The following is a 72,089-nucleotide window of genomic DNA, read 5'->3' as shown; positions in this document are numbered from 1 at the left end:
GATACACTTATGCCCCCACAGTGCCATATATACATATGCCCCCACAGTGCCAGATACACATGCCCCCACAGTACCAGATTTACATATGTCTACAATAGTGCCAGATACACATATGCCTCCAGCTGTTCCAGACACACATATGCCCCAAACAGTGCCAGATACACATATGCCCCCAGCACTGTAGTGCCAGATGTACATGTGCCCCCCCACAGTGCCAAATATACCTATGCACCCACAGTGCCAGATATACATATGCCCACACAGTGCCAGATACACATATGTCCTCACAGTGCCAGATACACATATGCCCCTAGCAGTGCCAGATATACATATGCCCACAATAGTGCCAGATACACTTATGCCCCCAGCAGTGCCAGATACACATATGCTCCCACAGTGCCAGATACAGATATGCCCCAAAAGTGCAGTGCCAGATACACATATGCCCCAGTAGTGTAGTGCCAGATACACATGTCCTCAATAGTGCCAGATACACATATGCCCATAGTAGTGCCAAATACACATATGCCCCCAGCAGTGCCAGATACACATATGCCCACAACAGTGCCAGATACTCTTATGCCCCCACAGTGCCAGATATACATATGCCCCCACAGTGCCAGATACACATATGCCCCACAGTGCCAGATACACATATGCACCCACAGTGTCAGATATACATATGCACCCAGCAGTGCCAGATACACATATGCCCCCAGCTGTGACGCATACACATATGTCCCTACAGTGCCAGATATACATATGCCCCCACAGTGCCAAATATACTTATGCCCCCAACAGTGCCAGATACACATACAGTATGTCATCATAGTGCCAGATACATTTATGCCCCCACAGTGCCAGATTTACATATGTCCCCACAGTGCCAGATACACATATGCCCCACAATGCCAGATACACATATGCCCCCAGCAGTGCCAGATACACATATGCCCCCACAGTGCCAGATATACATTTGCCCCCACAGTGCAGAATATACATATGTCCCCACAGTGCCAGATACACGTATGCCCCCAGCAGTGCCAAATACACGTATGTCTTCACAGTGCCAGATACATGTATGACCCCACAGTGCCAGATACACTTATGCCCCCAGAGTGCCATATATACATATTAGAGATGAGCGGGTTCGGTTCCTCTGAATCCGAACCCGCCCGAACTTCATGTTTTTTTACACGGGTCCGAGTGACTCGGATCTTCCCGCCTTGCTCGGTTAACCCGAGCGCGCCCGAACGTCATCATCACGCTGTCGGATTCTCGCGAGGCTCGGATTCTATCGCGAGACTCGGATTCTATATAAGGAGCCGCGCGTCGCGGCCATTTTCACACGTGCATTGAGATTGATAGGGAGAGGACGTGGCTGGCGTCCTCTCCGTTTAGAAATTAAAATAGATAGGAGAGTGAGAGTGAGACACTTCATTTACTTACTGGAGCTTAGGAGGAGTTATACTAGTGACTGATGACCAGTGACCTGACCACCAGTGCAGTTTTATAATTTATTATTATTTAATAATCCGTTCTGTTCTTGTTCTCTGCCTGAAAAAAACGATACACAGTGACTCAGTCACACTCACATACCATATCTGTGCTCAGCCCAGTGTGCTGCATCATCTATGTATAATATCTGACTGTGCTCACACAGCTTAATTGTGGGGGAGACTGGGGAGCAGTTATAGGTTATAGCAGGAGCCAGGAGTACATATTAAACAGTGCACACTTTTGCTGCCAGAGTGCCACTGCCAGTGTGACTGACCACTGACCACTGTGACCAGTGACCTGACCACACTGACCACCAGTATAGTATATTGTGATTGAATGTCTGCCTGAAAAAGTACACTCGTCGTGTGACTTGTGTGGTGTTTTTTTATTCTATAAAAATTAAAAAACTCATTCTGCTGACAGACAGTGTCCAGCAGGTCCGTCATTATATAATATATACCTGTCCGGCTGCAGTAGTGATATATATATATTTTTTATATCATTATTTATCATCCAGTCTATACTAGCAGCAGACACAGTACGGTAGTTCACGGCTGTAGCTACCTCTGTGTCGGCACTCGGCAGTCCATCCATAATTGTATACCACCTACCCGTGGTTTTTTTTTCTTTCTTCTTTATACATACTACATCTCATTATCATCCAGTCTATATTAGCAGCAGACACAGTACAGTACGGTAGTCCACGGCTGTAGCTACCTCTGTGTCGGCACTCGGCAGTCCATCCATAATTGTATACCACCTACCCGTGGTTTTTTTTTTCTTTCTTCTTTATACATACTACATCTCATTATCATCCAGTCTATATTAGCAGCAGACACAGTACAGTACGGTAGTCCACGGCTGTAGCTATCTCTGTGTCGGCACTCGGCAGTCCATCCATAATTGTATACCACCTACCCGTGGTTTTTTTTTCTTTCTTCTTTATACATACTACATCTCATTATCAACCAGTCTATATTAGCAGCAGACACAGTACAGTACGGTAGTCCACGGCTGTAGCTACCTCTGTGTCGGCACTCGGCAGTCCATCCATAATTGTATACCACCTACCCGTGGTTTTTTTTTTCTTTCTTCTTTATACATACTACATCTCATTATCAACCAGTCTATATTAGCAGCAGACACAGTACGGTAGTTCACGGCTGTAGCTACCTCTGTGTCGGCACTCGGCAGTCCATCCATAATTGTATACCACCTACCCGTGGTTTTTTTTTTTCTTTCTTCTTTATACATACTACATCTCATTATCATCCAGTCTATATTAGCAGCAGACACAGTACAGTACGGTAGTCCACGGCTGTAGCTATCTCTGTGTCGGCACTCGGCAGTCCATCCATAATTGTATACCACCTACCCGTGGTTTTTTTTTTTCTTTCTTCTTTATACATACTACATCTCATTATCAACCAGTCTATATTAGCAGCAGACACAGTACAGTACGGTAGTCCACGGCTGTAGCTACCTCTGTGTCGGCACTCGGCAGTCCATCCATAATTGTATACCACCTACCCGTGGTTTTTTTTTTTCTTTCTTCTTTATACATACTACATCTCATTATCAACCAGTCTATATTAGCAGCAGACACAGTACGGTAGTTCATGGCTGTAGCTACCTCTGTGTCGGCACTCGGCAGTCCATCCATAATTGTATACCACCTACCCGTGGTTTTTTTTTTCTTTCTTCTTTATACATACTACATCTCATTATCATCCAGTCTATATTAGCAGCAGACACAGTACAGTACGGTAGTCCACGGCTGTAGCTACCTCTGTGTCGGCACTCGGCAGTCCATCCATAATTGTATACCACCTACCCGTGGGTTTTTTTTTCTTTCTTCTTTATACATACTACATCTCATTATCATCCAGTCTATATTAGCAGCAGACACAGTACAGTACGGTAGTCCACGGCTGTAGCTACCTCTGTGTCGGCACTCGGCAGTCCATCCATAATTGTATACCACCTACCCGTGGTTTTTTTTTTCTTTCTTCTTTATACATACTACATCTCATTATCAACCAGTCTATATTAGCAGCAGACACAGTACAGTACGGTAGTCCACGGCTGTAGCTACCTCTGTGTCGGCACTCGGCAGTCCATCCATAATTGTATACCACCTACCCGTGGTTTTTTTTTTCTTTCTTCTTTATACATACTACATCTCATTATCATCCAGTCTATATTAGCAGCAGACACAGTACAGTACGGTAGTCCACGGCTGTAGCTACCTCTGTGTCGGCACTCGGCAGTCCATCCATAATTGTATACCACCTACCCGTGGTTTTTTTCTTCTTTCTTCTTTATACATACTACATCTCATTATCAACCAGTCTATATTAGCAGCAGACACAGTACAGTACGGTAGTCCACGGCTGTAGCTACCTCTGTGTCGGCACTCGGCAGTCCATCCATAATTGTATACCACCTACCCGTGGTTTTTTTTTTCTTTCTTCTTTATACATACTACATCTCATTATCATCCAGTCTATATTAGCAGCAGACACAGTACAGTACGGTAGTCCACGGCTGTAGCTACCTCTGTGTCGGCACTCGGCAGTCCATCCATAATTGTATACCACCTACCCGTGGTTTTTTTTTTTTCTTCTTTATACATACTACATCTCATTATCAACCAGTCTATATTAGCAGCAGACACAGTACAGTACGGTAGTCCACGGCTGTAGCTACCTCTGTGTCGGCACTCGGCAGTCCATCCATAATTGTATACCACCTACCCGTGTTTTTTCTTTTTCTTTCTTCTTTATACATACTACATCTCATTATCATCCAGTCTATATTAGCAGCAGACACAGTACAGTACGGTAGTCCACGGCTGTAGCTACCTCTGTGTCGGCACTCGGCAGTCCATCCATAATTGTATACCACCTACCCGTGGTTTTTTTTTTCTTTCTTCTTTATACATACTACATCTCATTATCAACCAGTCTATATTAGCAGCAGACACAGTACAGTACGGTAGTCCACGGCTGTAGCTACCTCTGTGTCGGCACTCGGCAGTCCATCCATAATTGTATACTAGTATCCATCCATCTCCATTGTTTACCTGAGGTGCCTTTTAGTTGTGCCTATTAAAATATGGAGAACAAAAATGTTGAGGTTCCAAAATTAGGGAAAGATCAAGATCCACTTCCACCTCGTGCTGAAGCTGCTGCCACTAGTCACGGCCGAGACGATGAAATGCCAGCAACGTCGTCTGCCAAGGCCGATGCCCAATGTCATAGTACAGAGCATGTCAAATCCAAAACACCAAATATCAGTAAAAAAAGGACTCCAAAACCTAAAATAAAATTGTCGGAGGAGAAGCGTAAACTTGCCAATATGCCATTTACCACACGGAGTGGCAAGGAACGGCTGAGGCCCTGGCCTATGTTCATGGCTAGTGGTTCAGCTTCACATGAGGATGGAAGCACTCAGCCTCTCGCTAGAAAACTGAAAAGACTCAAGCTGGCAAAAGCACCGCAAAGAACTGTGCGTTCTTCGAAATCCCAAATCCACAAGGAGAGTCCAATTGTGTCGGTTGCGATGCCTGACCTTCCCAACACTGGACGTGAAGAGCATGCGCCTTCCACCATTTGCACGCCCCCTGCAAGTGCTGGAAGGAGCACCCGCAGTCCAGTTCCTGATAGTCAGATTGAAGATGTCAGTGTTGAAGTACACCAGGATGAGGAGGATATGGGTGTTGCTGGCGCTGGGGAGGAAATTGACCAGGAGGATTCTGATGGTGAGGTGGTTTGTTTAAGTCAGGCACCCGGGGAGACACCTGTTGTCCGTGGGAGGAATATGGCCACTGACATGCCTGGTGAAAATACCAAAAAAATCAGCTCTTCGGTGTGGAAGTATTTCAACAGAAATGCGGACAACAGGTGTCAAGCCGTGTGTTGCCTTTGTCAAGCTGTAATAAGTAGGGGTAAGGACGTTAACCACCTCGGAACATCCTCCCTTATACGTCACCTGCAGCGCATTCATAATAAGTCAGTGACAAGTTCAAAAACTTTGGGCGACAGCGGAAGCAGTCCACTGACCAGTAAATCCCTTCCTCTTGTAACCAAGCTCACGCAAACCACCCCACCAACTCCCTCAGTGTCAATTTCCTCCTTCCCCAGGAATGCCAATAGTCCTGCAGGCCATGTCACTGGCAATTCTGACGAGTCCTCTCCTGCCTGGGATTCCTCCGATGCATCCTTGCGTGTAACGCCTACTGCTGCTGGCGCTGCTGTTGTTGCTGCTGGGAGTCGATGGTCATCCCAGAGGGGAAGTCGTAAGCCCACTTGTACTACTTCCAGTAAGCAATTGACTGTTCAACAGTCCTTTGCGAGGAAGATGAAATATCACAGCAGTCATCCTGCTGCAAAGCGGATAACTGAGGCCTTGACAACTATGTTGGTGTTAGACGTGCGTCCGGTATCCGCCGTTAGTTCACAGGGAACTAGACAATTTATTGAGGCAGTGTGCCCCCGTTACCAAATACCATCTAGGTTCCACTTCTCTAGGAAGGCGATACCGAGAATGTACACGGACGTCAGAAAAAGACTCACCAGTGTCCTAAAAAATGCAGTTGTACCCAATGTCCACTTAACCACGGACATGTGGACAAGTGGAGCAGGGCAGGGTCAGGACTATATGACTGTGACAGCCCACTGGGTAGATGTATGGACTCCCGCCGCAAGAACAGCAGCGGCGGCACCAGTAGCAGCATCTCGCAAACGCCAACTCTTTCCTAGGCAGGCTACGCTTTGTATCACCGGTTTCCAGAATACGCACACAGCTGAAAACCTCTTACGGCAACTGAGGAAGATCATCGCGGAATGGCTTACCCCAATTGGACTCTCCTGTGGATTTGTGGCATCGGACAACGCCAGCAATATTGTGTGTGCTTTAAATATGGGCAAATTCCAGCACGTCCCATGTTTTGCACATACCTTGAATTTGGTGGTGCAGAATTTTTTAAAAAACGACAGGGGCGTGCAAGAGATGCTGTCGGTGGCCCGAAGAATTGCGGGCCACTTTCGGCATTCAGGCACCGCGTACAGAAGACTGGAGCACCACCAAACATTCCTGAACCTGCCCTGCCATCATCTGAAGCAAGAGGTGGTAACGAGGTGGAATTCAACCCTCTATATGCTTCAGAGGATGGAGGAGCAGCAAAAGGCCATTCAAGCCTATACATCTGCCCACGATATAGGCAAAGGAGGGGGAATGCACCTGACTCAAGCGCAGTGGAGAATGATTTCAACGTTGTGCAAGATTCTGCAACCCTTTGAACTTGCCACACGTGAAGTCAGTTCAGACACTGCCAGCCTGAGTCAGGTCATTCCCCTCATCAGGCTTTTGCAGAAGAAGCTGGAGACATTGAAGGAGGAGCTAACACGGAGCGATTCCGCTAGGCATGTGGGACTTGTGGATGGAGCCCTTAATTCGCTTAACAAGGATTCACGGGTGGTCAATCTGTTGAAATCAGAGCACTACATTTTGGCCACCGTGCTCGATCCTAGATTTAAAGCCTACCTTGGATCTCTCTTTCCAGCAGACACAAGTCTGCTGGGGTTGAAAGACCTGCTGGTGAGAAAATTGTCAAGTCAAGCGGAATGCGACCTGTCAACATCTCCTCCTTCACATTCTCCCGCAACTGGGGGTGCGAGGAAAAGGCTCAGAATTCCGAGCCCACCCGCTGGCGGTGATGCAGGGCAGTCTGGAGCGACTGCTGATGCTGACATCTGGTCCGGACTGAAGGACCTGACAACGATTACGGACATGTCGTCTACTGTCACTGCATATGATTCTCTCAACATTGAAAGAATGGTGGAGGATTATATGAGTGACCGCATCCAAGTAGGCACGTCACACAGTCCGTACTTATACTGGCAGGAAAAAGAGGCAATTTGGAGGCCCTTGCACAAACTGGCTTTATTCTACCTAAGTTGCCCTCCCACAAGTGTGTACTCCGAAAGAGTGTTTAGTGCCGCCGCTCACCTTGTCAGCAATCGGCGTACGAGGTTACATCCAGAAAATGTGGAGAAGATGATGTTCATTAAAATGAATTATAATCAATTCCTCCGCGGAGACATTGACCAGCAGCAATTGCCTCCACAAAGTACACAGGGAGCTGAGATGGTGGATTCCAGTGGGGACGAATTGATAATCTGTGAGGAGGGGGATGTACACGGTGATATATCGGAGGATGATGATGAGGTGGACATCTTGCCTCTGTAGAGCCAGTTTGTGCAAGGAGAGATTAATTGCTTCTTTTTTGGTGGGGGTCCAAACCAACCCGTCATATCAGTCACAGTCGTGTGGCAGACCCTGTCACTGAAATGATGGGTTGGTTAAAGTGTGCATGTCCTGTTTATACAACATAAGGGTGGGTGGGAGGGCCCAAGGACAATTCCATCTTGCACCTCTTTTTTCTTTAATTTTTCTTTGCGTCATGTGCTGTTTGGGGAGGGTTTTTTGGAAGGGACATCCTGCGTGACACTGCAGTGCCACTCCTAGATGGGCCCGGTGTTTGTGTCGGCCACTAGGGTCGCTTATCTTACTCACACAGCTACCTCATTGCGCCTCTTTTTTTCTTTGCGTCATGTGCTGTTTGGGGAGGGTTTTTTGGAAGGGACATCCTGCGTGACACTGCAGTGACACTCCTAGATGGGCCCGGTGTTTGTGTCGGCCACTAGGGTCGCTTATCTTACTCACACAGTCAGCTACCTCATTGCGCCTCTTTTTTTCTTTGCGTCGTGTGCTGTTTGGGGAGGGTTTTTTGGAAGGGACATCCTGCGTGACACTGCAGTGCCACTCCTAGATGGGCCCGGTGTTTGTGTCGGCCACTAGGGTCGCTTATCTTACTCACACAGTCAGCTACCTCATTGCGCCTCTTTTTTTCTTTGCGTCATGTGCTGTTTGGGGAGGGTTTTTTGGAAGGGACATCCTGCGTGACACTGCAGTGCCACTCCTAGATGGGCCCGGTGTTTGTGTCGGCCACTAGGGTCGCCCAGCTTAGTCATCCAGCGACCTAGGTGCAAATTTTAGGACTAAAAATAATATTGTGAGGTGTGAGGTATTCAGAATAGACTGAAAATGAGTGTAAATTATGGTTTTTGAGGTTAATAATACTTTGGAATCAAAATGACCCCCAAATTCTATGATTTAAGCTGTTTTTTAGTGTTTTTTTGAAAAAAACACCCGAATCCAAAACACACCCGAATCCGACAAAAAAAATTCGGTGAGGTTTTGCCAAAACGCGTTCGAACCCAAAACACGGCCGCGGAACCGAACCCAAAACCAAAACACAAAACCCGAAAAATTTCCGGCGCTCATCTCTAAATTACATATGTCCCCACAGTGCCAGATACACATATGCCCCCACAGTGCCAGATATATATATATGCCCCAAGTGCCAGATACACATATGCTCCCGCTGCCGGGCTCCACTGTTGCTGCTGCTGCTGCTGCTGCTGCTGAGAGGGTCCGGTCTCCAGCAACAGGTAAGTCAAATTAGGCGCCAGTTCTAGAGCCAAGCAAAAGCTTGTGGTCTCGCAGCCAATCAGGAGCCACCACCCCTGGTCCGCGAGCTCTGATTCGCTGATGAATCGGCACCTGATTTGAAGGAGCAGATGGCTGACAGTTGCCCTTAGGGGTCCGGTGCCCAGCATGGCCGCTCTTAAGGAACGTGCCTCTAGCTGACCCTGCTCCATACATATCCCCCTTTCCTAGTTACCAGTGTGGATGTCTCAATGTATCCCTTCTCCCCAAGTCACCAGTCGGCATGTCTCCATGTACCAACCCCATAGTCACCAGTGTGGATGTCTCTATGTCCCCTCCAATCACCATTGTCTCCATAATCCCCTCAAGCCACTGTGTGAATGTCTCTATATCCTCCCAGGCCCCAGTGTGTCCCTCTCATCATTGTGTGTATGGCCTTTCTTTTCCTCTTTTCTTTGACTATGTCTCCCATTACTCCACTTATTATATCTGTCCCCCACCTAAATGTACCATTTATCCTAGCCACCTTTTCCCTGTGCCCACACTACCCCATCCTTCCCTATTCCATTCACAAACCACTTATCCTCTAGTCTTTATCTGCTCTTCCTCCCGTCACCATTTATCTTCTTCCACATTTCCCTTCTTCACTCCTTACCTTCCTATTTATACTGAGGGCGATGGCATCCTGCTGGCCACCAATCAAAAGTGACGTGGAGTAAAATGAGGATTGCAGTTAAGCACAATCTTTTGATTGAAATAATGTTTCCTTATAATGCTGCTAGCACTGGTGAATACCAGATGGCAGTAAAATTTGCAGTTTTCTCAGTGAAGACTTCCCCATATGAAATGCAATATTATTGATGTATTTATATGTGTGTTGACACCTGGTGCGCAAAACAGAGCCCCATGACATGGCCCTCACTCCGGGGGCATGCCCATCATTACCAGAGATGCTGTGCTGCCTTATAGACTCCCCCTGCACTGCCGACTTGTACTCAATGAAATGGGCATTTCTGTAGTAAGGAGGAGATTGGTAGAGAAACAGGTGCACCTGTGGAATTTATAATTGATCTCGTGGAATTGGCATTAAAAAATAACCATTTCATGTATAATAAGGTATATTATATGCAGCTAGCAGGGACAGTGATGGGTCTGAACATATTTGAATCTGAGACATATAGCTTGCCTATGTTCGGGAGGCATATCCTCTATAATAAGCAGGACTGTATATAGATTACATTTTCTTGATTTGTAAAAGTATTGAAGAGTCTTTAGGATGATTGAATATTTTAACAATTTGGACTCTACGGCAACTTTTGCATGCAAATAAGATTAGGTGTCTACAAACTTTTTGGACATTACGGTTACCCATTAATGCTCTGGCCTGGGTACACTTCTCTTTCCCAAATATAATGCTATATGCAACAAGCAATCACCCTCCGAGATTAAAAACAGTCTACCCATTTCTCAGTCCTTGAGGTTCTTTAGAAACAATTCAGACCCCAGTATGGCTGACCTACAAATAGAGAAGATGAAAGAAAGATATCAACAAAGTGGCTACTCAAATAGAACTATTTAGGGATGTCTAGCCAGAGCAAGGTAGAGATTGACTGATAATATCAAGAAGGTGGGAAAAGAAACAAATGATATATGTGAGTAAATACGACCACACATCAACTGAGGTGAGAAAGTTAATAGACACTGGCATATGGTTTCATCTGACCTGGTATGCAAAGGTGCACTACAGAACCCACCTCTGATGGCATATCACTGGAAACTGAACGTTATACAGCTGTTACTGCTCCCTACCAGTCAATCACAGAAAGTTAGCAATTCCTGGATTCATACATATAAATTAGGTTTTGTTAAATTTGTGGGCAGTATAACTTATAAGTTGTTACACATGGGCCCAGTAGTTCCACATCCACATAGTGGCATGGCTATCAAAATTCATTATACACTACACTTTCTTATGGACCACGTGAGCTACATGTCCGTGTGGACTTTCATATAGTACATGGGATCACAACCCGGGTATTCAAAGAGAAGATGGCAAACCACTGCAGCCCTACTAGTCTGGCACTCTCATCTGATACATCCAATAACCCTGTGGCTAAACATTTTGTACAATTTGGATATCAAATCTCATCACTGAAATGTCATATAATAGGTTGGGTACCAATCTAGCAGATATTCATGTATATGCTACTATCAAGTTGCATATCAATATGAAATTATATGACCCAGAGTGGGTGCTATTATTATGTAGCCTTAGGGACCACCGGAACAGAGACATCTGTGCACCTCACTTATGCTAGCTCCTGTTATGTGCCCACATCATGGACCCTGTGTTGTGGTTAGAGGGGGCGGACAGTAGAAATGTGTGTTGGGGCATTTGTGTGGTTATGCAGACTCTGCCCTTTTGTTTTAACAAAAACCATGCTGCATTGGTGACAGTGGGACAGCAGTGTTGCAGAGCTGGAATGTGGTGATCCTGGACACTCCCACGTGCCAGCTATTGAGCGGCATGTGACCTCCACCGGAGACATAGAGGATATAAAAAGGGACCCACAGACTGTTAGGTTAGCATTGAGGTAGCTTTCTGAAGGGTCAGAGTGGCGATGTATGAGTGTACCTGAGACCCAGCGGTCCCTGAATCTCGGGAGGCAGAGTGACAAGAGTCTGGTGGCTGTGTGAGTGCTGCAGATGGGTAGCATGGAGACTGGTGACCGGCATCTGTGTGAGTGTACCTGAGACCCAGCGATCCCTGAATCTCGTGAGGCAGAGTGACAGGAGTATGGGGGCTGTGTGAGTGCTGCATATGGGAAGCATGGAGACTGGTGACCGGCTTCTGATAAGTAGAGCACCATAATGGGCTGATACAGGAGCCTCAAGCCAGCCTACTCAGACAGGCTGGCTCGACAGGGGGAGAGACAGGTCCAGGAGGCGGTAGGGTAGATCCAGAGGCAGGACTGAGGGTGGTGGTAGAGCCAGCAGACATCCCCTGGATTCAGAGGTGGATTTAGACCTCATAGGGCCCTAAGCAAGTAACAGATTTAGGTCCCCTCATGTTGTAAAAAATCCACAACACGGACTTCTGGTGGGCGGGCCATCCAGCATGGCCGCTTCTTAGCTCAGCTCCTTCACCAAGACTGCTAATCTAGCTCCATCTGCCTATGCTAAAGGAAGATTGGTGCTGCTAAACCCATCTGCAAATCCATACCCTCCAATTGTACCTTTTTGGCAGGTACAGTACCTTTTTTTTATAATCTGTACCGATTTTTGGTTCTCCAAACTTCCATTGAAAGTATAGGAAAATGGGCATGGTCACGCCACTTTACCCGTGGCCACGCCCCCTTTTCGAATTTGTACCGATTTTTATGTGTAAATTGTTGGAGGGTATGCAAACCTGCCTAAGCGTGGGGAATCATCAGAGGCTAATATTTTTGGAGGAGCCTGAATATAACCCCCGGACAATAGCGGATCTTGCTATGGGAAAACAGGAATCTTGCCCGGGGCGCCACCTTCCAGAGGGTGCCACCGCCGTGGCAAGATCTGCTACTGGTGCCCGCCAGTGCTGTGTAGATGCCCGGTGTTGTGCGGTGCGCAAAGTCATCACACACCGCACTGCATTGCGTTAGTGGCACATAGACGCTAGAGGTCATAATTGACCTCTAGTGTCTATGCGGTGCTATGGGAGAGACGTCATGATGTCTCTTCCATAGATTCATGGAGCGGCACCGGCAGCTGGAGACGGAGGGCAGCAGCGGTCGGGAAGCAGGAGAGGGGATTGTGCCCCCTGTAGACCCAACTCTACAGGGGGCACAGTACTGGGGGCAATACTACTGGGGGCACAGCTACAGGGGCACACAATACTGAGGGCACAGCTACAGGGGGCATAACTGACCACACCCTTTCTCCATGAAGCCACGCCCCTATTTTTTGCCCTGGGCGCCACAAGGTCTAGATCCGTCCCTGCCCCCGGAGTCCAGCTATCATCATGGACGGCCTGAATGATCGCTGGATAAGGTCTGGCATGACCTCTCCGAAGTGGCTGGAAACAGCTTATAACCTGCTCTGGATTATCCCGTCTCCCAGAACGAATTTGCGGAGACGCCCTGTGGGGACAACGCACTGTGTAGAGTAGTGCCGCACCATCTATCCCTACACATACCTGCCTTGTGTGTGGCGTGGGGCCGCCGGCTGAGGGGAGTGATTCTGCCGCTATGCCTTCAGACCTGCACTTGTGCTACGGAGGAGACTGCTCCTGGTACGCTTGAGCCATGACTGAGTATGTGAGCGGCGGTGGATCCTTCTTTATTCCGGACCTATTTCCGCCGAATATGGAGCCGGACTGGCGGATCCACCATCAAGCCTGCCATGGTGTTAGTGATGGCGGTGGACAGCTCCTAGATTGGTCTCCTGGGACCATTGAACTCCTGTGGATCTTGCCAGGATTCTCTACAGCAGTGGTTCTCAAACTCGGTCCTCAGGACCCCACACAGTGCATGTTTTGCAGGTAACCCAGCAGGTGCACAGGTGTATTAATTACTCACTGACATTTTAAAAGGTCCACAGGTGGAGCTAATTATTTCACTTGTGATTCTGTGAGGAGACCTGCAAAACATGCACTGTGTGGGGTCCTGAGGACCGAGTTTGAGAACCTGTGCTCTACAGTATCTACCTTGCCGTGACTCAGAGTTGCCTACCTTCCCTCATTCTGCAGGAGACTCCCTGAAATAGCAACAATCTACCTGACTCCCCCATTATAAAGCTGTTACATTCTTGGGGAAAAGATAAATTAGAGATATATACTGTAATTTCAAATGGAATCATCAGCGCCATTTCCCGGTATTGGTTATAAGGCACAATGATCCTTATGGCTACATTCAGTTTAAATAAGGTTTTTCATGGCCACTTACACTATATGTGTATACAGTATACTTACTTTGGGGCTCATTTACATTTTGTTGTAAGTCATTTTCATGACATGCCTCTCAGATGCAGCAGTACACGTCCGCGCTTATAGGTGTTTATTTCACAATCTCCCTGAAATGCTTTTTCAAAAGTAGGCAAGTATGCTGTGACGCTGTCATCTTTGTCGCTGCCTGGAGGGACCCCCTCTCCTGAACGGCACAAGAAAAAGTGGCTGACACTGGTGACACATGGCCACACAAACTCCCGACTCTCAGGACAAGTCTGGTACACTTACAGCAGGCTGAGACGTGCTGCGGAAGACTGTGGGATACCTCGATCAGCCTACTATACCTCTGATTTTCTCCCATTAAGTACCACCTTCTATTGCTAACATCAATCTTTCCTAATCTCAGTAGACTATATAACGGTCCTCTCCACCTCTCTTTTTCCTTTGCTGCCTCCTTTCCTCTCTTACTATATAATCCTCTGTTACCACCTTAACCCTCTTTTAGACTCACTCCCTTGCAATAATCAATCTTCCTTTCACTCTATGCTCCTCTTGTTCTTTCTTCCAATACTATAGTTAGCTACCTGCTTCTTATATTACTGGGATACAGACTATACCTGTACATCATTTGACTGTTCATCTATCAGTGCTCTCTCACATGGAATGTGGACTGACATATAACACCCATTAAACCTACCTTCTTCTTTTTTCTCCTGCTTTTCAAGAACTCTTCGTGTCTTACATATCTTGTGTAATACATTTACTTATTCGGTTACTCAAAGTCAATTTGCACCATCTATTGGCATAACTATCACATACAGTCCTATTAGTTATTTCAAAATGTGAAGTGACGGTCCAATACTTATAATTTACTCTGTGATTGGTATAGGGTAAGGCTTCTAATTTAAGGGGGGAAGTAAAAAAAGTATCTCTTACACAGACCCTCTCGATAGATATTCATCCACAAATGTGATATACATGTCCGTTAAGTTTTATTTTCAGTGACATATTTTCAGGACTTGCAGCTTATTCTTCAATTGGTGCAGGTTGTAACTGTTATTTGTGTTACCTACGGCTTATAATCTATGAGAGCATTGATAGCCTTACTTTGTCTTCTGAAAAAAACGCTGTTAGTAGAAATGCACAGACATAATTTTATATAACAGTTCACACCCTACTACTATTGTCACTCATCACAACAGACAGTGGGGATTTATAATATACCTGGTGTTCTATATAAGGTATTGTCTCAGAACTACTCTCCCCAATAATACTATAACATTCCCGTTATAGCCTATTTGTATCATAGGCAGGTGTTTGATGACATATCAAACCACGGGCACATATTATAAACATTGATTTGCCTTATACTCTTTTAAGTGGGTGAATACCGCTATAAATTACGTTGGGGGGTTTCCCTACAGGGGACTTTCCATAACCAATTCAATTGTTATTACAATTTCTACTGCTAGACAGTGAGTCTTCTTGAAGATATATAACTTTTACCTCCCAAATACGGGTCCAGTAGCTATATTGCTATGAGATTACTTCATATATTGCTTTTTGACAATTTATTTGTGAGATTATTATTGTTATTACAAGGCTTTTATTCACAGAGGTCCATCGTGGTATGGACAGGTTTCTGGAGAGACCTCATAGTTCAGACCCAAATATCCCATCCTCTAATAATAAGACGGGAAATAAACGACAGAATAATTAGAAATCCATTACGTCGAATCCACTATCTACTCCCTCAACGTCTTCGGGTATGGAACATAATACCCCACAGATGTTGCCCAACCACATAGCGATTCCATCTCCCGCGGAAAACGCTAAGGAGGTCATAACTATGCTCATGCCTCTACTAGATAAGAAATTTGAGGATCTTCATGCGAGGTTAGACACCTCATTGGCCAAAATAGAATCCAGTAAAGCTAGGCTGGATACATTAGAACAGAGAACCAGCGATGCTGATGACTCTTTGATTGCACTGCAGCAGGAACTAGCGGTAAAATCTCAAACGCTCCAATGATAGAAAAGGTTGACGATTTAGAAAATAGGAATATACGAACAACTTGTGTTTTATTGGGATTCCTGAAACGGTGTCAGTGGCCCAGTTACAGAATTATGTCAACACGTTGATCCCAAAAGCATTGAGGTTACCCAATGTTGAAAAATCGCTGCAGGTGGAAAGGGTACATAGATTAGAAGTCCAATGTGGAGACAATTGGTCGAGACCCACTATTGCAAAGATCCTGGACTATAGAGATAAGGAGAAGCTGCTGCAAACATATAGAGTCACCTCTGATTTATGAGTGGAGGGCCAAAGAATATTGATATTCCAGGTTTTTTCTATCTTGGTCTCACAAAAGAGTAAAGTTTTTTCTGAAATATGCAGAATTTTGATAGATAGGAAAATCAAATTTGCTTTACTCTACCCAGCCAAATTGAGAGTAATTAAAATGGCCAGGCCAAGGTTTTTACTGATCCTCAACAAGCCAAATCTCACTTTCTTAAAAGTAATCCACCTTCTCCAGCGCAATCCAATGCTAGCTCTAGAGATTAATGGCAAACTCATCATTAACACTACTACTTATTGTTGTGGATGGGGATGTGGCCACAGGTTGTATGTTGTTCTATACAGACTAAATTGATACTCTACCCAATCTTATTGAGCCCAAATTGGTGCCCCTCTTATTTAAAAGACTGCAGCACACTATGCAAAGGGGTCGGGACATATGAAGATCATCCCTTGAACGGGTAGCCAACCTCTAACTTTCCACGTCTTTTTCTTTTCTTATATATGAATACATATAATTGCATTGTGGGTTTTTTTTTTTCTTCATTTCATTGGATCTACGACATTGTACTGGACCCTTTCTCAGTCTTTGTCTTATATTAAGTTTAAATCGTACTTGTGAATTTAAATTCTTGACAATGTTCACAGTGTTATTTTATGTTTTTTTGTTGAATGGCCGGAGCATCCCCTCTGATAAAGGCAGGTATCCTCATTTCTGAAGGGTCTTTTGAGTGACCCAGGTATATTTCCTTTAGATAAAAAAATAAATGCATTGCTTCACTTGACTCTTGATAATATGTTGACTTTCTGTACTTGCTCTGTTACACAATGCAAAATTGGGATATTGTGAGGAGGCCGGGGTGGGAATTATGATTACTCTGAACTGTTTTTGGAAGCTATTTTTTTCTTTCGGATGGGCGGTTCGTAAGGTTGGGTAGATCCAGATACCTGGATTGTTGCAACTACTCCCTTATACATTTAATTAATGGTGGATGCTAACAATACTAGTCATAATGTAAGAAGCGACTCCCATTTCTCAATTTTGTCCTGGAATGTTGGAGGATTAAATACCCCGATTAAAAGAAAGAAAGCCCTGACTCACTTATGCCGCAAACGCCCTGCAATAACTTTCTTACAGGAAACCCACTGGAGAAGGGGAGATGACTCCACTTTACGCGCCCCATGGGTGGCGGAATGTATACAATCATCTCACTCGTCCAAATCCAGAGGGGTGGCAATTTTGCTTTATAGAAATCTGAGATATGAGATATTACAGACAGTTTCGGACTCTATTCTTATTGAAGGACAAAAATTCACACTTGTGAATTTATATGTCCCTAATGTAACAACAAGTGACTTCCTCCGCAGCCTTACACAGGTGCTGGCTAGTAGAGTTAACTACTCTTTGGTGGTGGCGGGAGATTTTAATGCCATTGATGACCCAACTTTGGATAGATCATCTACTACTGCTCGTCTGTCCTCTCCATGCTGGCAATATATTCAAGAACTGAAAGATACCTTAAATCTTAGTGACCCATTGCATCTTCTACATAATACTGAAAGATCCTGTAGTCATCTCTCTAGAGTGCATGGCTCTAGAGAGATGACTATGTGCTACTTGCAAACCATATGCTCCATCAAACTAAAAGTGCTATACTGGGGAATATCTGTCTAGAGTGAATGGCTCTAGAGAGATGACTATGTGCTACTTGCAAACCATATGCTCCATCAAACTAAAAGTGCTATACTGGGGAATATCATAATCTCAGATCACGCGTCGGTAATTTTAGAATTGCACGCAAGCTGCCAGTCATCTCCGGACTGCCTTTGGCGTTTCCCAGACTATTTGTCTCACTCAGATGATTTTAAAAAAATTCTGATCTGCTTTTGTAGACAATAATATCGAGCACTGAGATAACTCAGTGTTGTTCTGGACACGTGATTGGTTATGTGGCAAAATTGCGTAAAGACAATGCACACAAATATTATGTACTTAATACAGCAGCATCCTATAGCTTTAATGCTTATAAAAACAACCCTAGTGAGGAATTGCTTGAAACATACTTAAGGGATAAGAAACTATTGGATTCTTTCTTCACGGCTCAAGCGCAACAACGCTTGGATTATACCAGGCTGAATTACTATAAATGGGGGGAAAATTATGGAAAATTATTAGCTACAATGTCCAGGCCCTGGAAAAAGCACTCATATATTACAGCCTTGAGGGATGGCCCACAGAATAAAATTTGCACGTCTACAGGAGACATTTTAGCACATTTTATTAAGTATTATACAGACCTTTATAGTTCTATTGCCCCACGAGAAGACTTACAAAGGGATTTTATGAACCAAGCAAATTTACCTATGCTTACTCCAGAGCAAATAGAGCTACTGGAAAGGATATTACAGAAGAGGAATTGAAGGGGGTTATCTCTACATTACATCCTCATATATCACCAGGGCCTGATGGGTTCACTGGTGCCTACTATAAATTATTGAAACAATTAATTCCCACATTGCTAGAATTGTTTAATACAATCTCTAAGGATGCCCCAATATACCCTGCATTTTCTCAGGCATACACTACCTTGATCCCTAAGCCCAACAGAGACCTGCTACTGGCAGATTCCTATAGGCCAATTACTCTACTTAACTCTGATTTTAAACTTTTTTCTAAAATAATGGCAAATAGGTTACAAACAATACTCCCAGACTTGCTGACTGATAACCAGTTCAGTTTTGTCCATGGATGCCAATCAGTCAAAACTATTAGAACAGTATAGCAGCGATTGTAGCCGCAGTTAATCAAAAAGGCTCTACACATATGTTACTGAGTCTTGACACTCATAATGCCTTTGACACGGTATCGTGGCATAACCTCTTTAATGTGTTGATACACAGAGGCTTTAATGAGAAATTTGTAGGACTGATTAAATACTTGTTGATTAATGACAAACGGGGGACTCCAATTACTATGCAGAGAGGTATGAGACAGGGGTGTCCCTTGTCGCCGCATCTCTTCAACTTGTCTTTTGAGCCCCTCTATTGTATACTTCAAGGATCCTCCACATACCAAGGCATACGAATTGGGAATAAAGATATAAATCTGTCGGCATTTGCTGGTGACATATTATTATATATTGGAAACCCAAAAGAATCTCTCGGGGGTGTACTGGAGCTGTTAAGTAATTTTGGTAAGGTGTCAGGCTTTGAAGTCAATCTGATCAAATCAGTGGACTTATATTTAAAAGCTGGGACGGTGAGACTGGGATGGGGGAAACAAATACCATTAACTTGGGCCAAATCCCAAATAACATATTTAGGCATTAATCTAACAAAATATCCGTCGGAACTATATAGAATGAATGTGTCTGAAGCGATACACTCCATAACTTTAGAATTAGATAGATGGAAACATCTGAAGTTGTCTAATCTGGGGAGTTCAAATCTAATTAAAATGTGTACTTTTCCACGCTTGTTATATAGCCTACAATCCCTGCCAGTGATAATTAGTAGGATCGATTTGGCCAAGATTGTAGCGTTATTTAGACAATTTATTTAGAATGGAAAGAGGCCACGCATTGCTATGCTGAAATTACAGCAGACAAAATTGAATGGGGGTATACATTTTCCAAATATCCAACTTTACAACCATGCTTCTTTGTTACGTTTTTTAAGGGATTGGATAAATGATAACGACACTTATGCAAATACACGCAATTGGAAGCCCAATTTTTGATGGAAAGTAATCTGATTACGTTCCTCCATGGGGTGGAGGCAGGACACGATCAGGAATTGAAAGATAATCCTCAATTGTGGACAGTTTATCGCTATTGGCACGTTCTACGATGCTCCAGAAATCTGGGGTCACACAAATCGTTGTACTTGACATTTCTTGGCAATAGTGAATTCCAGCATGGAGAGGCAGACTTTCCATTTACAATGTTTTATCGTGAAGGGCTGAAAGATATAACCAATTTGGTAGATTTTAATAGTGGGAAACCTATGACAATTGTACAGGCACAACAATCCTACTCATTTCTCACTAGCTACCCATTGGCATTTTTCCAAATGCAGCAATATAACAGCCTAGTGCTCAAATCATTATCTACATTAGACTTGAATAATACTCTAGATGGTATTCTGAGATCTCCTCCTGCCGCCAAAAAGGCTTCATCAATCCATTATAGACTTTTAAATATGAATATGGATCATTCTGCCTCAATGTCGGGTATACAACAATGGACCCTAGACATTCCTACTCTTACATGGGATAAATTACTGAAAAACCTAACAAATTCTTGTAAATTGAAACCTTCAGTGCAATATCATGAAATGTATTATAATATTGCTCATAGGGCTTATTACTCCCCACGTAGACAACACTTGGCGGGTATGTCCGACTCAGATGCTTGTTTGAAATGCAATAAACCAAGAGCGGATTTATTGCACAGTTTCTGGACTTGTTCTATGTTGCGACAATTCTGGCTTCAAATTAGACATTACACGATAGAACAGTTAATACATTTTGTTCCATTTACGGTTGAATGAGCTTTGTTCGGAATTATTACGGAAAGACAGAATCAGCAAAGGCTGCAAGAGTTTATTACTTGCTATTAGCTCGGCAGCTCGCAAAGCTATACTACAATCTTGGATCCTCCATAGCCCCCCCACGTTAGCACTATTTAAAAACAAATTACATCACTTATTCCAAATGCAGTGGATGGAATCTACATTGCATAAATATAAACTAGTTGGGCGGTTTTTCGACCCTTGGGAGAGCTATGTAGTAACCCTTCCCGCAGATTATCAAAAACGAATAAGGTGCTCAATTTAAAACACTGAATGGTATGAAACAAGAATATTGATGGGTGACCCCCCTATCATACTAGATACTTGAGCCTTGGGAATGAATAAAGAGGGAGTATGTCCCCGGGACCTGGCCTCCTCGTAAACTAAGTGGGAACAGAGCAACATGTTCCTTATCTGATAATTTGGGATCTATGCTACTGATAACACTATTTGGGAAATTACAATTTCAGCAATCAGAATTAGAGATGTGCACCGGACATTTTTTGTGTTTTGTGTTTTGGTTTTGGATTCGGTTCCGCGGCCGTGTTTTGGATTCAGACGCGTTTTGGCAAAACCTCCCGTAAAAATTTTTGTCGAATTTGGGTGTTTTGGATTCGGGTGTTTTTTTTCAAAACCCCCTCAAAAACAGCTTAAATTATAGAATTTGGGGGTAATTTTGATCCTATAGTATTATTAACCTCAATAACCATAATTTCCACTCATTTCCAGTCTATTCTGAACACCTCACACCTCACAATATTATTTTTAGTCCTAAAATTTGCACCGAGGTCGCTGGATGACTAAGCTAAGCGACCCAAGTGGCCGACACAAACACCTGGCCCATCTAGGAGTGGCACTGCAGTGTCAGAAAGGATAGCACTTAAAAAAATAGTCCCCAAACAGCACATGATGCAAATAAAAGAGAAAAAGAGGTGCACTGTGGTCGCTGGATGGCTAAGCTAAGCGACACAAACACCTCAATATCACAGGAATTATTCGTTCTAATCAAAGGTATTATTGGTCCAAATCACTGGAAGAAAATGACAAAATCCACAGGAATTATTCATTCTAATCAATGGTATTATTGGTCCAAATCACTGGAAAAAAATGACAAAATCACTGGAATTATTTGGCAAGATCGCTGTCATTAATAATTATAAATCACTGATATTAATTGGTAAAATCTCGCTATCGCCTGCCTAGTGAAGTGGAATCTAGATGGGATTTTGTACCGGGAACACAATAACTACATCAATTGTCTAAATCCCAATGCACTAATGGCGGAAAACGGGCGCACGTCTAACAGTGCACTGATTATACTGAGAACTGATTATACTGATCACTGATTATACTGAGCACTGATTTTACTGAGCACTGATTTTACAGAGCACTGATTATACTGAGCACTGATTATACTGAGCACTGATTTTACTGAGCACTGATTATACTGATCACTGATTTTACTGAGCACTGATTTTACTGAGCACTAATTATACTGAGCACTGGTTTTACTGAACACTGATTTTACTGAGCACTGATTTTACTGAGCACTGATTATACTGATCACTGATGATACTACGGAGAACTGACACTGAGCAGCGAGAACAGCACTGGACTATTGTACTGTAGTATACTGGTCACCACAATGCAGCACTGTACTACTATATACTGGTGGTCACCACAATGCAGCAGAGATATTGAGCACTGATCAGGATACTAGAAGTGACACAGAGCAGCAAGATACAGCAATGGCCTACTGTACTGTACTACTATATACTGGTGGTCACCACAATGCAGCACTGTACTACTATATACTGGTCACAACAATGCAGCACAGATTGAGCACTGATCATGATACTAGAACTGAGTCTGACATGGAGCTGCAAGATACAGCAATGGCCTACTGTACTGTACTACTATATACTGGTGGTCACCACAATGCAGCATTGTACTACTATATACTGGTCACAACAATGCAGCACAGATTGAGCACTGATCAGGATACCAGAACTGAGTCTGACATGGAGCTGCAAGATACAGCAATGGCCTACTGTACTGTGCTACTATATACTGGTGGTCACCACAATGCAGCACTGTGCTACTATATATACTGATCACCACAATGCAGCACAGATATTGAGCACTGATCAGGATACTAGAACTGAGTCTGACACGGAGCTGCAAGATACAGCAATGGCCTACTGTACTGTACTACTATATACTGGTGGTCACCACAATGCAGCACTGTACTACTATATATACTGGTCACCACAATGCAGCACAGATATTTAGCACTGATCAGGATACTAGAATTGAGTCTGACATGGAGCTGCAAGATACAGCAATGGACAACTGTACTGTACTACTATATACTGGTGGTCACCACAATGCAGCACTGTACTACTATATACTGGTCACAACAATGCAGCACAGATTAAGCACTGATCAGGATACTAGAACTGAGTCTGACACAGAGATGCAAGATACAGCAATGGCCTACTGTACTGTACTACTATATACTGGTGGTCACCACAATGCAGCAAACTGAGCACAGATATTGAGCTTTTCAGGTAGAGAACGTAGCCACGTCCTCTCCGCTCAATCTACAATATACGAGTGAAAATGGCGGTGACGCACGGTTTATATGGAATACGAATCTCATGAGAATCCGACAGCGGGATTATGACGTTCGGCCTCGTTTGGGTTAACCGAGCAAGGCGGGAAGAACCGAGGCTGCCTTGGACCCGTGAAAACCAAGTGAAGTTCGGGGGGGGTTCGGATCTCGACGAACCGAACCCGCTCATCTCTAATCGTAATAATCGTAATAATCAAATAATCTAATGTCTTGATCAGTACATTCTGTAATTAATGTAAGTTTTGTTACCAATCTTTTGCATTTATTGTATACTTTTTGTTTTCCTCATCTCTTACATGCAAACATGCTGTAATATGAAGTGATGCATTAATAAAATCACGTTAAAAAAAAATAAAAATCCATAGCACTATATTTTTATTCCTGATTTATTCCCCTTACATTGTTTTTCTCCTTTTATTCTATTACAGTATATTATTTTCCCCTTTTACTGAATGCACCATGTCCACTCACCTCTAAATTCCATTGTTACAACACTCACTGAATGTAGCAGGGCCCTATACCTCATTATTAGACCTTCACTCACTCACTCACTCACTCACTCACTCACTCACTCACTCACTCACTCACTGCATTGCATAGGAGTGACCCAGGCTTACTGGTTGTAGGAAGTCCCATTGCCTAAAATACTCATTATTATATACCCTCACTCACTGACCACATTTTATAACAGCATTTTATATTAACTATTATTACACCTCTCAGTCAGTGACTGCATTTATTACATTTTGGTGCCTCCCCCCTTATTGGTTATAGTGCCTGCTACAATCATAGAAGAGGTGGGAGGGGAGAGGTATTGATATACATATAATATAGGGGGTCATTCCAAGTTGATAGCTCGCTGCCGATTTTCACAGAGCAGCGATCAGTTAAGAAAACAGCAAAACTGCGCATGCGTATGCTTCATACGGGTACAAACAGCATCATTGCTGTGCTTTGCTTCTAGTGACGAATCCATTCGCACAACCGATCGCAAGGAGATTGACAGGAAGAGGGCGTTTATGGGTGTCAACTGACTATTTTCTGGGAGTGGTAGGGAAAACTCAGGCGTGTCCAGGCGTTTGCAGGACGGGTGTCTGACGTCAATTCCGAGACCGGACAGGCTGAAGTGATCGCAAGAGCTGAGTAAGTTCAGACCTACTCAGAAACTGCAAAAAAAAAATTTGTACCGCTCGGCTGCACATGCGATCACACACTTGCAAAGCGAAAATACACTCCCCCGTGGGCAGCGACTATGCGTTTGCACGGCTGCAAAAAGTAGCTAGCGAGCAATCAACTCAGAATGAGGGCCATAGTCACACTAAAGGCACTGCTATTCAATATTCAATTCAGTCACTGACTGAGGGGTGCAATGGGTATTATAAGGGATAGGGGATCTGTTAATAGGAGATGTGCTACAATAAGTAGCACTAATACAGTATATAATGCAGGCACCCATACCTTATACACGGTCGAGTCACATTATTATGATTATTATATGACCACCTCATACATTAGCCCTGAAGCACGTCATGTGTCGTGCGCTGCTTGGTGGGTACATAAGGTGTGCAATAGGCAGTCTCCACACATATCACTCATTACTGTCATGGGTAAAAAGGGCGATTTATCCAAGTTGCAAAAAGGGATGATATCTTGCCAAGGGTGCCAGTATTTCTGAAACAGTGCAGGGCCGGTGCTAGGGTGTTCGGCGCCCCCCTGCAAACTATAAATTTGCGCCCTCCCATATTCCTTTGGTGCGCGCCGGGAAAAGGGGTGTGGTCTCACAAGTAAGGGGCATGGCCACACAGTAGTACCCCCATTTAAAATTACGCCACAATGTAGCACAATCTTATTAATCTTATACGTAATGCCCCACCCGTAGTAGTAGCGTCCTTATACGTAATGCCCCACCCGTAGTAGTAGTGTCCTTATATGTAATGCACCCCAGTAGTAGTAGCATCCTTATACATAATGCCCCCCCAGTAGTAGTAGCATCCTTATACATAATGCCCCCCCAGTAATAGTAGCATCCTTATACATAATGCCCCCTGTAGTAGTAGTGTCCTTATACATAATGCACCCCCGTAGTAGTAGTGTCCTTATACATAATGCACCCACAGTAGTAGTAGCGTCCTTATACGTAGTGCACCCCCAGTAGTATTAGCGTCCTTATACGTAATGCCACCCCAGTAGTAGTAGCGTTCTTATACATAATGCGCCCCCGCAGTAGTAGCATCCTTATACGTAATGCCCTCTCCCCAGTAGTAGTAGCATTGTTATACGTAATGCCCTCCCGGTAATAGTAGCGTCCTTATACATAATGCCCCCAAGTAGTAGTATCGTCCTTATACGTAATGCCCCCCCCAGTAGTAGTAGCGTCCTTATACATAATGCCCCCAAGTAGTAGTATCGTCCTTATACGTAATGCCCCCCCAGTAGTAGTAGCGTTCTTATACGTAGTGCACCCCAGTAGTAGTATCGTCCTTATACGTAATGCCCCCAGCCCCAGTAGTAGTAGCGTCCTTACACGTAATGGCCCCCCCAGTAGTAGCGTTGTTACACGTAATGCCTCCCTGTAGTAATAGCGTCCTTATACGTAATGCCCCCCCAGTAGTGGCGTCCATAGAGAGCGCGCACAGACATACCACACACACACACAATTCACACATATATACACACACATACGCACCCACCATACACACACACACACACACACACACACACACACACACACACACACACACTTCTCTCTCACCCTCCACTTACCTAATCCAGTCTCTCTCTGTACAGCAGCCAGGTCCGTGTAGCTCCGCCCCCTTATGGCCCGTTTAGCCACGCCCCCTATCGTACCTTGAAGTTCCGCCCCCTTCTGTCCCGTACTCGGCGCTGTAACACAGATGAGATGAGGTGAGGGGAGGAGGCGTATCATGCTGCAGGTGCCCGCTGCCAGTGCCTGTCATACAGTGACAGACACAGCAGTGGCAGCAGCAGCAGGGGGGACAGGACGTCGCAGCAGGGAAGGGATGCAGAGCAGTGAAGGTGCCTATATGTCCCAGCGCCTCCCTGCACTGCATCCCTTCGCTGAGCGGGTAACGCCGGGCCTGGCTATGGTGAAAGTGTATTGTTACTGGACAAATGGCACTGTTGTGAATAACCAAAGTGGAAACTAAGGAGCACCATGTGCCATTGATTTGAGAGGTGAACTTTGGCTACAAAGGTGCGTGAGGACAGACCAACATGCAACAGTGGAGCAGCTCACCTTCAAAATGAACCTGGGGGCTACCAGACTTGTGTTTAAAATAACAGTTCAGCGAACATTTAGCAGCTGTCAGTGCTGCAAATGATGAGTATTCTGGCTATTAGCTCGTGGTCATAATAATATGACTCAACTTTGTAATAATTATTACACCCAATCAAATTAGTGTTGACTGCATATACAGTATATATGAGTTCCCCCTCCCCTTACTGATTGGATATATAGTATATATGAGTGTCTCTCCCCCCCTTGTAGATTGTAACAACCTAGCAAGCTCCTCATCCCCTATAATACCCATTATTTCACCTCTCAGTCAGTGTGACTGTATTGATTATATATATCAGTGCCCCACTGATTGTAGTAGGCATTTCCTATACACGTTAGTACATAAAATAGAGTATAATAGCATATTGATATGTCACCAGTCACTGTGTGCTTCCCCTGCCATGATTGTAGCAGGCAAATGTTACATGTTGTACTTAAAATAACACTGTCCACCCCCACCTGATTGAAATTTGACGTAGTTGGATGTTATAGAAAATAAATAAATACTGTAATAAAGTTCACTTGAAGACCTCGTTTTTATTTGTGCACGTCCTGGCTCCTCTCTCTGCATGTCTGACATCATATGCACATGTCATGATGGGTCACATGCACAATACTGTAGGACTGGAGACACAGGCGTGCACTGGAGCTGGCATACAACAGCTGTCCAACAGCCTGCCAGCAGCATTCAGCCAGCCCAGCTCTCTGACAATTTTGGCAGTGCTCATGGTCCACTGGAAATGCCCTTTATTCAGCCTTGTTAGCAGGCCCCCTGGAAGCAGCAGGGCCCCCTAGGACACACAGGGCACGAGCAGCCACTTTGGTTGCCTTGTGGTAAATCCGCTACTGCCTGGAGGTGATGTCATTGAGCTGGCCCGCAGGTGGAGAGTAATGCTTTTGGACATGCCCTAAATCTGCCCAGTAGCATTAGAGAGACAGGAGTTGCAGTATCTGCTGGCAAAGAACCCTGTGTGTGTGATGACATCATCTGGGCAGACCAGAAAGCAGCTGTCCCAGGACTTGAAGGATAGCAGGCATCAGAGAGGTTGTTGACTGTTGCACACAGCACTCACACATTGTATGTCAGCCCCAAGAACACATCAGTTCATACCAAATGAGATAGATATTTAGCTCTGGTGCTCCATGAGATTGTTTTACCTCAGTAAAGGGGAATTCTAAAGGAGCAGAATTACCTGAAGGAAATCCCTTTGACTGTCATAAATCCAGTATAGCAATGTTTCCCAACCTTGGTCCTCGAGGCACACTAACAGTCCAGGTTTTGAGGATATCCTTGCTTCAGCAAACATGGTTAATTCAATATAATTGACATACTAATGAAGTCACCTGTGTTCAGGTAAGGCTATCCTTAAACCTCAACCGTTGGTGTGTCTTGAGGACCGTGGTTGGGGAACACTGTAGTATAGAGACATAGAGAACAGCTACTTCTTTCAGCCAAATGTTTCTAGTCAGCCAAATGTATCTTTATTGGCTGCTCATGCTGTCTGAGGTTTCACTGATTCATGCACAGTGGGATTTTATACCATAACCATTATTCATCAGATGGTCATAATGTCAGCCTGCCTGTTTAGGATATATCTATACAGATCTTGTCGTTTATGATACACACATAAGCACTCTTCCCAGATAATATGGTTTGCTTTTATTTGATCATATGCAACAAGTATGGTATGCAATGATCTGAATGTATATATATATATATATATATATGTATGTATGTATGTATGTATGTGTGCACCTCCAAATCATGGGAACTGAATCTTTATTATATTTAGATGTCCCCTATTCACAGACAATATTTATTCAATATCTATTTTGCTGCAAACATTTATATCCATCATGTCGTGATTATATTATGCATCCTAGTGATGTACTTTCTAGGAATGTCTCATGAATTGGCAGGCTTATAATTGAGTAAAGATCAGTGTCTTATCAACATCTCATGGCATTTGTTTCCTATACAGAAATCATTTATTATGCTATGTCACAGAATGCTAAGGCATCTCACACTGTGCATTAATTGGTGAGCCTCTGTATCCTTCTGATTGATAGACTATGCACTGTGGCAGTGCTTCTTTAATAATAGTTAAATCAATCTATGCACAAAATAATTAATGCTTATCCCCAAATGATATTCCTGCACACAGGGTGAGCGTCCCCTCCTGTATCAGGCAATAATAGGTTGTTCGTACAGGATTCAATCTGTGCTGCCCGCTGGTGTCTTTTCTGCTATAGCTGCATGTGCTATAAGCAGCACCGTGAGAGCCTGTAGTGCACTTGATTACAGAGGCTCCTTCCTCTATATGTACAACAGTTGCTAATACATTACATGCATGACATATCATTAATATATTGTTTTGCAGGACGCATCATTTGCGGATGCGCATTTCACTTTTTATAAGCTTCCTCAGGGCTTATAGTCCTAAAGTGTGACCATTTTGTAGCTAAGATAATACTACTACAGTGGTGAATGTGATACTAGACCTGATCAAGCCCATGAAAACTGAATAGACCAGTTGCAATACATGTATGATAACATAATAATTACATAATAAAGACAGGACGCATCTAATAATTTTAAATATTTTTTCTTTATTCACAGAACACATTTTTATATTCACCTCACACTACACTTTTCACACTTAATTTATATTTCACTCCAGTTAGCCCCTGAGTGGGTTATTTTGTAAATACAGAATATATCATATCAGCCAGACAGGCTAAGAGTATGTGAATTGCTGAGAAATTTTAATGATAAAAGGTTAATAAAAGTTATTTTTTATCTGAATAATTGAAAAAAATGTGCACCCACTAAAATCCAATTCTTTTCCTCTTTTCTCCATGGTGACACAGAATACCCCAGCTGACAGTCCGGATCTCTAATACAGGTGACTGGAAAGGTATTACAGCAGGACACCCTGACAATACATCTCAGCTAGGAAAGAGTTGTTCTACAGACAACGAGATAGTGAAAACATTCTTTTTCATTTTATCTATCCTGGGCAATGAATCATAATAATTGCTCAATAACAATCACATAGTCCTCTTATTCACAACCCTCTTACTGGAAACGGGGCCAAATTCATCTAACATGTACCACCTGTAAGAGCTCAGATGAACTTTATTACTTGAACTAACTGGGAACATTTATGGTCATGGCAGAACATAAGTTTCTAAATGCATTGTGTTGGTATTTACATGCATATTTAAATGGTTACTTACTTGTTTAGAAAAGCCATTATTAACAATTGGTGTGGTTAATTTGATATAATTCTGCCAAAGAATTTCACTATTTTTTTTTACTGTTAATAACACTGAAAGAAAATGGTTCAAATGCATGAATGTTTGTGGAATGCTTAAAGGTGTTATCAATCAGAATCTCTGATCCAGGTAATCTTGCAATGTTCCTGCAAAATAAGACTTCAAGACACCAGGTTCCAAACAATAAAATTGTTTATTTTTCCTTGTGCAATTTATAGTGAAAATAACAACCAACAATTTAATGTGCTTATAAAAAAAAAGCAAGCTTGTTTCAATCAACTTTATGCTCATTTGTTGAAGATAATTTTTTTTAATAAACGAGTTCTCTGTTGAGACAATCATTTGGACAACTCTTTGGGGGTCATTCCGACCCGTTCGCACACAGCGGTTTATCACTGCGGTACGAACGGGTACGGAATGCGCATGCGTGGTGGCCGCAGTGCACGACGTTGCCCGGCGACAGGGGTCGCCGGGTTACGTCGCGGCTAACGATGGAAGCGGTCGCAGAGCCAACCGCAAAGTAGATTGACAGGAAGAAGGCGTTCCAGGGTGGATCCGGACCGTTGGCTGTCCTTTTCGGGGAGTGGTAAGGAAAACGCAGGCGTGTCCAGGAGAATGTAGGGCGGATGTCTGACGTCAAAGCCGGCTACAGCATCGCAGGGATCGTCGCACAGGGTAAGTAGGTATAGGGCTGGTCTTCTTTTGCTTGAATTTTTTTTTAGCTTAGCAGGACTGCACAAGCGATCACAGCCCTGCTAAGCTAAAATACACTCCCCCATAGGCGTGTACTACTGTAGTTGATCGCAGCAGCAAAAAGTTGCTGGCTGTGATCAACTCGTAATAACCCCCTTTGTGTGGACTCATCCTCCTCGCCTCTCTGAAGAAGACCTAAGAATCTTGTATCTAAAACAGAGATTACGAATGCCAGGTAAAAAGCATACAGTAGTTACGCTAGTTTACAAACTTACCTGCACACTCACCTTACGACGCAACCTCTCTTCTTACCTGGGTATCACACACCCTGATGTGGCCTGATGGCTTAATCATATCTTTGCTAATATATGCAATCTGACATATCTGTATTTTCTATTATGTAGCATTCAAATCTCATTGCTGATCCTTTGCAGTGTGTTGGGGCAATATTTTATCTTTTTTTTTCTTGTAATGATTTGTAAACAAATGTTTTCTTTATCGAAGCATGAATACATAATATATCAAAAACAAGTTTGACACGTATGACAGTACTAATATATAAAGTACAAAAAGTGTCAATGTCACATATAGACAAATAGTATAAAAGAAGTCATATCCACGTATTTGTTAACATATCATTTAACTAGACTCAGACATGCTTATCACAGCCACCTGGAGCAGGAATAGTATCAATAGCAATCGGAGGGTCTTGTTAGTATGAAGGTATTTCAGACTGTAGATGTGCGTAAAAACAGGTTCAGTGAAGAGTGTGTGGCTTGCTGGCCGAAGATGGTGGACACATTGTGAGGGAGCTCTGCTCTGAGTCCCAGTGTCTTCCCACTTATCTCCATTGCACTAGTGGAGGTGACCCCGGCTGTACCCGATCCTGCTCCCCCTCACCTCCAGGAGTTGGAAGATGTGTGTGCAGATCTCCTACCCCGCCGGGTGGCTCAGAACGAGCTGCAGCCTGATCCACGAGGCTTCTAGTGCCTTGGGCCTCATGGGTGATGCCCTTTCTGTGGTGCCAGTGGGGAGACCTGGGGGCTGCTCGATACCCTGCTTCTCCTAAGGACGCTGAAACTAACCTCTCTCTGCCTCCGGGAGCCATCTGGTGAGCTAGGGAGCATAGCCATGTCACTTGGAGGTCCTGGATGGGATGCTGCCTTCTCCGGGTGCTCTGGTGTGCCGAACCCTGTGTGTGATGCCCATGCCTCTGGAGCAGTGTGGGGAACTGGTAGCTGCTTTCAGTGGTCTGTGATCGGAGTGGCTGCTGTGACAGGTGGACTCCTTGCCATTTACACAGGTACAATGCTCCCTTCGTGGGGATTGCTTCACTGTGCCCTGTCCATGGAAACATAGACTGGGTGACTCCTGCTGCTACACGGCTATGAAGGGGTATAGGAGAGGCCTTCCTTTTTACTGCTACCATGCTTGCCTCTATCCCCGGTGCTCAGCAACTACTAAAGCATGCATATTAAGCAGCATTTTATATTTTTACATTTCTGAAGGTGTCCCCTGCACATCTCTGCCGCTTTCATTTGCTGACACTCCAGTAGGTTATTTCATAGCTCTCACAAGGTCACCTCCTGTAAGAAGTAAACTCTGCTGTGGAATGATGCCGTGATAAATATTTTTTGGGAACATACCTGGGGATGTCATTTATTCTTAGTATTTGGCTGAATGACACAAACTCAATGTCTATAGTATTCAGCTCCAGCATGTAATATAACCCTACTAAAACCCCAGTTACGGTTTTCTTTTTCTTTTCTTTTTTGTTGTTGTTCATAATGTCTAAACCTAGAAAGTCTGCACCTCTGCGGACCTTACCATGTTTATATCTAAAACTAAGTCTGGGCCTAACAAGTCTGCATCTGCTTGCCAATCTGCTGCTGCTTCAGAATCGGAGGAGGAAATGCAATCTTCTGATACATCCATGAAAGACTGTATAGCCTCCATTCTTGCTGAGATGAAATCTCTCAAAAAAAACTTCTGAAATACGAAAGACTATAACAGGCTTAAAAGAGGCGATCTCTGATTTAGGGACATGTACTAATGATGTCGAACAAAATGTTGATGAGGTAATTCAATTTCAGCAGGAAATGGAACGATCGGTCTGTGTTATGCAGGAGGATATACATTCACTACAAAACCAACAGGATGATATTGAAAATAGGGCCATACACAATACTTTGCGCATCAAGGGCCTAATTCAGATCTGATCGCAGCAGCAAATTTGTTAGCAGTTAGGCAAAACTATGTGCACTGCAGGGGAGGGAGATACAACATGTGCAGAGAGAGTTAGATTTGGGTGGGGTGTGTTCAATCTGAAATCTAAATTGCAGTGTAAAAATAAAGCAGCCAGTATTTATCCTGCACAGAAACAAAATAGCCCACCAAATCTAACTCTCTCTGCAAATGTTACATCTGCCCCACCTGCAGTGCACATGGTTTAGAGGGGGAACACCATAAAAGGGTAGAGGGAGAATAAACTGAGAGAGTGTGAGCTTCAATGTACAGCCACACTGCTTGGTTCAGAGGGGCATGCCAATGCACACAGGAGGTTAATTGGACGGCTCGTTGGTGTTTCTGTAATATACGTATTTTAACTCTCGGTTTCTTACCCGCCCATATAAAATTTGAGATCTCACGTTGCAAGTGCTTGAAGGTTGGTGTGGGGATATGAATAGAGAGTGTTTGCCAGAGGTACAATAAGCGGGGAAGAACGTTCATTTTGACCGCCGCAGTGTGACCAAACCACGAAATAAACTGGTTATCCCAGGCCGATAGGTCCGATTTGATGGAAGACAGCAATCTCGAGAAGTTAGCAGCATATAGCTGTCTATACAATTTAGTAAGGTACCCAGGTATTTAAGCTTGCTATAGCAAACAAAAGATTGAAGTAAACACTTAACCAGCGCTTTTCCAGAATTCCATATGCTAGTTCATTCGCATTGACCCTTTTTCATTTAGGGTATACAAGATATGCAAAGAGAAAAAATGGAAGGAATATAGTGTAACACTGTTTTAATTAACACAAAATAGACAAACAATACGGAAATTGATTCTAAAGTGAATCACAAAATACAGTGTATGGCATAAAAGTTCCTTTGTAAGGAGGTAGGCTTATTTAACAGCGGGTAATTACCGGATCAAATTGAACTGAGTTATAAACAGTTCAAAAGACGCTCAGAACATAGGATCACACGGTATCCCTCCTCACGGATCGTCAGGGCTTCCAGCAATGTTCCTGTAAATCCCGGATAGGATCGCCTCCTCCTCCACCAACGCGTTTCTTCCCCTAAGACATGTAGTCTTTATTGTTGAGGGGTTCAGCTGTGCGTGGGGCGAGGCTATTGGACATTGTGCATTTAAAAGGAAGGAAGGACCATATAGAAGGCATATTCACACCTTGATAAAGACCCCAGTATAGGGGAAGAAACGCGTTGGTGGAGGAGGGATACCGTGTGAGCCTATGTTCTGAGCGTCTTTTGAACTGTTTATAACTCAGTTCAATTTGATCCGGTAATTACCCGCTGTTAAATAAGCCTACCTCCTTACAAAGGAACTTTTATGCCATACACTGTATTTTGTGATTCACTTTAGAATCAATTTCCGTATTGTTTGTCTATTTTGTGTTAATTAAAACAGTGTTACACTATATTCCTTCCATTTTTTCTCTTTGCATATCTTGTATACCCTAAATGAAAAAGGGTCAATGCGAATGAACTAGCATATGGAATTCTGGAAAAGCGCTGGTTAAGTGTTTACTTCAATCTTTTGTTTGCTATTGTTGTTCTTGGTGGAGGTTAAAAGGGATACCTCTAGAAGTGTCACACTGACTAGCAGCTGTTTTGCGCACGGGACGGCTCTTCTAACCTTTTTTTGCCATTTGTACTAGAATATCCTTTACCTGAAAAATTGTTCTGTGCAGCATTATGTTTAAATTAAGAGAAGCGAGGAAATCAAAGTTTTATTATGTTTTCAGGGAGGAGGGAGATTCCATTATTTTAGTAGATGAAAATCTAGAAAGCCTCATGAAAAAACTTGAGGTGACTCTCCTTAAAGAAAACAGGATTTGGTGGGAGATGGTAACATTAGAGAAATACCTCTCCCACCAAATAATACCTAAGGGTTTACAGATTAATAAAGTAGCTTCCTTCACATCAGCAAATGAGGAATTTAAATCAGAATGGGACAGGATCATAAACACATGTTTCATGTCACTAATGAAATTAATCATTCACGATAGAAAACAGGAGTTAGAACGATTGGAGACTGAAATAACTAATTATAAAACCTTGGTACATCCCTTTATTGATTTATCTGAATATAAAGAGTTGGAGAAACGTGTCGAATTCTCATTAAAGAAAAATGAGAAATCCCTTATTGAACGCAAAGTGCGTAAATTCAATAGGGATAAGAAAAAGGAAACTCTAGATGATGAGCCGGAGGAAGAAGTAAAAGAGGATAGGTCATTACCATCTAATCAAAATGCCAAAAACAAGTGGATCCCCCCACACAAAAGATATTCTAAAAGAAATAATAATTTTGACCAATTTAGGAGTGTATCTAGAGACAGATACACAGATCCTGTCTTGATTCCATTGGCACAGAGAAATAATAGAAGTAGAGATGTTAGAACTAAAATTGCCAGTGATCAGGATAACGGATGGAGATCTAAACCCATGGGGAGATATCGACCTAGGGTCGATTCATACCCTACCACCCCAATTTATAGAACGGAAAACAGATTTCAACAACTGGAACATATGTCCGGACCATCTCCTTTTTTATCCAGGGGGAGAAAACTCCACCCTCCAAGATAAAGAGAAGAGGATGTAGGGGAGGAGGAATAAATAAAAAGAAAAAGAAGAAAATCAAAAGAAGAAGTATGTCAACTACCTCTAAAAGAAAGGACAGCAAGAAAAAGAAATTACTTGCACTCCCCACACCTACGTCAAAAGACACACATTTGGGGAAGATTAAAATCTTCAATCTGACTAACCATCTGCTGGCTAGGGAAGAGATTTCTCTCCTTGAAAAAGGTATGAAATTTGCACCATCTCTACCCTTAAATAAATTTAGTACGTTTATTGACCTACAAAAATTTATTAGAAGATTAAGTTTAAAAAAATTCTTTATTAATAAGGGAACAGAAACTACAGTAGAAACAGAAAGTACCCCGTTTAAACCTAAATCGGTTTTTAACCCCACATTCATGAGAGGTAACTTTTTGGAGACATTCCTCAAACTGGTGTCTGACGATATTAAAGAGATGGACAAGAAATTGCCGAAGTACAATTTAACATTCAAAGAACGACAGGCTTTAAAAAGATTACAGGATTGCGAGGATCTAGTTATTAAGCCATCCGATAAAGGCGGCGGTATAGTCATCTTGTCTAAAGATGACTATAACAAAGAGGTTCTCCGCCAATTAGATGATGGTGTAACGTATCATAAATTGAAAACAGACCCCACACAGAGAATTATTGAGAAGCTGGATAAACTTTTGGAGGAATACTTAACTAATGGGACTTTGACCGAAAGGGAAATTAAGTTCATACGTATAGAAGAGCCTACAATCCCTGGGCTCTATATCCTACCAAAAATCCATAAGGATCCGATAAACCCTCCCGGCAGGCCTATAGTTTCAGGGATAGGTTCTATAACGTCAAATTTGTCTGAATTTTTAGATTATTTTTTACAACCCTTGGTAGGAAAATTTCCCTTGCTTCTTAAAGACACTACGGCCTTTCTTAATGCACTTGACACTTTAAAATGGGAGGATGGTGATATTTTGGAGACAGCGGATGTTCGATCATTATATACCATTATCGAACACCAAATGGGACTTGCGGCTGTCACCAAAGGTCTGGCTGGAAGTGAACTTAAAGAGTCCTTACAGGAGTTTATTGTAAAGGGGGTCCAATTCATTTTAGAAAATAATTATTTTTCCTTTGACGGAACATTTTATCTGCAGGATGTTGGCACTGCTATGGGCACTAGGTTCGCTCCAAGTTATGCGAATATTTTTATGGGGCAATGGGAAGATTCCATGATTTGGAAGAACTGTCCCTTTGGAGCGAACCTAGTGTCCTGGAAGAGGTATATAGATGACGTCTTTTTTATCTGGAGAGGAGGTGAAGATGATCTTATTTTATTTTATAATTATCTTAATTCAAACACGTCCAATATTTTTTTCACGTTTGAGAGTAGCAGTGAAAGCATTCATTTTTTAGACATCACTGTTTTTATTGAAAATAACAAAATAGAAACAAAAACATATATAAAACCTACAGATTCGGGTGCATATATTAATGCGACTAGCTGCCATCACCCAAACTGGCTTAGCTCCATCCCAGATAGCCAGTTTATACGATTGAAACGAAATTGTACAAAAAGAGAATCTTATGAAACACAAGCGGAGGAGATGAAATGGAAATTCCTGGCATCAGGATATTCCACAAATCAGGTAGAGACTGTGAAAACTAAGGTTGCTAAAGTCGATCGCCAGGATCTTTTACAGGTTAAACAAAAAGGCCAAGCGATCAATAAAGCAGGCTTTGAATAGACATTTATAACATCATTTAGCAGCCAGCATAACATTTTAGAAAAATCTCTTAATAGACACTGGGGGATCTTACGTAAGGACCCCTTAATTGGTCATTTATTACCAGATAAACCTAAGTGTATATTCAGAAGAGCGCCGAACCTGAAAAGCAGTCTGGTAAGAAGTGCGCAGCCTACTAAAAAAAGCATGTGTACAGTCAAATCAAAAGTTTTTTTCCGCTGTGGCATGTGCATAGCCTGTAGAAATATACCTCATGCCAGTGGGAAAATACCAGAAGTGCCAATCAACAAAATTAATTTTAAAATACGAGATTTTATAACTTGTAACAGCACTAACGTTATCTATGCTATAGAGTGTTCATGTAATTTATGGTACATAGGACGTACCTCAAGGGCTTTGAAAACTAGAATCAGTGAGCACCTGAGGAATATTAAAAAAGGATTAACGACCCATGCACTGTCCGAACATTTCCGAGTCCATCATAGCAGTAATATAGCCGGGATTAAACGCTTCTGCGGTATCAGACACATAAAAAATCAATGGAGGAAATGTGATAGTAACAGTCAATTAGCAAAAGCTGAAATGCAAGCCATTTATGAGTTGGGCACACTTAAACCTGAGGGCCTGAATGCAGACTTTGAAATGAAATGGTTTCTGAATTGAGATGTACCCGGGCTGTATATATTTTTAATGTGGTTTGACTTTTAATGCTGTATTGATTAATTTCTACCTGCATTTTATTATATTCTTATATTTTAATACAGTTTTCAAAGTGCCTTGGCATTTTTTCTGTATTTCTATGCACTTTATTTAGCAATGATGAGATTACCATGGCAACATACCCAACAAACAGGAGGTCACAGGAAGTGACGAACCATGTTACCATGGATACCTTATACATATATTTTAAATACATTATACAAGTTCGTTTTTTAACTTTTTAACTTTCTATTATATTTATGTTCCTACTATGCACTTTATCATGTTATTATGTCTCTTTTTACTAGAAAGATTTGAAGATCTCCTTAATAACATCTGTGTTGCGCTAAACGCGTCACCGGAAGTGACGCAACGGACTGTTCGGGATGAGAAATCTAAGTCCCGTTCATAAGTTCACATTGTTATTGTGACTGAGCGTAGACCTGACTTTAACATCACCTGGATGCAAAACATATTTGGTCAAAGGTTTTGCGAATCGTACCTGACCACTATTACTCAGCCAGGCCGGAAGTGACATAACAGGAAGTCCCGCGCACAGCAGGGAACCATGGGACATGTAGTCTTTATTGTTGAGGGGTTCAGCTGTGCGTGGGGCGAGGCTATTGGACATTGTGCATTTAAAAGGAAGGAAGGACCATATAGAAGGCATATTCACACCTTGATAAAGACCCCAGTATAGGGGAAGAAACGCGTTGGTGGAGGAGGAGGCGATCCTATCCGGGATTTACAGGAACATTGCTGGAAGCCCTGACGATCCATGAGGAGGGATACCGTGTGATCCTATGTTCTGAGCGTCTTTTGAACTGTTTATAACTCAGTTCAATTTGATCCGGTAATTACCCGCTGTTAAATAAGCCTACCTCCTTACAAAGGAACTTTTATGCCATACACTGTATTTTGTGATTCACTTTAGAATCAATTTCCGTATTGTTTGTCTATTTTGTGTTAATTAAAACAGTGTTACACTATATTCCTTCCATTTTTTCTCTTTGCATATCTTGTATACCCTAAATGAAAAAGGGTCAATGCGAATGAACTAGCATATGGAATTCTGGAAAAGCGCTGGTTAAGTGTTTACTTCAATCTTTTGTTTGCTATTGTTGTTCTTGGTGGAGGTTAAAAGGGATACCTCTAGAAGTGTCACACTGACTAGCAGCTGTTTTGCGCACGGGACGGCTCTTCTAACCTTTTTTTGCCATTTAAGCTTGCTAGGTTGACATCAAAAAGGAAATTAAGCTTGTAACAATTGTAGATCCGAATGCGGTATATTTAAATCTAGAAATTCAATTTTGTCAGTATTAATGTTGTACTGTAGGCCGAGTATTGGCCAAACAGTAGGTGCAAACTTCAGCAAACAGGGTTGGGAGGGAAATAGTAGGATTGGTCAGAGTCAGAATCACATCGTCCGTATATAATACTATCTTATGATCCAGATGTCCCACCGCTATACCCGTGATATTTTTATTTAATCTATTCTTTGCAGCCCATGGTTCGAACAATAGAGGAGAAAGGTGCCAGCCCTGATAGGTTCTGTTATTAATTCAAAAGGATTTGGATGAAAGGCCATTTACCAATACTGATGCTGTTGGATTATGATAAAGGGAATTAACCCCTTGGAGAAAGGCACCCTCAAATCCCATAGTAGATAGGGTTTGTTGTAAAAATGTCCTAGCCACTCTGTCAAAGACTTTTTCAGCGTCGAGCGCCACCACCAAGGCCGACACCGAGTGGCTTGTTGCTAAGCGGATGAGGTTTATCAGCCGTCTCGTATTGTCGGATGCTTGCCTAGTGAGGATGAAGCCCACCTGATCTGGATGGATCAAGGACAGCAGCAGAGGGGCGAGTAGCATGACAAGAATTTTAGCAAAAAGATTTAGATCAGCATTCAGGAGAGAAATTTGTCTGTAGTTACCAATCTCCATGGGGTCCCTCTGGGGTTTTGGGATGACTATTATGTTGGCCCTGGTGGTGGCGTCATCGAGCAAACCACCATCTAATAGCAAATTGAAAGTAGAAGTTCAGTAAACTTTTTGTAATAAAGGGCAGTAAAGCCATCAGGGCCCAATGCTGCACAGCGGTGCAGTAGTTTAATAGCAGCTCTAATTTCCTTGGCAGTAATCGCAGAATTGAGAGTGCGAAGTTGGGCCGTGGATAATTTAGGTAGAGAGCAGGAATCTAAGTTTCCTTACTGTGAAAAAAACCTTTTTGCCGCTTTGTGCGGAATCTCTCCTCTAACCTAAGCGAGTGTCCACGTGTCCTCTGTGCTGATCTTACCAAGAACAGGTCCCACTCAAGTTCTGTGTATTGTACCCTTATATATTTGTAAATGTTGATCATGTCCCCTCTTAGTCTCCTCTTTCCCAGTGTAAACATGCCTAGCCTTGCAAGCCTTTCCTCGTATTCCAGCATCTCCATGCCCTTAATTAGTTTGGTCGCCCGCTTCTGAACCTTTTCTTGCTCCAGGATATCCTTTTTGTAGTACGGTGCCCAAAATTGTACACAGTATTCAAGATGTGGCCTCACTAGTGATTTATATAATGGGAGTATAACACTCTCGTCCCTTGCATCAATAACCCTTTTATGCATGCTAATATCTTATTAGCCTTCTTTGCTGCAATCCTACTTTGGGTACTGCTGCTTAGTTTTCTATCTATGTGAACACCTAAGTCTTTTTCTAGTACAGAATCCCCTAATATTACCCCATTTAGTATGTAGGTGTTATTTTTGTTCCCGCTACCACAGTGCATTACCTTACACTTGTCTGTATTGAAGCTCATTCTCCATTTTGCTGCCCATGCTTCTAGTTTAACTAAGTCCTTCTGAAGAGACTCAGCACCCAACTCCGTATTTTTAACCTTACACAATTTGGTATCGTCTGCAAAAATTGACACTATGCTTTCTAGACCTACTGTTAGGTCGTTAATGAAAATGTTGAACAATAGTGGTCCATGTACAGACACTTGTGGCACACCACTTAGCACTTCAGTCCAATCTGAAAATTATCCATATTTCTTGTAGCTTATAGATAAGTCACATGTGTGGTACTGTGTCGAAAGCTTTTGCAAAGTCTAAAAATATTACATCCACCTCCTTACCTTGATCAAAGTTCGCACTGTTTAATAAAAGCTAAGTAAGTTGGTTTGACATGATCTGTCCTTTACAAATCCATGTTGGTTCCTATTAATGACCTTATTGGCTTCAAGGAACTTCTGAATACTATCCCTTAGAATACCTTCCAATACTTTCCCAACTATAGATGTAAGACTGTCGAGTCTATAATTACCCGGTTCAGCTTTACTTCCCTTTTTGAAAATCGGCACTACTCCCGCTATGCGCCAGTCTTTGGGAACCATACCTGATATAACTGAATCTTTGAAGATCAAAAATAGCGGTCTTGCTAGTTCAGAGTGAAGCTCCATGAGTACCCTTGGGTGAATTCCATCGGGTCAAGAGAAAAAAGATTCCCAGTAGTGGGCACACTCGGACTGTTATACTTTCTTAAAGTCAAATATCTATCATGATAGATGACCACAAATTCTAAAATTTAACTTTTATTTAAATATTTAAAACATGAGCGAAATATAGTGCATGTGAATTAAATTGTGAAAAAGGTGAGAAAAATTCTAACGTGAATTAAAAAGCTTAGCCACTGTGATTGTTGTATTCATTTACTGTCTCCAGTGTCTTAAACAATGTTGCAATATGTGTGGCAATGCTAGTTGTAAAATGATACCTTTGTATCTAGGAGCAAAACAACTCCTAGATATGATCTCATACATTTATTCACTGTCTCCAGTGTCTTAAACAATGTTGCAATATTTGTAGCGATGCTAGTTGTCAAATGCCTTATAATGATACCTTTGTATCTAGGAGTGCTCTCCGCGTGGCCTCACACTGGAAACAGCCCTCACAGCACGCCGAGCCATGCGGGTGGCCTCACACAGGAGAGCCGCGGTCAGCGGCTTTCCGCTAATACTATATGTATTAATACTATATGTATTATATATGTGTGTGCAATTGGTGTTGACACATGAATTATAAATACGGCTTATTGTCATATAGAATAAAGCACCTTTAATAATAACTATATGTACCATGTGTGTGTGCCAGTGGTGCTGATATATGAATGAAAAACAAGGTTATTGCTATATAGAGCAACTTTAATATCAATTATATGAACACATTGTGTGTAGAGAGCAGCAGCACAAGGATACCTATTCTGAAAGCAGTAAATTTATTTACGCATCTGTAATAAACATTAGGAGGCATCTAGATAAATGATATGCTTCACCACCTATGTATTATTAATCAGTGATGCGCACACTGAAAATATGGAGTAAAATATAAATAGTGGTGGTGGAATGAGATTATATCTAGGAGTATTTTCACTCCTAGATACAAAGGTATCATTATAAGGCATTTGACAACTAGCATCGCTACAAATGTTGCAACATTGTTTAAGACACTGGAGACAGTGAATGAATACAACAATCACAGTGGCTAAGCTTTTTAATTCACGTTAGAATTTTTTTCACCTTTTTCACAATTTAATTCACATGCACTATATTTCGCTCATGTTTTACAGATTTAAATAAAAGTTACATTTTAGAATTTGTGGTCATCTATCATGATAGATATTTGACTTTAAGAAAGTATAACAGTCCGAGTGTGCCCACTACAGGGTATCTTTTTTCTCTTGACTCTTTATATTTACGTTTTCCCTTGGAGCACCTCCCAATATGCAAGAGGTATATACCTGTATTATGGAATAAAAGGGAAAGGACATAAACTATACATGAAAAATATTAAACCAAAATAGATGTCTGTGCGACCCTTCACCTATCTTAGTGAATTCCATCGGGACAAGGCGACTTATTAATCTTTAACTTTTTTTAATTGGTCACAGACCACCTCCTCACTTAAATAAGCACTTAGCAGTGGGACATTATCTTCGTTGAGATTGTGTGTTAGTCCCTGCATTTGGTCCTCTCTTGTAAATACCGTTGAAAAAAAAAAGAATTTAATTTGTCTGCTGTCATTATTATTTTTGATTAAGACTCACAACTTGTCTTTTAAAGGGCCTATACTCACCTTCTTTAATCTCTTGCTGTTGATGTATTTAAAAAATTTTGTAGGATTTGCTTTGATTTCCTTTGCTACTAGTTTTTCAGTTTCTACTCTAGCCGCTCCTATTTCTTTTTTGCATATTTTGTTTCAATCCTTATAGTGCTGAAATGGCTCCGCATTCCCGTCAAATTTATATTTTGCTTGCTTTTTTTTGCCCATTAGTTCCTTTATTTTTTGTTGAGCCACATTGGATTGGGATTTTTATTCCTTTTTTTGCTACTTGTGGGAATAAATTTGTGAGTATTTTTAACTAGCAGTGATTTTAATACATTCCATTTATCCGTAGTATTTTTTCTTGAAACAAAATTTCACATTCAATGTCCCTTAAGGCTTACCTCATCTCATCATGTCAAAGTTGGCTTTGCTAAAGTTTAGTCCTAGTTGAGCCAGTATAGGACTGCTTATGAAAACTGATATTGAATGTGACCATATTGTGGTTGCTGTTTCCCATGGGTTCCCGTACTATCATATTTTATATCAGTTCCCCATTGTTAGTTAATACCAAGTCTAAGACTGCATTGTACCTAGTTGGTTCCTCGATTAATTGAACTAAGTAGTTATCATTTAGTGTATTTAAAAACATATTACCCCTATACCAGATAGTATTTAGGGGGTAATTCTGAGTTGATCGCAGCAGCAAGTTTGTTAGCAATTGGGCAAAACCATGTGCACTGCAGGGGGGGAAGATATAAAATTTGCAGAGAGAGTAAGATTTGTGTAGGTTATTTTGTTTCTGTGCAGGGTAAATACTGGCTGCTTTATTTTTACACTGCAATTTAGATTTCAGTTTGAATACACCCCACCCAAATCTAATTCTCTCTGCACATGTTATATCTGCCACTCCTGCAGTGCACATGGTTTTGCCCAACTGCTAACAAAATTGCTGCTGCGATCAACTCAGAATTAAGCCCTTAGTTCCTATGAAATTGGCAAAGATTTTCCCTGGGTCCTCTCCATTATGCTGGATTGTGGTCAAATTGGAGACCATAAGCACATTTGGTGGTCTTGCCCCAAAATCCATCCTTTTTGGGAACAAATTGAAGCCCTTATTGGAGCTATTTTTTCTTCTCAGGTGGTTATGGGTCCTTGGATGGCATTATTAGGGCTTCCATTATCCGATTTAAGTAATATTGCTAATAAGCTTCTTCTTCAAATTTTACATGCTGCCAGATGTGTGATAGCTAAATGTTGGAAAAAAACTATTTCTCCACCTCTGAATATGGTATTACAGTATCTAAAATTTGGTATATTTCTACGATGGAGAAAATAACTTCCTCTTTACATGATAGGTCAGATAAATATGTCAAAATTTGGGAACCATGGTTCTCTTATTCTAAAACTTCTATCTCACGTATTTGATATATCTTTTCGGACTTGTATGCTCTTATATGATTGTATTGTTATTTTGTTTGTATATATACATTATGCATTTTTCACATCTTCAATTTTTGAGTTCATTCATAGAATTTTCTATATTGTTCCCCCCCTTCTCTTTTCTTTTTTTTCTTCCTCTTTTTCTTCTCTCTTCTATCTTTCTTTCTATATAATTTTTTTGTCAGTATATCTTTCCGGCTCTGTTGATTATACTACTAAAAAAAAAAAATTAATGTCCAATTTGCGTAGCTGATGTACTATTTTCTCTGTATCCTGATTCCTAAGTCATACCTGGAGCTTTATTTTGAACTATTCTGTAACATCAATATCTTTTGTTTGACATTTCTCCAATAAAAATAATAAAATTAAAAAAAAAACATATTATCCCTAGCAGTATCACATGAATCGTTTTTCCAATTTATTTCTGGATAGTTAAAATCTCCCATCACTACTATGTATCCTACTCCTGCTGGTCTTTCAATTTGCTTCAGTAACAATTCCTCTTTAGACACATTAATACCAGGCGGCCTGTAGCATAACCCCAGTACTAACTTTTTTATTCCTTTACCCACACATGCAATTATAACGTGTCAACAGTATTTACAGTCCCCTCTTGAATATCTTCCCATACAGTATATCGGGTTTTAAAAACGGCTTTACTTAAAGACATACCCCTCCACCCTGTTTATTTAATCTCTCTCACCTGAATAGTGTATAACCCTCTAGATTGACTTTCCAATCATGAGATTCATCCCACCAAGTTTCAGTAATGCCTATAATATCATACTGTTTGCTTGCTGCAAGGATTTCTAGTACCCCCTTCCAGCGTTTACATACATACAATTAAGATAAGTATTTCCCCTTGTGCTAGGGACATCATTCTCTTTATGCAGCAATGATGACCCATAATCGTCGTTAGTGTTTTGGTAATACCTTTATTAATACCAATGTTAATACCCTTGTCGGCTTCTCTTTCCCTCCCCCTACTCCTCCATTTCGTTCACTGCCGCCATCCCCACTATTCTCACTGCATGACCCGTAGTTTCTAGCTAAACCCTCTCCCCAAGCACCTAGTTTGAAAACTCCTCCAGCCTTCTAACCATCCTTCCCCCCAGAACTTCTGCCCCTTCCTCATTCAGGTGCAATCCATCGTGACAAAAAAGATGGTGCCTGAGAAGTCCGTCCAATGTCCCAGGAATACAAATCCCTCTTTTCTACAACAATCTCCAAGCCACACATTTACCTCCCTAATCTCCCTCTGTCTCCCTGGGCTAGCGCGTGGCACAGGTAATATTTCGGAGAATATTACCTTAGATGTACTTGCCTTTAGCTTCTGGCCTAAGTCCCTATAATCTTTCTTAAGGACATCTCAACTATCACTGTTATTATTTTATTATTAGCCTTTATTTATATGGCCCCACAAGGGTTCCACAGCGCCCAATTACAGAGTACATATGCACATAATCAAAATACGAAAACAGTGACTTACAGTTGAAGAGAATACAGAGCAAGTACAGGGTAACTAAGCATAACTACCCCAGTGAACGACATAGAGATAAGTTCCAAGGTGGCCAAAAAACTGCGGGCTTTGGGCAGTTGAGGATTAATAAAGTAAGAAAAGGATAAGCACATGAGGGAAGAGGGCCCTACTCGTGAGAGCTTAAATTCTGAGGGGAGGAGTAGACAGACAGGGGTGACACAGATGGGGTACATGGAGAGCGTGGAGGGTTAGAATGAGATTTGGCTGGGTTTGTTGGTGCCAATGTGGACCAAGACCGCTGGGCCTGTCCCAGCCCCTCCCAACAATCTCTCTACCCGTCCCGCGATGTGCCGTCCCCGAGCACTCGGGAGACAACAGACTGTACGGCAATCACGGTCCCGGTAGCAGATTGCCCAATCCCCCACCACCACAATCTGACTAGGTACCTCGCTTTCTTTTATCCCCTGCGTGCCGGAGGGTCCACTCCTCCGGTTGCTGGAGGGAACAGTCTCCTCCGGCTCCGACATTTCCTCACTACCATCCTCCGAATCAACGTCCAATTGGGCGAATTTATTAGGGTTTGGTAATTCAGAGATGTCGTGCCTCCCCCTCTTTTTCTTCCTTCTAACTGTGACCCAGCTGGCTACCTGTTCATCCTCGTCTACCAGTGCCCCCCCCCCCCCCCCGCAACTCCTCCACCGTTCTATCTAAGCTCTACTCGAGATTGTGAATATCCCTCAGTCGCGTAACAGTTTGTTCTAGATCAGTTACCTGGGCTTCCAGAGCAACCATTCGCATGCACCTCTCGCAGATGTATTCACACTGGGCCAGTTGCTCCAGGTGCGCATACATCTTGCACAACATGCACTGAGTGAGACTCTCAATCACAGCCCCACCCATTTCCTTGACAACCCTAGCTCCCTATTACCTTCCAAGAAAAATAATACAATTTAAACAATTAAAACAATTTAACTATGCAATAAGATATTATACTATGGCCCAGCTGTGAAGAGAAACAGTAATCACAGCAGAACAGAAACAGTTAATTAATCAAAAGACAAGGACAAGGGGAGAGAGAAAAAGAGAAAACAAGATAAAACAATCACAAACCATATAGTAGGAAGCTAATACTTATCTGCTGGGGCCCTTCTCCTTTTGCCAACGTCCTTCCTACTTCTGTCTCTTTACTGCTGCAGCACCACCTGCTTCCAGGACAGCTCCCTCCTGCCTCAGCGTGTCTGTGGAGCCAGCTCCCTTCCGCTCCTTTCTCTCGGCTCACTGCACCAGGTCCTGGCTCCCGGCTCTCTGCTTGCAGCTCTTCGCTCCGGCACACAGCACTCCCGCTCCGGCACTAACGCTTGCAGCCCCTCCACTTCCTGCAACGTGTGCACGCTCGTCGCACTAACATCACTTCTGCTTCCGGTTAGTGGATCACTCCTCCTCACCAGCATCTCCCAATGCTGTAAGTGGTCAAATCTCTACCAATGATGTGGCCAATGGAATAAAGAGATTAGGAGTGAAACAAAGCTACAGTACATACAGGAAGCCAAAGAAACAGATCAGAGTGAGTAAATATGAGGCATATAAGAACAACTGTGGGTGTTATATGAACAAATGTAAATGTAGCCCAAGGGTAGATAGTGATAAAAGAGGAATAGAGAAAGAGGAGGGCATCAACCAAGCAAGACCCAACAGCAGGAGAAAAAGGAATACTCACTGAGCAAACTGGGAGGCGAGAGATTGAAGGCAAAAACAACGTGGAATATACAGTATGCTATGAGAACAGAGGTGTTTCAGTAACAGAGCCAAACATGAAAGTATGGAACATCAAAACTTTACAAATATAAAACGGAGTAGAGATCAAGTCATGATTTTCATAGCAACAGTTAGGTCGTGGTCCAATCCTGGGATGGAGCCTCGGGTTTATGAAAATGAGCAGTTGGCATACTTCTGGAACTTTGTCTAGGAGACCAAACAATTTTAGTAGTTAATAGCTTTGGGTCAGGGTCTTAACAGCGTGGGTTGTACTGTTTCTAGTAACCAATAGCTGGAAAGGGAAGCCCCACTTATATTTTATAGAGTGAGTTCTCAAAGTTTAGTGACATTTAGAAGATCCAGCCGTTTCTTAAGTGTCGATAGGGCTATATCTTGGAACATTTGGAGTTGGGAACCTGTGTAGGAGATAGTGGTAAGTCCTCTAACAGTGGCCACGATCTGCTCTTTCGCTTTAAAATAATAGAGACGTAGGATGATGTCCCGTGGAGGCTGGGAAGGAGGTGGTTTGGGACGGAGGGCTCTTTGAGCTCGATCGAGGTACAGAAGATCTGTGGAAATATCATGAACTAGGTGGAGAAACAGGCCCTCTAGGTAGGCAGGTAAAAAGTCGCCAGTCTCTGTTTATGGAATGTTACATGTGCGGATATTGTTCCGCTAATTGCAATTTTTAATGTCCTCAAGATGGTCCTTATAGGACTCCAGGTCGGCTCGAAGATCTGTAAATTCCTGGTCCATGACGCTCTGATATTGGCAGATTTCATCCACCTTTTGCATCAAGGGTGTCCTGGAACCAAGATCAGCAAGTTCAGACTTGAAATCCGCCAGGGTCGACTTAATCTCTGATTGAATTGTTTTGGTAACTATAGAAATCACATTATTAGCTGATAGCGGGGCATCAGCAGAAGGCACGCCAGCCATGTCTGAGGTACTTGTTTCCGCAGGCAGATGTTTCGGGAGAGAACCATCTTTTTCCCACGCTCTGATAATACTGGGTTTGGAAGGGGTAGGGACCTCCCGGCGCTTATGTGGCATACCGTGCACAGGACCATGCACCAGAGCAGAAAAGACCCAATGTAGAAGGACAAAGCAAATAGTAGGAGGCTTCCTTCAATAATAAAATAGAGTAGTCACAGTCACATGTACACAAACGCAGTGATATAGATAGACATCAGCGATAAAGACATGCGTCTAAAGCCAGTGATTGGACTCAGGTCATCTCATGAGTTAGGGAGTGATCATCACTGTACAAGGCAGGGGGAGCATATTTAGTAAGTAAGCATCAGCTGATGTATAGAGGTGAAGGAGGCTGGTGCTCAGCATATGACATAAACGGTAGAAGATGTGCTTGTGACCCTATCTGGCAGTGTCCAGCATCTGTTGGTGAGTCAGCCAAACCCCAGGAACCTTCACCTGAACAGGTGAGCCACCCCTGTATCTCAGCAACAAGGATGTTCCACTCTGGTGTACACCGGGACAGGGTGAAGAGTTTAAAGAAAGACTGTAGCTGTATTAAGTGAGAGAGACTCCATATCAGCAGGGCAGCTGAAATTGTCTTCTAGTGGTGTAAACTCATCCCCACTAGTCTGAGGGTTATGAGCCAATAAAATAAGCCACTAACCAACTGCCAACAGTAATCGCGTATTGTATCAGGAGACGAGCCCTGGGTGGGCTGACAGAGAGGCACTCTGTGCACAGCCAACTTCGGGTGAGAGGAAGAGAGATACAGTAGGTATAGGCTACTCACCAGCACTATACAGCAATCTGTTGTCAGTCTGCCACGTCATGGGACCTCAGGAGAGGATGATTCCTTCCAAAGAGGTAATAGGAGTGAACTTCTCCAAGCCCAGCCAGAAAGATGTGATTCCACGGTGCCGCCTCTCCTTCCCAAGCCGGAAGCACTATGTGAGGTTGCGACCGTACCCAGGCGTGTAAGCCGCAACCCGAAGAGACACTACAAGAGTGTCCCCCGGCTCTGCGGTCCTCATGAACTGGCAAACAAGGCACTCAGGAGACCCACCACGGTATGGGAGCAGTAAGCCTCCGTTATCCCAGTGTTTAAAGGGCTGCCAGCCGGGAGCACAGCGGTAATGCGTCCCCTCAGTTTGAAGGCCAGGTCACGCCCCTGAGCACATCGTTCTTTGAGGTAGAAGCCTTCATCTATATCTCCGCCGAGGTATGTGATATTACGGTGCCATTATTATAAGACTAAGGAGAAGGTCCTGGCGGCTGCCCGAGGAACAGACGCATGTCAGTTTGAATCACATAACCTGTTAGTATTCCAAGATTTGTCTCCTATCACTCTTAAAAGGCAATTTGACTTTAGAGAATTATCCCAGATTCTTCGAGACAATTAAATTCGCTATAGATGGGCTTACCCCTTTGCTCTGATTGTACAAATGATTGGAAAGCACCTACAGGCGAGATATAAAGATGAGGTCAATCATCTTCTTCAGAAACTAAATCTCTCCCTCCCTGCGAAGATTCCATCTTCATCCTCACAAACTGAGCCTACGTCTCAACGTTCCTCAGGGCCTTCTTTACCGCAAAGAACACCTCAACGCTTATGGTCAACAGTTCCTGTCCGCATCTCACCTGAGTGTGCTCCTCCGTGATCTAATCTGTTTAGTTGGCTTGACTTTATCTTGTATTTCAATGGTCAAAGGGTTTTTATTCTTTTTTCTTGTGAACTTATGTTTATCTTAGCTGGATCTTAGTATCTAGATTCTGGTTGTGTTTATTATGTTAAATATGTTATGTAAATTTTGCCTTAATATGTATGGGTTCTATATCCCCTCCGGGGTTCCCTATTATATTATACCACCTAGAAGCAGTATACACCACGCCCCCCACCGGGACTTTATGGCCAGTTTTGAGCATATGGGGAGTTCTTCCCCTTTAGTTGCCCCCTATAGATGCTCAAATTTGTGGACCCACACTACTGGGCTAGTGGGTCTTTGTTTTCTTTTTTCCTTTGGCTTATGTTCTTGTCTTCCTATTTCTCTGCTACTCACAATCTTTTCTGTTTCCTCTGTAAAAGTCACTTTATTTTAAAACAATAGAAAAGTTTGTTGTGGATGCAAGCTGCGTTTCTTTGCATGACACACCCCTGGTGCGATTATACGCACGCTAATACCATAATAAAAGAGAGTACAGTATCATATACTGTTAATTGTGGTCCAATGCACAATCAGATTTCATTTAGCAAGTACAAGTATTAAACACAATTACAGATAAAAACACAAATGCAGATATAACACACAATGAGAGAGTTACAATTACAGCCAAATGCAAGTTTCCCTGGTTCCAGCCAGCCAGTCATCATATAGAAGACTTCTGAGGAGTGTGTGTGTGTGGTTGTGTGAATGAGTGTATGTGTGTGTATGCGTGTGTGTGTGTGAGAAAGAGAGAGAGCTGCCTGGCTCTGGGTCACTATTTTATAGTACAGTTTGTCCAAAGGCATACAAAACATCTAGCAAAGCCTTCTCTCATTGGTCCCGGGGACAGATTCTCAAGAACTAGATGGCTCATAGGTTAGTGTGAGGGCTTTTGTCCTATGTTGCAGGCACATGTACTTGCCCCAAGGGTCTTGCTGTGAAGCCAGTTCCAACTGACCAGTATCCACACCTTGCGCTGCACATTATTCCATACATATCTAATATTACTCATATCTTGGGGTCGCAGGGTGTGACTGTTTATCCGTAATAACCAGATTACTGCTAATAAAATACTGATTAAAATGAGAATAAACATGATGTGATAATCTGGTCTTAACCCTGGAATAAGTATATAGCTAGTTTACTGTGTATTTAAAACTTGTTTTGGACTTGTAATGACTATGTGTGAACTGTGTGTGGTATATAGATATATGATTGTGTGTGTCTTTATGGCATTTCTCAGTGATTGCACATTTTACTGTATATACACTCACTGGATGGCAACATGCACGCTGTGCGATTCTATGCACAGTGTGCGGTAAGATGCATGGTGCGCCTCCATACGTCAATTGCGTAATTATGCCACCACTGAGAAATGCCACTCTGTGTTGTTTGTATGTTATTTTTCCGACTTTTGACAGTCCACCCTTTGATAGTAAACAAAACTATCACCTAAACATATCTACCTTTGATAGCATTTTTATAACACATTTAATTGTACATTGTTAATCACCATACTATATTTGCACAAGTTTAAACTATATAAGAAAGAAAATAGTATGACAGGCAAGTTTGAGAAGTATATATATATATATATATATATATATATTTATTTTATTACTGGGTAGATGTTACTGCATTTCAGGGTGTATACCAGGTCTTCTTCTTCCTCAACACTGCTCTTCAAATTCTTAAATTTTTTATGTCCATTTCCTGGTTCTCAGTTACTTTGTTGAGTTAGGTTATGACCTGATCATAGGTATCTCTACATCTATGTCCTATGACACCTCTATCAGACTCACCTCCAGGGCATTTCACTTTTCTTGTCAGATCAAAAATAGGACCAGCAAAAAAACAACAAAAGAGTACACAGAAGAGGCAAGTGACATTCATACTGTATTGATTGTTTTGCATCTTTGGTCTGGTTGCTTTGACCTCTTGCAGCTTTAGGTTGAATGGAACAAAGTCTCAAATTATTGGAGCATTTCTCCCTTTTCTGTTCTCGATTCTTCATCTTTTTTTTGGAAACCCTCTTGCAATGGGTGGAATTTCATCCAGGTGTCTCGTTCAGCAACTCCCAGTGATGTATTACTGGTCATCAACACCTAGTATGTCTTTCCCAACAATGCTAAGCGACCAGAACTCAAGACATTCCTCACGCGTTATACTCTGTTTCGGGAACAGTGTTATGATGGTGTTCCTTCTGGCCAGTGCCAGAAGCTTTAAACTCATCAGTTATTGTCTCAGTCTCTTTCCCATACCTCTGGTGTACTTGACAGTCATTTTGTTATCACAGTTCAAGGTAATCTGCCCCAAAAAATCAAATATCTTCAATGGTGACAAGTCAAGTGGTGGCCTTGGGGTGGTTCTGATATTCTAAGACTAATGGCAATGCTTTTGGCCAGGTTTACCCTGTGTCAGCCATCACCCTACTCAACTTATATTTAATAACCAGGTTTTGTATACAGAAATGACGTTGGTTAAAAAAAAATTGTACCATTGTAAATCACTTATTTTTAGCCTTCAAACTAAATTTCTCAGATGAAATGTATATTGTCACAAACATATTATGTTTTCTTAGCAAGTCAAACATTTTCTTAACTTATACAAGATACATATTATCGGTTAACCCTTACAGTATTATTAAATAAAAAAAATAAACTTAGTGGTTATTATACAGATACCTTCTTAATCTAAACCATCATTATTAGCCAGGCATAACATGCTTAACTTGAATAGTATTTACTACAACACAAATCAGACATCAATCATTTAATTAGTAAGGATGCTGCGGACGGGAAGGGTAAAACATCCCTTATTGTTCTCAACTGATCCGGGACCTATTGGAAAGATGTGGTATTTATCTCACCTAAAGGATGTTTGGGGAATTAATTAGCAAAGCTGTTATGAGGGGGTTATCAATTTGTGTGATGTCTGATGTAACATACTGTACATTATGTATAGGATTATGTATGGCTAAGCATGTTCATATATTTCCCTTTTACAAACCCAATTAAAAACCAATTGGCCTAAACAAACACAAATATCAAATTGTTACATTATAATACTGAAATTACGTTGGAATGAGCCCTCAGTAGAAGGAATATGGAAAAGCTCAGATTTTTCCTTTCACATGTTCTTCCTGAATCAGGTAAGGCATAAAGTAGCCTTCTTCACAGCCTGAGAACAGAAGTGAGCAAACACCAGTATGCTTTTACCAATTTGCACATACCTTCCTTACCTAGAGGAGTCAGACTGTGTGCTGCCTTTGCCAGGCTTGGACAGTATGTGCCGGTATCTACTGGGCTGTTGTGTTCATCTTACCAGAGTTCTATTGACTCTTGTCCACTTCCTCTCAGCGAGTGGTCATTCCCTGTGCTAAATACAAATCCTTCTTATCAGTTAGTACATTACACTGGGAGTCTCAGAATCAATAAATGAGAAAATAAGAATTTACTTACCGATAATTCTATTTCTCGGAGTCCGTAGTGGATGCTGGGGTTCCTGAAAGGACCATGGGGAATAGCGGCTCCGCAGGAGACAGGGCACAAAAAGTAAAGCTTTCCGATCAGGTGGTGTGCACTGGCTCCTCCCCCTATGACCCTCCTCCAAGCCTCAGTTAGGTACTGTGCCCGGACGAGCGTACACAATAAGGGAGGAATTTTGAATCCCGGGTAAGACTCATACCAGCCACACCAATCACACCGTACAACTTGTGATCAAACCCAGTTAACAGTATGATAACAGAGGAGCCTCTGAAAGATGGCTTCCTAAACAATAACCCGAATTAGTTAACAATAACTATGTACAATTATTGCAGATAATCCGCACTTGGGATGGGCGCCCAGCATCCACTACGGACTCCGAGAAATAGAATTATCGGTAAGTAAATTCTTATTTTCTCTATCGTCCTAGTGGATGCTGGGGTTCCTGAAAGGACCATGGGGATTATACCAAAGCTCCCAAACGGGCGGGAGAGTGCGGATGACTCTGCAGCACCGAATGAGAGAACTCCAGGTCCTCCTTAGCCAGAGTATCAAATTTGTAAAATTTTACAAACGTGTTCTCCCCTGACCACGTAGCTGCTCGGCAAAGTTGTAATGCCGAGACCCCTCGGGCAGCCGCCCAAGATGAGCCCACCTTCCTTGTGGAGTGGGCCTTTACAGATTTAGGCTGTGGCAGGCCTGCCACAGAATGTGCAAGTTGGATTGTGCTACAGATCCAACGAGCAATCGTCTGCTTAGACGCAGGAGCACCCATCTTGTTGGGTGCATACAATATAAACAACGAGTCAGATTTTCTGACTCCAGCTGTCCTTGCAATATATATTTTTAATGCTCTGACAACGTCCAGTAACTTGGAGTCCTCCAAGTCACTTGTAGCCGCAGGCACTACAATAGGCTGGTTCAGATGAAATGCTGACACCACCTTAGGGAGAAAATGCGGACGAGTCCGCAGTTCTGCCCTGTCCGAATGGAAAATCAGATATGGGCTTTTGTAAGATAAAGCTGCCAGTTCTGACACTCTCCTGGCCGAAGCCAGGGCTAGTAACATGGTCACTTTCCATGTGAGATATTTTAAATCCACCTTTTTTAGTGGTTCAAACCAATGAGATTTTAGAAATTCCAAAACCACATTGAGATCCCACGGTGCCACTGGAGGCACCACAGGAGGCTGTATATGCAGCACTCCCTTAACAAAAGTCTGGACTTCAGGAACTGAAGCCAATTCTTTTTGAAAGAAAATCGACAGGGCCGAAATTTGAACCTTAATAGATCCCAATTTGAGACCCATAGACAATCCTGATTGCAGGAAATGTAGGAATCGACCCAGTTGAAATTCCTCCGTTGGAGCACTCCGATCCTCGCACCACGCAACATATCTTCGCCAAATGCGGTGATAGTGTTGCACGGTTACTTCCTTCCTTGCTTTAATCAAAGTAGGAATGACTTCTTCCGGCATGCCTTTTTCCTTTAGGATCCGGCGTTCAACCGCCATGCCGTCAAACGCAGCCGCGGTAAGTCTTGAAACAGACAGGGACCCTGCTGAAGCAAGTCCCTCCTTAGAGGTAGAGGCCACGGATCTTCCGTGATCATCTCTTGAAGTTCCGGGTACCAAGTCCTTCTTGGCCAATCCGGAACCACTAGTATCGTTCTTACGCCTCTTTGCCGTATAATTCTCAATACTTTTGGTATGAGAGGCAGAGGAGGAAACACATACACCGACTGGTACACCCAAGGCGTTACCAGCGCGTCCACAGCTATTGCCTGCGGATCTCTTGACCTGGCGCAATACCTGTCCAGTTTTTTGTTGAGGCGAGACGCCATCATGTCCACCATTGGTCTTTCCCAACGGGTTACCAGCATGTGGAAGACTTCCGGATGAAGTCCCCACTCTCCCGGGTGAAGGTCGTGTCTGCTGAGGAAGTCTGCTTCCCAGTTGTCCACTCCCGGGATGAACACTGCTGACAGTGCTATCACATGATTCTCTGCCCAGCGAAGAATCCTTGCAGCTTCTGCCATTGCACTCCTGCTTCTTGTGCCGCCCTGTCTGTTTACATGGGCGACTGCCGTGATGTTGTCCGACTGGATCAACACCGGTTTTCCTTGAAGCAGAGGTTCTGCCTGGCTTAGAGCATTGTAGATTGCTCTTAGTTCCAGAATGTTTATGTGAAGAGACGTTTCCAGGCTCGTCCACACTCCCTGGAAGTTTCTTCCTTGTGTGACTGCTCCCCAGCCTCTCAGGCTGGCGTCCGTGGTCACCAGGATCCAATCCTGTATGCCGAATCTGCGGCCCTCCAATAGATGAGCACTCTGCAACCACCACAGAAGAGATACCCTTGTCCTTGGAGACAGGGTTATCCGCTGGTGCATCTGAAGATGCGACCCTGACCATTTGTCCAACAGATCCCTCTGGAAAATTCGTGCATGGAATCTGCCGAATGGAATTGCTTCGTAAGAAGCCACCATTTTTCCCAGGACTCTTGTGCATTGATGTACAGACACCTTTCCTGGTTTTAGGAGGTTCCTGACAAGCTCGGATAACTCCTTGGCTTTTTCCTCCGGGAGAAAAACCTTTTTCTGAACCGTGTCCAGAATCATCCCTAGGAACAGCAGACGAGTTGTCGGCATTAACTGGGATTTTGGAATATTCAGAATCCAGCCGTGCTGTTTTAGCACTTCTTGAGACAGTGCTAATCCCCTCTCTAGCTGTTCTCTGGACCTTGCCCTTATTAGGAGATCGTCCAAGTATGGGATAATTAATACGCCTTTTCTTCGAAGAAGAATCATCATCTCGGCCATTACCTTTGTAAAGACCCGAGGTGCCGTGGACAATCCGAACGGCAGCGTCTGAAACTGATAGTGACAGTTTTGTACAACGAACCTGAGGTACCCCTGGTGTGAGGGGTAAATTGGAACGTGGAGGTACGCATCCTTGATGTCCAAGGACACCATAAAGTCCCCTTCTTCCAGGTTCGCTATCACTGCTCTGAGTGACTCCATTTTGAACTTGAACTTCTTTATGTACAGGTTCAAGGACTTCAGATTTAGAATAGGTCTTACCGAGCCGTCCGGCTTCGGTACCACAAATAGAGTGGAATAATACCCCTTTCCCTGTTGTAGAAGAGGTACCTTGACTATCACCTGCTGAGAGTACAGCTTGTGAATGGCTTCCAAAACCGTCTCCCTTTCGGAGGGGGACGTTGGTAAAGCAGACTTCAGGAAACGGCGAGGCGGATCTGTCTCTAGTTCCAACCTGTACCCCTGAGATATTATCTGCAGGATCCAGGGATCTACCTGCGAGTGAGCCCACTGCGCGCTGAAATTCTTGAGACGACCGCCCACCGCCCCCGAGTCCGCTTGAGAAGCCCCAGCGTCATGCTGAGGCTTTTGTAGAAGCGGGGGAGGGCTTCTGTTCCTGGGAAGGAGCTGCCTGTTGGTGTCTCTTCCCCCTTCCTCTGCCTCGTGGCAGATATGAATATCCCTTTGCTCTCTTGTTTTTAAAGGAACGAAAGGGCTGCGGTTGAAAAGTCGGTGTCTTTTTCTGTTGGGGAGTAGCTTGAGGTAAAAAGGTGGATTTCCCGGCTGTAGCCGTGGCCACCAAATCTGATAGACCGACTCCAAATAACTCCTCCCCTTTATACGGCAAAACTTCCATATGCCGTTTTGAGTCCGCATCGCCTGACCACTGTCGCGTCCATAAACTTCTTCTGGCCGAAATGGACATAGCACTTACCCGTGATGCCAGTGTGCAGATATCCCTCTGTGCATCACGCATATAAAGAAATGCATCCTTTATTTGCTCTAAAGACAGTAAAACATTGTCCCTATCCAGGGTATCAATATTTTCAATCAGGGACTCTGACCAAGCTACTCCAGCACTGCACATCCAGGCTGTCGCTATAGCTGGTCGTAGTATAACACCTGTATGTGTGTATATACTTTTTTGGATATTTTCCATCCTCCTATCTGCTGGATCTTTAAGTGCGGCCGTCTCAGGAGAGGGTAACGCCACTTGTTTAGATAAGCGTGTGAGCGCCTTGTCCACCCTAGGAGGTGTTTCCCAGCGCGCCCTAACCTCTGACGGGAAAGGGTATAAAGCTAATAACTTCTTTGAAATTAGCATCTTTTTATCGGGGGCAACCCACGCTTCATCACATACATCATTTAGTTCTTCTGATTCAGGAAAAACTATAGGTAGTTTTTTCACACCCCACATAATACCCTGTTTAGTGGTACCTGTAGTATCAGCTAAATGTAACGCCTCCTTCATTGCCAAAATCATATAACGTGTGGCCCTACTGGAAAATACGGTTGATTCGTCACCGTCGCCACTGGAATCAGTGCCTGTGTCTGGGTCTGTGTCGACCGACTGAGGCAAAGGGCGTTTTACAGCCCCTGACGGTGTTTGAGGCGCCTGGACAGGCACTAACTTATTGTCCGGCCGTCTCATGTCGTCAAACGACTGCTTTAGCGTGTTGACACTATCCCGTAATTCCATAAATAAAGGCATCCATTCTGGTGTCGACCCCCTAGGAGGTGACATCCCCATATTTGGCAATTGCTCCGCCTCCACACCAATATCGTCCTCATACATGTCGACACACACGTACCGACACACAGCAGACACACAGGGAATGCTCTTAACGAAGACAGGACCCCACTAGCCCTTTGGGGAGACAGAGGGAGAGTTTGCCAGCACACACCAAAAGCGCTATATATGACAGGGATAGCCTTATAATAAGTGCTCCCTGTATAGCTGCTTTTATAATATAATTTTTGCCACTATTTTGCCCCCCCTCTCTTGTTTTACCCTGTTTCTGTAGTGCAGTGCAGGGGAGAGACCTGGGAGCCGTCCTGACCAGCGGAGCTGTGTAAGGAAAATGGCGCTGTGTGCTGAGGAGATAGGCCCCGCCCCTTTTTCGGCGGGCTCGTCTCCCGCTCTTTAGTGGATTCTGGCAGGGGTTAAATATCTCCATATAGCCCCCGGAGGCTATATGTGAGGTATTTTTTAGCCAAATAGGTTTTCATTTGCCTCCCAGGGCGCTCCCCTCCCAGCGCCCTGCACCCTCAGTGACTGCCGTGTGAAGTGTGCTGAGAGGAAAATGGCGCACAGCTGCAGTGCTGTGCGCTACCTTTAGAAGACTGAGGAGTCTTCTGCCGCCGATTCTGGACCTCTTCATGTTTCAGCATCTGCAAGGGGGCCGGCGGCGAGGCTCCGGTGACCATCCAGGCTGTACCTGTGATCGTCCCTCTGGAGCTGATGTCCAGTAGCCAAGAAGCCAATCCATCCCGCACGCAGGTGAGTTCACTTCTTCTCCCCTAAGTCCCTCGTTGCAGTGATCCTGTTGCCAGCAGGACTCACTGTAAAATCAAAAACCTAAGCTAAACTTTCTCTAAGCAGCTCTTTAGGAGAGCCACCTAGATTGCACCCTTCTCGGCCGGGCACAAAAATCTAACTGAGGCTTGGAGGAGGGTCATAGGGGGAGGAGCCAGTGCACACCACCTGATCGGAAAGCTTTACTTTTTGTGCCCTGTCTCCTGCGGAGCCGCTATTCCCCATGGTCCTTTCAGGAACCCCAGCATCCACTAGGACGATAGAGAAATCGTTAATTTAGTTGTCTGTATTCTGGGCAACTGAGCTATTGGTGAGGCTAACGCTCCCTTTGCACCCTCATCAGCTCTCAGTGTTCTTGTCCCTTGTTATAAACATAAAAAACAAATGCGATCTCTGCCCGTGCACCCACTGGGTGACCTGGCAACTGACAGCCATTTGCCAAGCAGGGACACTACTATATAATAGTAGTTCTCATTTTCAAAAATAAAAAAAATAAGAATTTACTTACCGATTATTCTATTTCTCGTAGTCCGTAGTGGATGCTGGGGACTCCGTCAGGACCATGGGGATTAGCGGCTCCGCAGGAGACAGGGCACAAAAGTAAAAGCTTTAGGATCAGCTGGTGTGCACTGGCTCCTCCCCCTATGACCCTCCTCCAAGCCTCAGTTAGGATACTGTGCCCGGACGAGCGTACACAATAAGGAAGGATTTTGAATCCCGGGTAAGACTCATACCAGCCACACCAATCACACTGTACAACCTGTGATCTGAACCCAGTTAACAGCATGATAACAGCGGAGCCTCTGAAAAGATGGCTCACAACAATAATAACCCGATTTTTGTAACAATAACTATGTACAAGTATTGCAGACAATCCGCACTTGGGATGGGCGCCCAGCATCCACTACGGACTACGAGAAATAGAATTATCGGTAAGTAAATTCTTATTTTCTCTGACGTCCTAAGTGGATGCTGGGGACTCCGTCAGGACCATGGGGATTATACCAAAGCTCCCAAACGGGCGGGAGAGTGCGGATGACTCTGCAGCACCGAATGAGAGAACTCCAGGTCCTCCTCAGCCAGGGTATCAAATTTGTAGAATTTTTCAAACGTGTTTGCCCCTGACCAAGTAGCAGCTCGGCAAAGTTGTAAAGCCGAGACCCCTCGGGCAGCCGCCCAAGATGAGCCCACCTTCCTTGTGGAATGGGCATTTACATATTTTGGCTGTGGCAGGCCTGCCACAGAATGTGCAAGCTGAATTGTACTACACATCCAACTAGCAATCGTCTGCTTAGAAGCAAGAGCACCCAGTTTGTTGGGTGCATACAGGATAACAGCAAGTCAGTTTTCCTGACTCCAGCCGTCCTGGAAACCTATATTTTCAGGGCCCTGACAACATCTAGCAACTTGGAGTCCTCCAAGTCCCTAGTAGCCGCAGGTACCACAATAAGCTGGTTCAGGTGAAACGCTGACACCACCTTAGGGAGAAACTGGGGACGAGTCCGCAGCTCTGCCCTGTCCGAATGGACAATCAGATATGGGCTTTTGTGAGACAAAGCCGCCAATTCTGACACTCGCCTGGCCGAGGCCAGGGCCAACAGCATGGTCACTTTCCATGTGAGATATTTCAAATCCACAGATTTGAGCGGTTTAAACCAATGTGATTTGAGGAATCCCAGAACTACGTTGAGATCCCACAGTGCCACTGGAGGCACAAAAGGGGGTTGTATATGCAGTACTCCCTTGACAAACTTCTGGACTTCAGGAACTGAAGCCAATTCTTTCTGGAAGAAAATCGACAGGGCCGAAATTTGAACCTTAATGGACCCCAATTTGAGGCCCATAGACACTCCTGTTTGTAGGAAATGCAGGAATCGACCGAGATGAAATTCCTCCGTGGGGGCCTTCCTGGCCTCACACCATGCAACATATTTTCGCCAAATGCGGTGATAATGTTGTGCGGTCACCTCCTTCCTGGCTCTGACCAGGGTAGGGATGACCTCTTCCGGAATGCCTTTTTCCCTTAGGATCCGGCATGGAACAGACATGATCCTTGCAGAAGCAAGTCCCTTCTTAGTATCTCTTGAAGTTCCGGGTACCAAGTCCTTCTTGGCCAATCCGGAGCCACGAGTATAGTTCTTACTCCTCTCCGTCTTATAATTCTCAGTACCTTGGGTATGAGAGGCAGAGGAGGGAACACATACACCGACTGGTACACCCACGGTGTTACCAGAGCGTCCCAGCTATTGCCTGAGGGTCTCTTGACCTGGCGCAATACCTGTCCAGTTTTTTGTTCAGACGGGACGCCATCATGTCCACCTTTGGTCTTTCCCAACGGTTCACAATCATGTGGAAGACTTCCAGATGAAGTCCCCACTCTCCCGGGTGGAGGTCGTTCCTGCTGAGGAAGTCTGCTTCCCAGTTGTCCACTCCCGGAATGAACACCGCTGACAGTGTTATCACATGATTTTTCGCCCAGCGAAGAATCCTTGCTGCCATTGCCCTCCTGCTTCTTGTGCCGCCCTGTCTGTTTACGTGGGCGACTGCCGTGATGTTGTCCGACTGGATCAGCACCGGTTGACTTTGAAGCAAAGGTCTTCCTAGGCTCAGAGCATTGTAAATTGCCCTTAGCTCCAGTATATTTATGTGGAGAGAAGTCTCCAGACTTGACCACACTCCTTGGAAATTTCTTCCCTGTGTGACTGCTCCCCAGCCTCTCAGGCTGGCATCCGTGGTCACCAGAACCCAGTCCTGAATGCCGAATGTGCTGCCCTCTAGTAGATGAGCACTCTGCAGCCACCACAGAAGAGACACCCTTGTCCTTGGAGACAGGATTATCCGCTGATGCATCTGAAGATGCGATCCGGACCATTCGTCCAGCAGATCCCACTGAAAAATTCTTGCGTGAAATCTGCCGAATGGAATCGCTTCGTAAGAAGCCACCATTTTTCCCAGGACTCTTGTGCATTGATGCACTGACACTTGGCCTGGTTTTAGGAGGTTTCTGACTAGCTCGGATAACTCCCTGGCTTTCTCCTCCGGGAGAAACACCTTTTTCTGGACTGTGTCCAGAATCATCCCTAGGAACAGCAGACGTGTCGTCGGAAACAGCTGCGATTTTGGAATATTTAGAATCCACCCGTGCTGTCGTAGAACTACTTGAGATAGTGCTACTCCGACCTCCAACTGTTCTCTGGACCTTGCCCTTATCAGGAGATCGTCCAAGTAAGGGATAATTAAGACGCCTTTTTTTTTTTTTTTTTGAAGAAGGATCATCATTTCGGCCATTACCTTGGTAAAGACCCGGGGTGCCGTGGACAATCCAAACGGCAGCGTCTGAAACTGATAGTGACAGTTCTGTACCACGAACCTGAGGTACCCTTGGTGAGAAGGGCAAATTGGGACATGGAGGTAAGCATCCTTGATGTCCAGGGACACCATATAGTCCCCTTCTTCCTGGTTCGCTATCACTGCTCTGAGTGACTCCATCTTGATTTGAACCTTTGTATGCAAGTGTTCAAAGATTTCAGATTTAGAATAGGTCTCACCGAGCCGTCTGGCTTCAGTACCACAATATAGTGTGGAATAATACCCCTTTACTTGTTGTAGGAGGGGTACTTTGATTATCACCTGCTGGGAATACAGCTTGTGAATTGTTTCCAATACTGCCTCCCTGTCGGAGGGAGACGTTGGTAAAGCAGACTTCAGGAACCTGCGAGGGGGAGACGTCTCGAATTTCCAATCTGTACCCCTGGGATACTACTTGTAGGATCCAGGGGTCCACTTGCGAGTGAGCCCACTGCGCGCTGAAACTCTTGAGACGACCCCCCACCGCACCTGAGTCCGCTTGTACGGCCCCAGCGTCATGCTGAGGACTTGGCAGAAGCGGTGGAGGGCTTCTGTTCCTGGGAAGGGGCTGCCTGCTGCAGTCTTCTTCCCTTTCCTCTATCCCTGGGCAGATATGACTGGCCTTTTGCCCGCTTGCCCTTATGGGGACGAAAGGACTGAGGCTGAAAAGACGGTGTCTTTTTCTGCTGAGATGTGACTTGGGGTAAAAAAGGTGGATTTTCCAGCTGTTGCCGTGGCCACCAGGTCCGATGGACCGACCCCAAATAACTCCTCCCCTTTATACGGCAATACTTCCATGTGCCGTTTGGAATCTGCATCACCTGACCACTGTCGTGTCCATAAACATCTTCTGGCAGATATGGACATCGCACTTACTCTTGATGCCAGAGTGCAAATATCCCTCTGTGCATCTCGCATATATAGAAATGCATCCTTTAAATGCTCTATAGTCAATAAAATACTGTCCCTGTCAAGGGTATCAATATTTTCAGTCAGGGAATCCGACCAAGCCACCCCAGCGCTGCACATCCAGGCTGAGGCGATCGCTGGTCGCAGTATAACACCAGTATGTGTGTATATACTTTTTAGGATATTTTCCAGCCTCCTATCAGCTGGCTCCTTGAGGGCGGCCGTATCTGGAGACGGTAACGCCACTTGTTTTGATAAGCGTGTGAGCGCCTTATCTACCCTAAGGGGTGTTTCCCAACGCGCCCTAACTTCTGGCGGGAAAGGGTATAACGCCAATAATTTTCTATCGGGGGAAACCCACGCATCATCACACACTTCATTTAATTTATCTGATTCAGGAAAAACTACAGGTAGTTTTTTCACACCCCACATAATACCCTTTTTTGTGGTACTTGTAGTATCAGAAATATGTAACACCTCCTTCATTGCCCTTAACATGTAACGTGTGGCCCTAATGGAAAATACGTTTGTTTCTTCACCGTCGACACTGGAGTCAGTGTCCGTGTCTGTGTCGACCGACTGAGGTAAATGGGCGTTTTAAAGCCCCTGACGGTGTTTGAGACGCCTGGACAGGTACTAATTGGTTTGCCGGCCGTCTCATGTCGTCAACCGACCTTGCAGCGTGTTGACATTATCACGTAATTCCCTAAATACGCCATCCATTCCGGTGTCGACTCCCTAGAGAGTGACATCACCATTACAGGCAATTGCTCCGCCTCCTCACCAACATCGTCCTCATACATGTCGACACACAAGTACCGACACACAGCACACACACAGGGAATGCTCTGATAGAGGACAGGACCCCACTAGCCCTTTGGGGAGACAGAGGGAGAGTTTGCCAGCACACACCAAAACGCTATAATTATACAGGGACAACCTTATATAAGTGTTTTCCCTTATAGCATCTTAATATATAATAATATCGCCAAATAAGTGCCCCCCCTCTCTGTTTTAACCCTGTTTCTGTAGTGCAGTGCAGGGGAGAGCCTGGGAGCCTTCCTAGCAGCGGAGCTGTGTAGGAAAATGGCGCTGTGTGCTGAGGAGAATAGGCCCCGCCCCCTTTTCGGCGGGCTTCTTCTCCCGTTTTTCTGACAACCTGGCAGGGGTTAAATACATCCATATAGCCCCAGAGGCTATATGTGATGTATTTTTAGCCAGCATAGGTACTTTCATTGCTGCCCAGGGCGCCCCCCCCAGCGCCCTGCACCCTCAGTGACCGTTGGTGTGAAGTGTGCTGAGAGCAATGGCGCACAGCTGCAGTGCTGTGCGCTACCTCATGAAGACTGAGAAGTCTTCAGCCGCCGATTTCTGGACCTCTTCTTTCTTCAGCATCTGCAAGGGGGTCGGCGGCGCGGCTCCGGTGACCCATCCAGGCTGTACCTGTGATCGTCCCTCTGGAGCTAGTGTCCAGTAGCCTAAGAAGCCAATCCATCCTGCACGCAGGTGAGTTCACTTCTTCTCCCCTAAGTCCCTCGTTGCAGTGAGCCTGTTGCCAGCAGGACTCACTGAAAATAAAAAACCTAACAAAACTTTTACTCTAAGCAGCTCTTTAGGAGAGCCACCTAGATTGCACCCTTCTCGGCCGGGCACAAAAACCTAACTGAGGCTTGGAGGAGGGTCATAGGGGGAGGAGCCAGTGCACACCACCTGATCCTAAAGCTTTTACTTTTGTGCCCTGTCTCCTGCGGAGCCGCTATTCCCCATGGTCCTGACGGAGTCCCCAGCATCCACTTAGGACGTCAGAGAAAAGAATGTTATCTTTAACAAAAAAAATGGTGTCACACATGTCATGTTAATCTAATTATAAAGTTCCATTCAATCATGCATATCTGTATAGCTGCTGCATCCTCCTCATGGCTATATCTTCCCCCACCCTTTGTATCTTATGAGATACATATGGTAGATAAGATATAGGATTTAGCATATTACATGTTTTAATGGCTATTAAACTGTTACTGCCATTTGTGTCAAATTTTAGGATGAGGATTAGCTCATGTCTGTATACTATGCTTTCCCTTTATCCTGTCCAGTGTGAATGTCCAAATCCTTTGGTCAGATAATGTCCCCAAATATTCACCCTTGTCTGGCACAACTGCAATTTGTCCCTTGAAACCTTGTGTCCTGTCTGGGAGAGATGAAACAATAAATGTTTAGTCTCAGCTACAGAAGACACAAATGAATCAGCGCATAACAATCAGTCATCAACCCATTGTATTAGAACCGATCCATTCTCAGGTTGAAAAGACTGTAAGCAGTCATGCAAGGCCTGTGAGATACTTAGGCTGTCTATGAAACCTTAGGAAAGATGGGTCCATGTGTACTGTAACCCCCCACCCCCTGTAAGAGAAAGCATGTCTGTCAGGGTGAAGGAAAATAGGAAAGAAAACAAAGCAGAAGTTGATAGCAGTAAAGTGTACAGATTTGCAACAGAATGACAACTGGGTCAAGCACTACGGGGGATTGGCTCTTTTATCAACTCCTCTTAGATACTGTAGTCTATAACCCCCTCCCACCATTAATGGGGTCTACATTAGCTATTAATCCAGTGTCTTGTCCATCTTGGTTCATAGGGAATCCGGCATTTGTGAGATAATTTCTTCTACCTTAAATGGACATGATACTGTAACAGTAAAATGCATCATTAACCTTTGTGGATTGTCTAGTATATCTGGCACCTCCTGTAAGTGATTTCCTGGAATATTCCAAAAACACACCGTTAGGGGTACACTAGATAACACATCCCAATTTGAAATAATAAATCCCAACCAAGCAGGTTGCTCAGAGCCTCTGCAGCCAAAAGGAAATACATTTTTAGTTTGCAGCAGTCCAATAGTAATTTCTGCTTCTGTGGTCAAAAGGTACTAGTGCATCGTTTCTGATACTCCCATGGTCACAATGGTGTCCCTGATAATTGCCAATTTTAGAGGTTTGCTTAATGTGAATTCTGTAAGAAAATGTTTGATTAATATAAGAAAAAAAAATGTTAGTTCACATTAAAGACAACACAAAACTTTCCTCAATCAAATGCACCTTCTGAGATGGGATACCTAGCTACTTGTTCAACCATTTTTTTTATATAGCTACTTCTAATTAGCATGAAGGCCTGCAAGCTATTTTATTTGTTTAACCTGAATTAACTCACATATTAGCATTTGCCTGATCATCTCAATTCCTTACAATATGCTGCGGTAAAGAAATAGTCCAACCTCTCACTCCATTGTGATCCTCGCCTGCAAATGAATAGATTAAAGGCCCGTATTCACGGGCTGATGTGGGAGATAGGTGTACTGAGCGAACTGCTCAGCACAGCGCGATGTGTGCTGAGTGTGCGGGAGCGACCTGCTAGATTGGCCTTCATGGCAGGCAAATCTAGCACCAGCGATAGTGATGTGCAGGGCTGCGCATCGCTATCGCTGTGGGGGGTACACACGGAGCAATCATGCTTAAAATCTAAGCAATCTAGTCAGATTGCTTAGCTTATCGCTCCGTGAGTACCCCCCTTAAGTTTCTACACATTATCTCTACATCAATGGAGAAGGGGGAAAGAAAAACAAAACATTCAGCATCAGTTTTACTAGACTTTTAAATATATTTATGGGGGTCATAAGGAGTATAAGGGCCCTAGGCTGATAGCTGAGGGTCACCTCTTTCCAGGGGTACCAGATTTTTGAAAATCGGCCCTGGGGAACAAGAGATTTCAGACTTCAAAGCAGTGGTCCCCATCCAAGCCTGTTAATTGCTCTTCCCAGCCAGATATTTCGGGTTCTGTCTGACTGAGGATATACTCCAAAAACTGTGAGTCTTCCCTTTTGGTGGACACTGGCAGCTTGTCTCTACTATTGCCAGAACCAGATATATTAGCCTTCAAGCAGCTGGTCCTTGCTCCAGCTCCACACGCCTAATATGCGGTTTTATATTTCCGTTGGTGTATTGCTTTGGCTCCTGAACTCTGATCCCCAAGTCCCCAGTATCTTTTGCAAGGTGGGACTCTCTAGTTTGTTTTATTCAATTCAAAGCTAAGAAATCTTTATCCAAGAACTTGAGATATCTGTGGTCAAGCAAGCTGCCCTCCCACCAGAAAATGATGAATAGTAAGTCCACTCCACTATCCACCCCTCACCTATGTAGTAAACACCCCCTACCACCATGGAAGTCATGTACCAGGGCCCCTTCATTCAGCCCAATGCCCCCTTCTGCAGTTTAGTGTTCTCCCTCCCGCCCCATCTGTGCAGTAAAGGAGTAATTAGCAGAAATTACTGCTCCAGGTCCTACATGCTGAGCAGAAGATAGAACACTGCCCTACTGCGCGTGGGACATCAAAGCTGCCGCTGATAGCAACCCCCACCCCTACCACTGGAGCATGGGTAGGGGCCCTAGCGCATTGCTGTGCCCAGGGGCCTACACTGCTGTTAAGACGGCCCTGATCGCAGCCAGCAACTTTTTGCTGCTGGTGCTATCAACTAATCCCCGCCTATGGAGTAGTGTATTTTAGCTTAGCAGGGCTGCATTCGCTTGTGCAGCCCTAAGCAAAAAAAGTTTTTAGCAACCTAGGAGTAAGGCTGGAGCTACTTACCCTGTGCGACGGATCCAGCGACGTTCCTCCCGGCTTTGATGTCAGACACCCGCCCTCCATTTGCCTGGACACGCCTGCGTTCGGATAACCACTCCCTGAAAACGGCATCCAATGGTGAGTATCCTCCCCGGAATGCCTCTCCGCTGTCAATCTTCATGTGATTGGCGCTGCGTCTTCTTTTTTCGCTGTGCACGACGCACATGCGCAGTTTTGACCCATTTGCACTTTCCTTCTTTACACAAATTACGCAATATGTATCATACACAACCGTGCGGTCCAATCACACGACACGAGGTACTTGCTATCTGTGTGTCCTACGATTACAGAGACAGTTTAACTAGGCTATGTCCCCTGCACCTGGGATTCGATTTTCAACTAGGCCATGATCCCACACCTTTATATAATGTGCGGTTGCGAGCCGCCACCCCACTGAACCTCACTGAAGCCGATCTGGTTCATGCACTTATACAATTCACTTTCTTTTTTTTTTTTATGTTTTTATTGCAAATTTGACAAGAAATATCAATAAAGGTGAACACAGTTGTCCATTGCACACATTTTCTAACATTTTCAGCTTCTTGATGTAACAACATAGATATACATAGCGAATTTTATGCTGTAAAAGTACGTTATTGACAGTAGTGATCATTAAAGTAACTAGTCTTGTTTTACTAAAACAGTCTATTGATTATTTTTGTTATGATTTATCTGCATACAATAGATAATAGTAGCTTAACATCTGATTAAATAGAAATTGGAGAAACAGAGAGAGAAAGAAAGGGAGGATAGAAAGTAAAGAAGGGGGAGCAAGGGGGAGGGGGTAGAGCCATGCGCGTCCGAGCCATTCGCCACGTCTCAACTCAAATTAATTGGTGGGTCTTGTATGAATAATCTAGTCTCATACCAAATGGTCATACGAAAACATCTGTGTATCTGCCTCCTAGTTTAAATGGGTAAAGTGTCTATATAACTTTCCCACACTGAAAAGAAGTTCTCAATTTGGGAGTCTTTATGAAGTGTGGTTTCAGTCCATTCAAGTTTAAACATTTGAAATAATTTTTCTTTAAACACGGTGAGGGACGGGGGTGTGGGAGAAATCCATTGCTGTAGTATGCATTTTCTGGCTACCGAAGAGACAAACAGCAGCAATATTTTGCAACCAACTGAAATTTTTGGAGAGTTTGGCAAAAGTCTGAAGATTGCCCAATCTGGGGTCAATAATAGAAGGTTCACCAGATGATTAATTGCAAATTGTCTTATCGCCAGCCAGAAACGCTGAATCATAGGACATTCCCACAAACAATGGTATAAGGTTGCTTCAGGGCAAGCACATTTGTGACAAACGGATGTAGTACTCATACCAATTAAGTTACATCGGTGGGGAGAAAGGTATCCTCTACAGAATATCTTTAAAAACATGTCCTTGTAGGATGTGGCTGAAATTGTTTTTATAGAATACAATAAACTTTTCAAAATATCCTCTTCCGTCAAATTGGGAAAGTGTGTTCGCCATTTTGTGATACCCATTTGGAACTGACCAGTATGATAAGGCAGCCTTAATATTCTGTAGAAATAAGTTATGGTTTTCGTGGAGCAACTCACATTTAGAAAGGCGTCATCAAGCGGATTACACCAGTCCTCCTCGCTTAAAAACGTTAATACTTTATTAGTGTAATGCTGTGCCTGGAGAAAGGCCAAATTGCATATTGGCTAAAAATCATATCGAGATTTTGCTTGTACATAAGCAAGAGTTTTTTTTGTTTCCAAATTTGCAAGGTTCCTGACTGAACGTATTCCCTGTTCATGCCACGATCTAAATGGTTGTGTTGCCAATCCATGTTGGAAGTTAACGTTGCCCAAAAAGGGAAGATGCAAAGAATACAAAGTGTGAAGTTTAGCTTTATTGCGTATTGTGTGCCATGTTGACCATGTCGACATGAGCAAGGGATTTTCTAGTATATGTGTAGGAATCTCATGTTTAGGTAAATGTAAAAAGCAGGTCAAGTCTAGATTAGAAAGAAATTGCTTTTCAAGTGTATAATTTGCATATTGATCTCTCCCATGAAGCCAGTCCTTAATATATCTATAGGTGGCTGCTTGGTTATACAATTTAACATTAGGGAAGTTTATTCCACCCTCTTCTCTAGTCTTTTGTAATATCTTTAGACTAATTCTTGGCCTCTTCTTGGCCCAGATAAATTTTCGGAATAGTTCTACAATTTTTTTTCATCAGAGTAAGTATGAGTGGTAGAACTTGCAACGGGTATAGTAACTTTGGAAAAGTGATAAGTTTGATTAGATTGGCTCTTCCCAGATACAACTGTAGGTGTTGCCATCCCTCTAGTTCTGCTTAAATTTTTGCAATAAGTGGGGTTATGTTTGCGTAGTAGAAATTATGGATATTTTTGGTTAGGTATATCCCCAAGTATTGTATCTGGGAAGAGGTCCACTGCAATCCTCCAAAGGGATTAGATGGAGTGTAAGGGCGATTGCCTAGAGCCATTGCCTTTGATTTAGATAGGTTAATCCGAAATCCTGAAATTGAGCCAAAATGATTGAGAGCATTAAACAAAGGGTCCAAACTCACTTCAGGGTTAGAGATAAAAAGTATTAAATCATCGGCAAAGGCCTGCAATTTTAATTCTTGGTCACCAATTTTTGCCCCTTGAAGCATCGGCCAGTGTTGTAAATGGCATAACCGAGGATCCAATGCCAGGTTGAACAGCAGAGGTGATAATGGACAACCCTGGCGCGTCCCTCGCTGCATCCGTAATGGCTTGCCGAGAAGGCCATTGATCAACAATCTGGTACTGGGCTCTAAGTAGAAATATTTAATCATCTCCACAAAGAGAGTTCCAAACCCTCTGTAGTCAAGCACTTTGAACAGGTATTCCCATAAGACTTTGTCAAAGGCCTTCTCGGTATCCAAGATCAATATTATATTTGATGAAGCTTTGTTTGCTGGTGAAGCAGCTAATACCGCTATAGCAGAACAAATCCCTAAGACAGAGTGTCGACCTGTTGTGAAGCCCAATTGGTGAGGAGTTAGGAGAAATGGCATTAAGCTTTGTAGTCTGGTAGATAATATTCTAGCTAGAATCATGTAATCTTGATTTAACAATGCGATCGGCCTGTAAGATTCCATAAGAGAGACAACTTTTCCTGGTTTAGGTAATAATAATGTTATGGCTTCGTTAAACGATGGGTAAGGAACCTTATTATAAAAAATCTGCTTAAATAAAGTGGAAAGTGTTGGGACCATTTCAGATTTTTGTAATAATTTGCATTTAATCCGTCTGGGCCTGGTGCTTTAATTTCAGAGAATCAATGGCTGCAAGAATTTCCTGCTCTGTAATTGAACTATTAAGGCCTTCCCTCTGTTCTGTCGTTAGTTTAGGTAACCCTACTTTCTTTAGAAAGACATCTATGATCTGTTGATTGGGCTCGTTAAATTTATACAAGTCAGTATAGTATGACTCTAGTAGGTTTAGTATGCCTGGGTGAGAAGTGATGATTACTCCGGAACCCCGGTCTAGTAATTTAGTTATATAACATTTTTTCTTTTGCTGCCTTGCCATAAAGGCCAGAAGTCGACCAGACTTGCCACCCCAACGATGATATTCATTTTTCATATATTCAGTCTTAAGTTTTGCTTCTTGTAAGAGAAAGGCTTCCAGTAAACCCTTCTCCTGTAGATATATGGATTTATTTTCCTCCGTAGCACAAAGGATATATTCTTGGTGTGATTGACGTAGTCTTTTAGTTAAAGAGTGTAATTGTTCTTTCTTATCTTTGTTACATTTAGCTACATATGATATGATGTGACCTCGCATTACTGCTTTGGAAGCTTCCCAAAATAGAACTATATTGTCCCAATGTTGTATGTTGTCATCCACATAAGCCTGCCAATTAGTTTTGAGATATTTTTGGAAATCCTCATT

The sequence above is a fragment of the Pseudophryne corroboree genome, chromosome 2 (assembly GCF_028390025.1).
Source record: "Pseudophryne corroboree isolate aPseCor3 chromosome 2, aPseCor3.hap2, whole genome shotgun sequence".
Lineage (NCBI taxonomy): Eukaryota > Metazoa > Chordata > Amphibia > Anura > Myobatrachidae > Pseudophryne > Pseudophryne corroboree.
The sequence above is the reverse complement of the archived record's forward strand: the minus strand, read 5'-3'. Positions refer to the sequence as shown.